The 71118-nt window shown below is 33.3% G+C and overlaps 9 protein-coding genes across 11 annotated transcripts; 6 read left to right on the forward strand and 3 right to left on the reverse strand.

Moving 5' to 3' along the window:
- The first annotated feature begins 8765 nt into the window (after positions 1-8765).
- Positions 8766-9751, forward strand: LOC106397378 (zinc finger A20 and AN1 domain-containing stress-associated protein 3). The gene is made up of 2 exons (XM_013837963.3): positions 8766-9018; positions 9139-9751. Exon 2 carries the CDS (start codon positions 9150-9152, stop codon positions 9657-9659), a length of 510 nt encoding a protein of 169 aa, XP_013693417.1. The 5' UTR covers positions 8766-9018; positions 9139-9149; the 3' UTR covers positions 9660-9751.
- Positions 9752-12002: 2251 nt separating this feature from the next.
- LOC106400147 (protein CENTRORADIALIS-like) lies at positions 12003-16188 on the reverse strand. Its single transcript, XM_013840547.3, has 4 exons — positions 15807-16188; positions 12953-13014; positions 12831-12871; positions 12003-12506 (listed from the first exon to the last, which is right to left on the reverse strand). The coding sequence occupies exons 1-4, from the start codon at positions 16008-16010 to the stop codon at positions 12286-12288; spliced, it is 528 nt and encodes a 175-aa protein (XP_013696001.1). The 5' UTR covers positions 16011-16188; the 3' UTR covers positions 12003-12285.
- Positions 16189-25066: 8878 nt separating this feature from the next.
- LOC106397431 (ferredoxin, root R-B1) lies at positions 25067-26575 on the forward strand. Of its 2 annotated transcripts, none has more exons than XM_013838013.3 (2): positions 25067-25316; positions 25920-26575. In XM_013838013.3, exon 2 carries the CDS (start codon positions 25942-25944, stop codon positions 26404-26406), a length of 465 nt encoding a protein of 154 aa, XP_013693467.1. In that variant the 5' UTR covers positions 25067-25316; positions 25920-25941; the 3' UTR covers positions 26407-26575. The 2 variants fall into 2 exon arrangements, with proteins under 2 accessions (XP_013693467.1, XP_022558520.1); XM_022702799.2 differs by having other exon boundaries at positions 25286-25531.
- Positions 26576-36269: 9694 nt separating this feature from the next.
- LOC106401345 (glucan endo-1,3-beta-glucosidase 14) lies at positions 36270-38766 on the forward strand. The gene is made up of 3 exons (XM_013841849.3): positions 36270-36587; positions 36682-37712; positions 38470-38766. Exons 1-3 carry the CDS (start codon positions 36530-36532, stop codon positions 38551-38553), a joined length of 1173 nt encoding a protein of 390 aa, XP_013697303.1. The 5' UTR covers positions 36270-36529; the 3' UTR covers positions 38554-38766.
- Positions 38767-43006: 4240 nt separating this feature from the next.
- Positions 43007-44490, forward strand: LOC106401908 (dephospho-CoA kinase). Of its 2 annotated transcripts, none has more exons than XM_013842521.3 (4): positions 43007-43243; positions 43501-43618; positions 43722-43867; positions 43963-44490. In XM_013842521.3, the coding sequence occupies exons 2-4, from the start codon at positions 43511-43513 to the stop codon at positions 44396-44398; spliced, it is 690 nt and encodes a 229-aa protein (XP_013697975.2). In that variant the 5' UTR covers positions 43007-43243; positions 43501-43510; the 3' UTR covers positions 44399-44490. The 2 variants fall into 2 exon arrangements, with proteins under 2 accessions (XP_013697975.2, XP_013697976.2); XM_013842522.3 differs by having other exon boundaries at positions 43040-43248.
- LOC106401909 (probable calcium-binding protein CML48) lies at positions 44434-45769 on the reverse strand. Its single transcript, XM_013842523.3, has 5 exons — positions 45323-45769; positions 45159-45205; positions 44901-45079; positions 44799-44817; positions 44434-44699 (listed from the first exon to the last, which is right to left on the reverse strand). Exons 1-5 carry the CDS (start codon positions 45636-45638, stop codon positions 44589-44591), a joined length of 672 nt encoding a protein of 223 aa, XP_013697977.1. The 5' UTR covers positions 45639-45769; the 3' UTR covers positions 44434-44588.
- A 1178-nt stretch (positions 45770-46947) lies between these two features.
- On the forward strand, positions 46948-48203 carry LOC106399331 (DNA polymerase epsilon subunit 3). Its single transcript, XM_013839804.3, has 3 exons — positions 46948-47169; positions 47335-47453; positions 47662-48203. The coding sequence occupies exons 1-3, from the start codon at positions 46997-46999 to the stop codon at positions 48003-48005; spliced, it is 636 nt and encodes a 211-aa protein (XP_013695258.1). The 5' UTR covers positions 46948-46996; the 3' UTR covers positions 48006-48203.
- Positions 48204-52674: 4471 nt separating this feature from the next.
- LOC106397387 lies at positions 52675-54423 on the reverse strand. Its single transcript, XM_022702863.2, has 3 exons — positions 54184-54423; positions 53705-54083; positions 52675-53138 (listed from the first exon to the last, which is right to left on the reverse strand). The coding sequence occupies exons 2-3, from the start codon at positions 53820-53822 to the stop codon at positions 52789-52791; spliced, it is 468 nt and encodes a 155-aa protein (XP_022558584.1). The 5' UTR covers positions 53823-54083; positions 54184-54423; the 3' UTR covers positions 52675-52788.
- Positions 54424-64459: 10036 nt separating this feature from the next.
- Positions 64460-69068, forward strand: LOC106399723 (U-box domain-containing protein 6-like). The gene is made up of 2 exons (XM_013840174.3): positions 64460-65297; positions 68061-69068. The coding sequence occupies exons 1-2, from the start codon at positions 64846-64848 to the stop codon at positions 68923-68925; spliced, it is 1317 nt and encodes a 438-aa protein (XP_013695628.1). The 5' UTR covers positions 64460-64845; the 3' UTR covers positions 68926-69068.
- The last annotated feature ends 2050 nt before the right edge of the window (positions 69069-71118 follow it).

Below are 71118 nucleotides of genomic sequence, written 5' to 3' on the forward strand. Positions count from 1 at the left end.
CAAAGCTTTTAGGCAGACGAAATATGATTTATGCAGAAAAGAAATCAAAGCTTTCCTTTAATGAAGATAATCCATTACAAGCAAACATAATTAGGGTTCGATTGCGAAATATTAGAAAACGAAACCAGAAACAAGATTCAGATTTTTTTTTTCAAACGGTTATTATTTTATTTTTTTGTCGTCTACCCATCTAAGCTAAGATCAAGTGGAAGACAGATGAACCGATTCTCCTAAGAGCATCTCCATCTGTCTAGGTCAGATCTATATGGGGAAAAAAATAGCTTCTGGTCCTTGCATCCTTTGCTAAAGTGTTTGCCCATTCGGCTCCGTGAATATGAGGTATACTCACATCTTTGAAGTCCTCTTGTAATCTCTGTAAAGCCTCGATCTCTGTCGCGAACGCTGGCCAATCCATCGGGTTTGTAGTCATTTCCACTAAGTCCGAACAATCCGTCTCAAACCGTACCGAAGTTATCCTTGTATCTCTCATACAAGAGGTTGCCCAAAGTAAACATTGCATCTCAGCATGCAAAGCTGAAAGGCTCTTGTGACACACCCTTAATCCAAAGTATTTTGAGCCCATTTAATCCTTGAGACTCCACCCTAAGCTGCTGACGCTGCCATTATTGATCCATGATGCATCAATTTGACAGGTAGGAATTCGGAGCATTCAAGGGGACACTGTTTCAATCTCTGTAGTGGGGGATCGTCATGATCCTCCTTTGCTTCCTCCTTCTCGTTAGCTTTTCTCCAATATTCTGCCTCAAGAGAGACGTGTTAAAGAGTGTCGATTGGGGATACATCTTTCCCATTAAAGAGTTTGTCGTTCCTCGCCTTCCAAATGTACCAACAAATCCATGGAAAGGTATCGAATTGTGGTTTCAAAGGGGCCACCTCTTTTCTCTTCCAAAACAGAAAGTTCATGTTTTGATAAATGGATGTACTCGGAAAATAACCCGAAAGGGACATATAGTCCGATAAATCCCAAACCTGAAGGGCTGGGGGCATTCAAAAAGAAGATGATTAATCGATTCCACTGGGCCAGCACATCTAGGACAACTCCTATCGGTGCCCAGGTGTCTATACATGAGTCTCTCTGCCGTCGCCACACAGCCCGAGATAGCCTGCCACAAAAAATGCTTCATCTTGCTTGGAACCTTTATCTTCCATTTTAATCGGCTTAGACAATAAGCTTTTAGTTTACTTAGAATCGATTGAAATCATAACACCAAAATATTACCATTGCGAAGGAAGATTTCACTAACCTGAAAAACTAGAATCGATCATAAGATCTAACACAAACGCAAAACTTTGATCTCATCCCATGTAAAAGATATGAGTCGGTGAACATGGGTTTGAAAAAAAAAATTCTCTCTCTAGAGTAAGAGAGAGATCTTCGTATGTGGTCGGGGTTCAGTCATGAAAAAAGCTGTTTAATAGTTATAAAATTAATTTTCCAATAGAATAAGCTTTTAAAGGAAAAGAACCAAATTAAAAGGAAATGATCGGACAAACTAATGACACTTGAATTTTTAAAAGTTATTACTAAAAAATATCCTACTATATTTAATCGATAAGTCACTTTAGTGATTTTTACTTACTTGTCGATGTGAACTTTTACAAAATTGTTATAATTTAATTGGTCGATTATTTGTAATTTTTATTTATTTTAATTAGATCTAAAAAAAAAAAGTAAGTCTATAACCAATTAATATCACTTGCCTAATAATTTACATAATAATATTACAAATAATGATTTATAGTAACTAATTGTTGCAATTATAGAAAAAGAATTAAATTGATCATTTTTTATATTTTAAAATACATAAAATAATAAATGACAAGCCGTTTATATATATAATGATTTTATATTCTTATTTAAAAGCAATATATTTTATATAAATTATCATAATAACTATTAAGATCTCCTAAAGTTCATATTATATACTTTATAAATCATCTATAAAAACATTTATCAAATTATTTATCTTGGCTTATTGTATATTTTAATTATTATAAGATTTTGTAAGTCATCTATAAAAACTTAAAATCAAAGCTATATATCATACTATATATTAATTGAGAAGTCATTTAAAAGATTTTTGGTTATGTGTTGATCATTTATGAAATATTAAAAAATTGTCATAAATTCATTGTCGATAATTTATAATTTTTATTTATTTTAATTAGATTTAAAATAAAAAAAGAAGTCTATAAACAGTTAATATCACTTGCTAAACGATCTACATAATATTACAAATAATTATTTATGGTAACTAACTGTTGAAACTATTGAAAGAGTAATAATGTTTGGTCAATTTTTATATATTTATAAACTATATAAGATAGTAAACAAAATTTTTTATTATAATCGATATAATGATTTTGTATTCTTATAATATGGCCTTATATTTGTGTATAAAGTATTATAAGAACTATTAATATCTAATAAAATTCGTACATGCTTTATAAATCATTTATAAAAATTATATTAAATGATAAATCACTCAATTGAATTTTTCTTAGGTGTCGATCATATAGAGAGTTTGAGAAAAAAATATTATAATTTGATTTTTAATGAATTTTCAATTTTTATTTATTTTATGAGTATGAAAATTAGTTCTAGAAAAAGTTTTATCAGTATCCAAACGACCTAAATACATTGCAAAAAATAATTTATGGTAATTAAATATGTGATTTATATAATATATATAATGCTTCATAAAATCATTTTTAGCAATCAAGTAAGTCTAAACTATATAAAATATTTCAAGAGTTTCAGTATTATATACCTTCAAAAATTAAGTAATTTTATTAAAAACTAAATCATGAATATTATACGTAACTAATTTTAGTACAATTATCAATTCAAAATATCAAAAAAATATTTAAAATAGTTATATTTATCCCTTTTTAAACATTTTTTCTTGTTCTAAATAGTTAGAAAAAACACATAATGATAAAAACATATTTTATTTTGAAAAATTATAATAAATCTTATATATTAAAATAGAAGTCACAACCTCAATTTATGTGTGATTTTTTTTAAGAATTGGACATATTCTGGAAAGTCATGTTACATTTATTCTCTAACTATATCTTCGTTATAACTTACTAAATACTCCCTATATTGGTAACTATAATGACACATAAGCCTAAAAATCCGGTTTGGTTAACCAGCATACATTTTCTTCATCGTTAACACATTACAATGTCAATCTCATTAGAACTATCGAACCTAACATTATAAAAATATTCAGCCGGTTTGTTCAAAACATTTGATAAAAAAATATATCATATTTTCACAATTCTGACCATGAATTTTACATACATTATAAATTCATTCATCTATCTAAAACTAGATTAATCATAAACCGGTTCTGACCAACATTTTATATATATATATATGATAAATTTATATGTTTATAATACATTTGTAGTGGGAATATACTTCCGGTTAACAAGTTTTGACCAACATTATACATATAAATTATAAAACCATACATACATATATCTAAAACCTTACTAATCATTCTTAGTGTGCTCTGTTTCAAAACCGGCTGTTTTTTTTTGCAAAGCAAGTATAATCAAAATTAAAAATATGTTTCAACAGAAGTATCTTACTTTCCGAATATTCACTTTTTATTCCCTAAGAAGTTCTCATATGTTTAAACTGACCACTCAAAATATTACAAAAGATACGATTATTTTCCAAACAATTTTGGCGTAAGGGTTACGACTTAGAATATCCTAAGGAGAAGATACTTTTAGCTGCTGTCCCGACGCAATGGTTACAGAACAGAGCCCTTATCTTCTCAGCTTAACAGCACAAGTTACCATGACGTATTGATCATTCACCATTTGTTCATCCATGTCAGCTCTGCTTCTGATGGTAGAGTAGCCATTACCTGATAAAGAGTCAAGAAAGTTAGTTTAACTCATGTGTGAGTTAATGATAACTCGTAGCTAAAGAACATGTCTAAAGATTATTAAAAAAATTGTACAGAATAGATTAGATTATCTATTTCAGAGCCCATGTATTGACAATTGTATTACATCTGTTAAGAAAATGCTTTGTACCAAAGGTATTATTACTGCGTTGATTGACTAATCTTAGTCTCTTATCTTCCACAAACTTTGACGTACACAAACGAATCAGTAACACACATATGGTTAAGTTCCTTTGTCAACTTCTTCATTCTCCATGTAAAACCTGTGTATTCATAGCTCGACCAGCTTTAAAGCCAACAGTATAATGGTAACAATGTTTAAGACTTTTAAAAACAAAAAAGATAATTAAACAAAAATTCAACACAAAGGCATTAGCTGTTGTTAACACTAGAGTTCAAATCTGTCTTGTATATTAAGGATCACCATCTATCCTATGCAGTGTCACTGAATATGAAACCTTAATTCAAGAACATGGTTAAAATTCAGAGACCCAAGTTTCACGTAATGTTCAAGGTATATGATTTTTTTCTCAACGCATCGGATCACAGACATCTTGCATATTACTGAGATTTCTAAATCTAAAAGATAAAGTCTTTAAAGGATCTTAATTTTCAAAAATTATATGTAAATATTTTCACTAATTTCGTAATTAATTTTGAAATATTATTATACATTAATATATTTAGTTATCATTTATAAAATAAAAATAAAAAGTATATCCTATTTATTATCTATTATATAATCATAATCAATTGTATTAAAATAAAATTATTATATTGAACTAAATATGGTAAAATTATTTTAAATTAATAAATTTAAATAATTTTTTTCATAATTATAAATATCTATCTTCAAAAATATAATACGTTTGTAAGATGGGTTAACATTAGCAAACTATATAATACACGTATAAAAATTAACATGTATTTCATTAAAGCTATTAATATAAAATATTTGTGACTACTTTAATCATGATATCTTTTCATTTTAAATATATATATATATATAAAGTTTATTCTAACACATCTGTTGATAAATATTTTAACAATAATTTAATTTTCAAAAAGTTTATATAAATATTTTCACTAATTTTGTAATTCGATATTTTTTTATCTATTTTATAATCATAATCAGTCATATTAAAATAAAATTATTATGATGAGCTAAAAGATAAATTTATATTAAATTGATAAATTTTACTTTCATAAATATAAAATATTCGTTTTAAAAATATAATACGATGACAAAAACATTAGCAAACTATATATACTACATGTGTAAAGTTAATATTTTTCTTTATACAATAATATATTATCTAAAATGAATAAAAGAAAAAAAAATATTTCTAAAAGGAAATCCAGCTTTGAAAAGTGGGTCATAATTTAGCATAAATTAAATACAAAATAATTATCAAATATGTTATTTTATGCATATATAAAGTTTTTTAATAACTAAATGCAAATGCATTAAGATAAATATATAATAAGAACCAACAAATACATATGACATTTTTAAACAATTGATTAACTACAACATATAAAGTATAAAATTTTAAAATTATTGTATCTGAAATAGTTATATAAACATTTAAATATATTATTAACTTTTTAAAAATATATACTACTAATGATCTAAAATAAATATCTATATATACAAAATTGTAAACAAATATTCGCGTAGTTACGCGGATCGAGATTTAGTATATTGTTACAAAACATTCAAACCGAATCCACCTAGTTTAAACATTATACTAGATATTGACCCGCCCTCGAGAGGGCGGGTATATTTTTTGTTTTTAAATTTTTTACCTAATATAATTTATATGTTTGTGTGTTTGTATAATCATATTTTTGTATGATATGAATTTAATAGAACAGATAAATTTTGTAAATATATTAGATAAATCAAGTTTCATAAGTATATAATTGTGTATTTTTGGTACCATATATGTATTTTTTGTAATCATATTTGTGTTTTTATCTGTGATCATATTTTGCGTTTTTTTTTAAATAATTAGTAAAGTATTTTGATAATTTTATTAAATTCGCTGACAAAAAAAAGAGTTGTATTAAATTTATTATATTGTTAAACTATACACCATAGCCTTTTAACACATTAATATGGTACTTAATTTTCAAACAGTATTTTTTTAAACGTAACAAACCCTTTATATAGTTTTGTTTAGTAATCTATACTATTATTTGAGAAGTGATTTTGCTTAGTTATCTTCTTCTTCATAATTTTAGGTAATTTTGATTATTTGTCACTGTTTATTGTTTATTTGTCTTATTTTTCATAATTTTAGAAACTTTACTTATTCTTTATGTTTTAATAATTTTAATTTTTTCTTATTTGTCATGCTCTTCACCGTTTAAATTATATATATATATATATTTCATATTCTTAGTAATTTTAATTCATAATTTTATTTATTTATAATAAATAATTCTATGTGAGATTTTGCTTACTTGTCATATTTTCCATAATTTTAGGTAATTTTGATTATTTGTCATTTTTCACTGCTTATGTATCTTATTTACCATAATTTTAGGTAATTTACTTATTTGTTCTGTTTTGATAATTTTAACTTTGCTTCTTTATTATGCTTTTCATATTTAAATTAACTCATTTATTTGTCACATTTTTAATAATTATATTTGATACATTTATTTATTTGTCATATATAATTTTAGGTGATAATTTTTGTTTTTTTTTAATTTATCATGTTCTCTATGATTTTAAGATATTTTGATTATTTTTTATGTTTTATTATTTTGAAAAATTTAAATGTCATATTTCATGATTTAAGTTGATTAATTATATATACCATTATTTGAGAAGTGAGTTTGCTTAGTTGTCATCTTCTCCATAATTTTAGGTAATTTTTATTATTTGTCATTGTTTATTGTTTATTTGTATTATTTTTCAAAATTTTAAGAAATTTACTTATTCTTTATGTTTAAATATTTTTTTATTTGTCATGCTCTCCAGTCTCCACAGTTTAAATTATATATATATATATACAAATATATATATTTCATATTCTTAGTAATTTTAATTCATAATTTTATATATTTATAATAAATAATTCTTAGTGAGATTTTTCCATATTTTGCCATAATTATAATTCATAATTTAATTGTTTTGAAAAACTTATTTGTCATATTTCATGATTTAGGCTGAGTCATTATTTTTAATAAATAATTTTTAAATTTTTAGTTTTAAAACATTTTTAGTGATTATTTAATAAATATTCACATTATATTCAGGGATAATTATGATTAACGAATATTATCAAATTTTAGCAATAATTTTATAGTTTTCATCTTATGTTTATTTTAGTTATATAAAATCAGTTGATGTTTGTATTAATTGTTTTTAAATGACGTTTTTTTCTAATTTATATCATCGAATTATCTTACCAATCAAAAATATGAGTCTAAAGAATGCAATCTTTTGCCGTTATTTTTTTTTTTACAAAACAGCTTTTATTAGACATATATAATTATTATTTTTAATTTATAAAATTTTAGTTAAATAGAAATATGTTTTTAATCATTGTAGATTTTGTTAATATGTGTCACTACAAACTCCGATAAAAGGAAATTCATATAAAATGCGAATAAATTTTTAATGAAGAGGGGATAGGTTTTATAGATCTATCTTTTATGTTAGTTTACAGTATTAATAAAATTTTACTATATTATTATGATGATGATATTTTTATATGTGTGGTTTGGTGATAGAATAAATGAAATTTTTTGTAAGTATCAAAACATTTTATCTATGTTGTGTTGGAGTAAATAAAGTAAATTATATCTTCTACTTAATTTAATTTTTGAAATTAATTAAAAAATCAAATCAAAATTAAAAATTATGTTAAAATCTGTTTTATTTGGATATATATTAGTCCGCACAAGTGTGTGGGTCATCATCTGGTAAATCAGTAATTAAACAGACAGATTAAATAACTGTAATTTTTTTTCATAAATTGGAATTACTTAATTTTGTATATAATTATAATTACATCATTATTACACATTATATTACACATAATAATTTGTATAGAAATTATAAATGGGTTATGTAAATCAAAATCCGTGGCCCAATTTTAATGGGTTTTGTAACTGTTTCCCTGTTCTTTCAATATTTATAAGAGGATGGCGATAGAAACGATTGTGAGGAAGGAAAAAGTTTTTAGTTAAAAAAATTGTTGGAAAATATGAGGGCATATTTTACGGGATTAAGGAGTTAGATGACCAAATTTCGAAATTGATTTTAGAATAATTGATTTGATTCCTGGAATGTTCTTGTTTTATTGGATAAATAATTAAAAAAATAGATATACTCCATATTATTAAGATACAATCGATTATTAACTATGGTATTAAGGTTACATATTATTAGCTATCGATAATATGGTGTTAAAGTCCAGAAAAATATATTAGTTGCTAATTTAACTGATAGTAAATAATGGTCCCGATTAGTAGGAAAAAAAATTGTAAAAAAAAGATATTAGATATAAATAGAGGTTCCCTATATTATTGTTGTGATTATGATGTGGGGGTTAATTTAGTTCGTTAGCCGTGTGAAGGATAAACTAAAGCTATTAAGGAATAATGGTTATGTTGGAAAATTATATAAATGGGTGGTTATGTACGAAAATGATGGATGCATGTATTGTTGCCATTAATTGTTGGATCCAACTTTTATCAATCGGTCACACGGGTGTTTTAATAGAATAGATAATATGAGCGCTTCTAGAACCTTCTTTGACAGAAAACTTCCACATATTTTCACAAATTTCCATTTTACGGCAAAAAGGAAATAAATATTTATTTCCGATTACTTCGTCATTAACTATTCCTTTTCTCATACCCCTTCTTTCATCATCTTCTTCCCTTTCTCTCTCAACATTCCCATTCCTTCCCTATTCCATCGATCTTCTCTACGCTTTTATATACATAACTCATTATCCATCCACCCTTATTCCCTCATCTCTCAACGTTCTATTTTCTTCTCGAATATCACAGAACCCGATTAGATCTATAGATCTTGTTTCTCCAGGTATTGAGTTCTTGACTTTGATTTTTATTAATCACATCACGGATCTCTATGATTATGTTTATAATTCATTACTTTCGGTCTTGGATCTGAAATTTTCTTAACCGGAATTTGATTATTCAGATTAGGACATCATGTCGGAAGAACACAGGCTTCAGGAGCCACGGTTATGCGCTAACGATTGCGGTTTCTTCGGAAACACCGCCACGCAGAATCTCTGCTCTAAATGTTTTAGAGATCTAAAGCACGAACAGGAGAACTCCTCCACCGCCAAAAACGCCCTTAAGCAGACTCTCGCCGCCTGTGTTGCGTCCTCCTCCGTATCCTCACCGCCTCCTCCTCCTCCTCCAGCCGATCTGACTTCAGATCTGAAAGAAGTCAACACAGAGAATCCGGGGAAACGGGCAGCGAGCGAGCCCGAGGAGGAGGAGGAGCAGAAGCCGCCGCAAGATCCTAAACGCTGTTTGACTTGCCGGCGGCGCGTGGGGATCACAGGCTTCAGGTGCAGGTGTGGGTTCGTGTTTTGTGGAACCCATAGGTACGCCGAGCAGCACGAGTGCACTTTCGATTTCAAGCGGGTCGGGAAGGAGAAGATCGCTAAGGCGAATCCGATTGTGAAAGCGGAGAAGCTCGAGAAGATCTGAAAGAATTGTGTTTGGTGTAAATTTATCATCATCAATTTTAAGCTTTAATTTGATTTCTTCTCGGTTTGGTTATAAAATGATGTGTTCTCTTATTAGTTTTCGATAATTGTTTTTACAACCATTGTTTGATTGTTCAGTTTAGTTATCAGCTATGATATTAGGGAACAATCAAAGCCATTCTCTCAACGTAGCTGTGAATTTTTTGCTAGATCTGTCACCATCAAGGTTTAAATCCACTTTTGTTGACAAAGACGTGAGTTTCAAACGGCTAGGAATGGCTCGGTACATCATGGAGGATCAGGACCCACCTACGTGCTAGCCGCATGTTTTTTACACTCGTGCTAGTCTTGTGGTCAGAGAATAATCTGAGCTGATTTAAAAACCAATCCAAAATACTAATGTAAACTATCAGTTTGGCCCTAATTGTTTACCATTTATCCTAGAATGTGGTTGTTTGCACATGACCTTGCGTTAGCCGCGTCTCTCCGTCCTGACCATCACCAATCAGCTACCATAAACGCATAAGCAATAAGTGTCCCTTCCTACAACTCAATCGAGTAGGAAAACTTGAATCCGAAGCTGGACTGCCAACCTTATATCCATCCAAGAACCGTCAAAGCTTTTCTGATATTTTTGAAACCCCTCTCGCTCTTACATCTAATTGTTGCTAAAAAAACATATAATTATATTTTTAAAATACTTTTCTGATAAAACAATTGTCATTTGTGATATAAGTTTGGCTTATTTTATATTTTATGGAAATCTATTATTTGAAAAATCGTGTAATAAAGTAGATAACCTTAATGAATTTAAATTATTATGTAATTTCTATTATCAAAATTAATATTTTAGTTTTTTATTAATAATTTATTTTGTTTTCCTAAAACTAACAAAAAGAAAAACGTGTATATATCTTTCGAAAGAAATTTGAGGTGTTTTTCTTATCAACCACTGTTACCTTAGTTTTTTCAAAATTCAGTAGTGTAAATATATACTAGATTAGTAAGACAAGTTATAACAAATAATGACTTTTTAAGATTATTAAATATTGTTTTAATATATTTATATATATAATCAATTAAACCTAAAATATATTATTTATTAACCATATCGTGGTGGTCGAGTGGTCCACTAGAAGAGGAGTTGTCCTGTTGGTCCCAAAAAATAAATGTTACTTGCAGGATACTCTGATTGTGAGGATATGTGTATGTTTGTTCTATACGTATGTGCTGAAGAATCTAAATTCTATCATAGAGTGATGAACAAAAAGAAAGTCAATGAAATGAATCTTTTAGTTAAGAAATGACTTTACTGGATAGAAACCAATTTGGAAACTTGTGAAAATGTCTAAAATAAACGTAAAGTGATTAGTTGAAATGGATAGTTTAAACTTAAGCTTGGTATTACTAGTGTTGAGAATCCCAAAGTCAAAGATAGCTTAGCTGCAAAGGAATACTCTCAAAGAAAAGACATTGATTATCAAGATGTATTTTCATCCGTCATGAGCACACATATCTATAAGATTTCATTTGTCAACTATAGTGAACCGTGACTTAGAGCTTGAGCAACTAGATAAAAATGGTGTTTTTCATGAAACACTTGAAGAAGATATTTATTTGGAGCAACCATAAGGGTTTCAAGTTAAAAGGAAAGAGGATCACGTTTGTCTAATTCGGAAGGTTTTCATGGACTAAAGCAAGCATCATGACAACGGATTTTGATCAGTTTGTAGTTAGTCATGAATTTTTTAAGAGTGAATATGATCACTTATATGTTGTTATATATAGATGATATGTTGGTTGCTTCAAATTTACGTCAGAGATCATGAAACTAAAGCAACTAATCAACAATAGATTTGAAATGAAGAACTTGGGTCCAACAAAACAAATTTTGAAAATAGATATTCAGAGAGATCGCGAAAATGATATTTGACATATCTCAATCTGGGTTATATCACGAAGGTCTTCAACATGAATGAGTTAAAGAGTGTATCAACGCCTGATGGTGCACATTTCAAATTGTTTGTCGTAGATTATGATGAAGTAGAGTCGAGTATGGAGAATATTCCATATATGTGAATGATATCAGAAGCATATTTTATGTCATGATAGGTACCAGGCGTAATATCGCATATCTAACGTCGAACTTTGAACTTTGTGTATGGTAAATCCAGTATGAACTATTGGTGTTCAAAGTTGCTTTAGGATCGATCACACACTCACACAAAAAAGATGTCAAAATTAGCTAGACGTCAAATCAAAATATAGAACGCCAATTTTGTACTCCTTATGTTCCATAGAAAATGATATTGTAGAGCATTTCATGTATAAAATTAACCCCCAATTCACCTAAAATATCCATTTTATTCATTTATTATTTTTTTTGAAAACGTCAACCCCTAATACAACTATATATCAATAGCGGAAGTAGCAAGATATATCAAACATCTACAATCAAAAGACCAAAACAACGATCAAAATGAGTAACAAGAAAGGACAAGTTTATTCAGATCACAAACAGTACAATACACATATAAATATGATAATATAAAGCTGCTTCCCGTAACTAATATGTCGAATGCATGGAACAACATATATTGTCCGGGAACGGAGGCGGCGGAAGTCAGTCAGCGGCGTCTAGCAGCGGTTTCACGCTGGCAGTTGAAGAAAACAGCTGCAACGGGGAGGCCGAGATCGTTCGCATGTGCAAACATTCGAGTGTTGAATTGGTCTCTGTAAGACGGCACAGAAATCACACTTCCTCTACAGTTCTGCTTGAAAAGCAAATACACAAATCGGTGGATCCCTATGTTTGGCCGAGGCATCTCGTACGCTACTATTTCCTTTCCTGTTTTGTATTTTTTAATATCAAAATCAGTTGACATTTATATGAAATTAACTCTTTTGTCATCTGCAAAATACACACATACAGTTTATACAGACGATGACATATAAACCTAATTATAGTTATTTGTATATTTTGAGAAAGTAGTTACTTGTATTTTTTACACGAAAAATGGAACTTGGATGTAAAAGCGCATGGATTATAACTAGTCCGCGACATTAATACAAAGTATTAGGTTAGAAAACTGTATCGTATATGAAAGTAGTAACGAATGCATAGTTATATGCTACGACATTTGTTTGATTTGCTTTTGTATATATGATTTACCAAATGTCACGTCGGTTGTCCCTGGGATATCCGTAACAATCCTGCGGTTGGTATTGCAAAAACTTATATATATATATGCAATCACATGTCTTTTAACAAAAATTGAAAAGAACAAATTTTACCAGTGCAAGTGCTCCCTCAGATAAGGGTCACTAGGTCCAGGAACATCAGGATCAGTCATGACCTGTTTGAAATATTCGATAATCATGAATAATTAAACACCCAGTATATATGACATCACATGTATTTGCAACGCCTGTTTCTGGAACTAATACAAATGGTGAAAAAAAAAAATTCAATGTGAGCAAATGCTAACTAAATAATAAAAACAAATTATGGAGTTTCATGAAATATAATTTTATGTACCATTTTAAATATATCATCGATGAAAAATCTATCATTAATATATATTATCTAAAAAATCTATCATTAATACTACTCAACCATAATATTCTTCAAAAAAAATCATTAAATTAATTTTAATTTTCAGATTTCTTAAGATAGATGAATAATTAATTTCTATTTAAATTTCTTTTTTTAATACTAGGATCCCCGTAATCTTTCTAGACCCAAACCACATTATGTAATATTAGTTTCGTCTCAGTGGTCATTATAACTGTGTACCTCTAAAACAATGGTTAGTGTCTTACTAAATTAGGCTAATGACCTCTGGGTTGAAAAGAAATAATAAACAAAAAAATTGTTTTAATCAAGCTAAGAATAGTTCTGGGAGTTTGTACTAGACCATGATTAACCCGGAGTTTTTAGAGTGCAGTTCTTAGCGGAAATTAAGAAACTATTTCTTAACTTTTAACTAAAAAAGCTAAGAACCGGTTCTTAAAATCCTTATTTAAGAACCGGTTCTTAGCTTTTTTAGTTAAAAATTAATAAACAGTTTCTTAACTTCCACTAAGAACCCCATCCTAAGAGCCCCGGGTTAATCATGCTATAACTAGTGATGTTTACCAACAAAAGGGAGTGGTGATACTGGTGATGATTGGTTCAACTGCGACTCTAAAACTTAGCTATAAAAGTTTTGTTGTAGGTAAATTGGTTGTAGCTGTAAAGTTGTTACTGTAGACTTTTTCGTAGAGACTTTTGCTGTAGTTAAATTTGTTGTAACTGTAAATTATATGATGTAGATATTTTAAAATAAAATATGTAAAATCTGTGATGTATATATAAAATAATTATTTTTTTATCATTTAAATAATTTATATTAATATTTCTTATAAATTCTCAAAATTTATTGTTATTTAAAATGTGAATGTAAATAATATATATTTTATTTAAAATATTTCAATAATTTTTACAACACCCAAAATTGAATTAAATATTTATAGATGTTTTTATTATGATTATCTAATTTATTTGATATTATAGATAGTTTTTTATTCTACAGATTCTACAGTTTATAAAAGAAAGCTTTAGGTTTTTTACCTAAAATACATTAAAAAAAATTTTGCTAAGGTTTTTTGCTGTAGCTTTAAAAATAAAGGTAAAGCATGATTTGTAAAAGTTTATAGAAACTTGATTTAAGTTTTAACTATTAAAAATAAAGGTACAACATGATTGGTAAAGTTTAGTGATTTAAAAATAAATAAAGTTAAAGTAAGGAGATAAAGTCCAATCAATCACCCTCAGTCTATCACAAACTTTACCTAGCTTTTATGTATTTCTACAAATGCCCCCAAAATAAATATAACTTACTTAGGGGGTTTTGGTTAGGGAATTCTCATGAATTTTAGAAATTCCATTGTTATTGGTTCTTGGATTTCAAAACTTTTAATAGAATCCATTGTTATTGGTTTAAGAGTTTTCAAAATCCATTCAAATCCATTGTTATTCAAAAAGTTTAGTTATTATTGATTCTCTAAATTCTAACTAATTCTTGTGTTATTGGGAGATGAATTTTATTTATTTTTACTCATAAGACTTTCAAAATATCATATGTATCCATGAGATTTTCAAAATCCATGTGATAAAAAACTAGAAAACAAAATAGTTATTCTTACCAAATATCTTTTTCATTTTAAATCCAAATTATATGCCCAAAAATATAATTCATTACAATTTTATATATTTTTACATTTTAATACATAATTATATTTATATTATTTTATCATTTTCGAATATATAATTATAGTTATAAATATTAAAATATTAAAAATAAAATTTTAAAAATAGTTTCAAAATGCATTTTTGAATTTCAAAAATAATGGTTTTTCTAAAATCAGTTTTTTTTAAAAAAAAATTTGAATTTGAAAACATATAATTCTAAACTAACAAAAAAATAAAAAAAATTCGAAAAATTACTAAAAAATTATAAAAACTACGAATTTACAAACATATAATTTGAAATTAAAAAAAAACTTTTTATTATTTTTATTATTTATATATCTATAAAGGAAAAGGTAAAATAGTCTTTTGCCTTTTTAATGAAACATTTTTTATCATTTTCCTCTTTGATTGCTTTTTGTGACAAAAAGAAACTATTTAAGAGAATTTCCCAATTTTTTAGTTTTTTTTTTAATTTTAAAGAAAAAAATAAAGAATCATGCATATGACTTAGAAAAAATATATATATTTACTTGACAAAAAGAATGATAGAAACAAATGTAATACAAATTGATGAAAATCTATACTAATTTAAAAAAGTTATGATCAAATTTCATAAGTCAATCTGTATAAATTTTCACAATCCACATAACTTCTTAAATCAATCAATTTTTTAAATTCATAAACTTTATACAAATTCATCTCCCAACAACCCCCTCTTAGTCTCATATATTTTTATGTCTCTATACAAAAACCTAGAGAGGAGACAAAGATTTATGTATTCCATGACGAGCAAGAAACGGAGAAAGTTATATAAAGAAAACATATAATCAGCTAACAGTATTTGTGTGTGTGTATATATATGTGTGATACGATTAAATATGCGTAACAGTGAGCTGACACAAAAAATATGCGTACCAAAGTGAAGAATGATCTCATGTCACCCCCATGAACTTCAACCTTAGGTTTGTTTGTAACCACAGAAGGCAAAAGTTCATGGCCATTGTAGACTTGCTTGTCGGAGTTATAGGTCACTGTCATTTTCACTGCATGCAAACAATTGTCCACAACGTCTCCAATCACTCTCCCAACCATAAGCGGGTCTGAAGAAATTCGGGCCATCTCGATTGCTTCTTTAAGAATTCAGACGAAGAAACAAATAATAAGTTTGAAAGATTAAAAACGTTTCGATGGTTGATGAGATTGTGGGTATGTGTTGACAAGCTTGGGCTTGCTTTGGGGGATCGGATTTGTTAATGTTGATTTAATGAAGACATAAAGTCAGAACAACATGTATTTATAGGACGATATAAGAGAATAAGTGGCCATAGTGAATTTGATTTGACGTTTAGATCCAATGAACTTTGAGATGTATGAGTTGGCTTTTACAAAAACAACCACACCTTTTTTTAACCTATAGAGAAGATTCCACTAAAAATCTGAGTAAACATGTAGACTTTTCAGATTATTAACTTTTTGTTTTGGCCACAAGAAATTATATGTATATACATCAAAAATGTAGCTGATACTATCTTTTTTGTAAGGAGGTAAGTATTCACATGAAAATGCATACTCTCTATATTTGTACTCCAAATCTAAAAAGATATGTTACAAAATAAATAAAACTCGTATACAAGTGATTACGTACGTTTCCAATTTAGGTGATCATGTTAGTATGAGAGAATATGTAATACCGCCATTTTCTTCTCTAGCCATTATTTAAACAGAAGTCGAATGTATCAGGTGGTGGTGGCACTGGGAATTTAGCTTTTCTTTTCCCTTTTCCTTTTTCTTTTTTTTCTTTAATATCTTAAATTAATTTAAATTTGCAGGTTATTTATTTAAAGATTAAGGTTAAGAAAATAAAACTAACTAATGTTTTAAATTCATTTCATTTCAGTTTCAAAAAAAAAAAAGAAGAAATGATCGCCAAACGCAGTCGGAATATCTGCTATGGGAAAATGGACTCTTGATTTCAACAGATGTTTAACAAAATAAGTATTTTTCATTTTGAAGAATATTTGTAGAAAATATCATTTTAAACGTGTTATTTATACTAGTACTATATTAATGTATTAATACTAGAAAACCTTTTAGAAAATATAGAGACGGGCTTATATTACTAAAATACGTATATTGCATGCCACTTTTATTTAAATTTAAAATAACCTATGGTATTTCTGTTTGATTTTAAACTAACCGTTTGTAGGTAAAAAGAACAAAAGAAATTACCATCTTTTCCAATTTTCTCTTTCGGTTATATTATATTAGTTATTAATTATTATTATATTATGATCACATGTTTTGATGATATGTTTGTAAAAGTAATTACCACATCATATATATATATATATATATATATATATATATATATATATAATATGTATATATAAGAGAAAACATATATAATTTTCACATTATAATTCAAAATATCGAAAATAAATATTCATAAAATATTTAAATAACTATTAAATGAAAATAGTCATAAACATATTATTAAAAGAACTAGTACTGAATTGAGAGTCGGAATTGGTTTGTATTAAAATGACAAATTATTGTTATCTAAACATGATTTTTTTCTAAGAAAAAAAAATCACATTTATTGAATCTAAACTATTTTAAAATCTACTGTTACTAAAATTATTTTAAATTATGAAATTCAGATTTTTTTTTTCTAATCATTTTGAGGGTTTTAGTAGAGTTTATTAGCTAAAAATAAAATAATAATCTAATCTCATAGTTGTATAGGATAATAGTTTTTATAGGATACTAGATTTTTAAAAGCTAAAACTATAGTAAGTTTTTAATTTACCTAAATTTGACTTACCAATCATCAAAAAGTCAATAAGAATCAAATCACTTCAAGTTGTATATTGAATACACCCCTAAATGATCACATAAAACCATAACAATAGAAAGTTGTATTCTACTTAATATGATTTTCAATTAAATCTTATTTTGCCGCAACTAAAACATTTACAAATATTAAAATTTAAAACTAAAATTATATAAATTTAATTTTACAAATAATTTATAATAATTTTTTTATTTTATAAATGTATTACAAGTTTCAAGATAGATTAATAGATTTTGGATCCCATATAATGTTTTACCAATAAATACTATAATTTCATGATTAAAACTAAATTAAATTTATTTAAGAATTAAGTCAGTTTGCCTATATGCGCAGATCTTACCTAAGAAAATAATATGTAACAAAATAGGGGGTTTAATTATTTAATGAAAGATCTGTAGAACATTAGTTGTTTTATCACTATTGATTTGAAATAAAATGAATGCATAAAAGTTATTTTTAACCAAGTATAACGTAACATGGAATCTTGGCAGCAGAGGAGCTTTCTGATGCTCTCAAGATGCGCTTCTGCGGGTTTGGTCCGTCAAAGCGTGTTTCATCAGTTCTCCTTCAGGCGTATGTCTGGAGGCTCGCCTGACCGCGTGTATATCTCACTTTTGGTGGTCGGAGCGTGAAGTTGTTTATGCTAAGGTGTTGGTTCCTCAAGCAAGCTACTCCCTTCTTTGGCCTCTTCAGTTCATGGCTGGTCTGTCTAGTGACACCTTATCTGAAATCGCACTCTACCATTTTGGGTTCTTGGGCATGGTTTCATTTGTTGTTATTCTTACTTTGTTACAGATTTTTTACGTTTGCAATCATCAAAAATCTTCCTCTTTTTTGGAGTTAATCTTCCTCTTTTTTGGAGTTAACATGCGAGTGGGTTGTTGCGGTTTTGTTTATCATCGGAGCTTTGATTTCCCACGGTGGCAACTCGTGAAGAAATCACCCTTCCCTGTGTTAAAGCGATCCCTTGATTATTTTGGATAGGTTGAGTTTTTTTCTCCAAAGTGTAGGTATCCTTCTCTCCTACAACTTAGCAGCTACAAAACCATCTCGAATTTTCATTTCATCCGGTAGTATGGGTTGCGCAGTGTCAAATTCTCTTTTTTCTTCTGTGCATTTCCAAATTGTATCGTGCAGCAGACTCAATAGTGAAAGAGACAGAGAAAATATTTCCCTACTGGATTAACCGCAACTGAGAGTTGAAGCTAAGACCTGATCCGGAACTGTTGCCTAACAATTTTAACGTCTGCTTTTGGAGTCCGAGATTCTTTTAGTTGTTGATTGTATCTTTTTTAATATAATTCATCGTTGTTGTTCTACTATTTATCTGTTTTTCTTTTTTTGACAATGAAATGCTATTCTATTACTTAATCTTGAGTTGGTCTGGATAACAAAGACGGAATAAAATAATCAATAAGATAAAGTTCTCTACGAAAAGATCTTGCAGTCTTAGCTAAAAAATCAGAAATTCCATTATGCGTTCTCGGGATGTAAGATATCTTGAAGTCTGGATAACACATCTGAAGAGTCTTTATTACCTCCGGTTCTGTTGTGAAGCTTGTCCATGCATGACGATCATTTATTATTACAATCAGGTTCTTGCAATCCGTTCCAAAGTTCTAACATGTTGAATGTTGGAGCACGCTTTCCACAGCCCATCGTAGTGCTTCCAATTCTGAATGCAAAACAGCTTTTCGCCGTCTTAGGTTCCTCGTCTCCATAAGTTGAATCTTTCTTAAGATGTCCATCCAAACCCATCTGCATCCACTGTACAAAGCTCTAGAGGTTCATGAACTATTCACCATACAAAATTTTTTTTGAATGAATGTTAAATTATATTCACAAAAAACCGTCTACATCAAGTGCTTCTTTGCTAATGAAAACATCTATCTACTACCTTCTATCTCATCTCTCGACTACCAAACCAGTATGATAGCCCACAAACTTCCCTCCCAAGGCACTTAACAAACTCAGCTTGTTTCAAACACTTTTTTCTATAAATTTTCTCAAGACCTTTGGTAGTGTTGGCTTTTTCCCATGCCTCCTCTTGTTTCGTTCTCTCCATATAATATTATCCAAGCGTAAGACCTATGTTTCCTCAATCAAATTTTCTTGTGGCGATGAAGGTATCGTCTCATTTTCATTGAACCACGTTTGACAGTTGTTTTCTGCATATCAAACTTATTCTAAAGGATTCCTATCTATCTCTTTGAATAGATTGTAAGGACTTATTAACCTCGTGTAAAGGATTTGAAATTATTATATATAAATAGAATTTTAATTATAAAAATAATAAGTTGTTTATTAAGTCCCTTAATTCTTAGCACTAAAAGAGAATTTGTTCGTTGTATTTTTAAAACATTCGAACATTTGAGTGGATGGGAAGTGGCTGATTTACCAATATGGTCCTTAAAATTCCTCAGTTCTTTTTCGAATACATGTATCTAATTTCTTCAATAAACTAAGTATCCTAACCATCAGATAGATGTTCGAAAAAAGAACCCTTTTATTCCAAGTGTCAGTGTCCACCATGTATCACAGCTTTCGTTGATCAGTGTTTTGTTATGAAAGATTAAAGAAAGACAGAAACTTCAAGTGTCATTATTCTGTTTATAAATCTAAACGTCACTTTTGCAATAAGGGTAATAACAAAGTTCAATATAAGAAAGTTCATTTGTCAAAAAAAAAATATATATATATATATATATAAGAAAGTTCAATATATTCTAGTAAAGTATGAGTAAAAGAAATATATTCTCTGTCAGGTGTGTGGATGTATTGCGAAGAATAAATCTCAAAACAACTCATATTATTCTTTCGACTTACCATATTTGGAAAATTAATGTTGGCGACCCACAACCACAATGCGTTTCCCACACACATATATTATTAATTAGGTTCACAAAAGGACAGAACGTTCACACCCTACACCCTAGGATATGAACCTTTAAATTCACCACACCATTTATGACTAATCAAAATGACATATATATTATTAATTAAAAAATATTAAATTAAATAAAAAATAGCTACAAAAAATAAAAACGCTAATTTTAACGACGATAACGTTTCCAGCTAAAACCTAAACCCTAAATCTTAAATTCTAAACCCTAAATCTTAAATTCTAAACCCTATACCCTAAATTCTAAACCCAAATCCAAACCCCTAAACCCTAATCCTAGACCTTAAACCCAAATTATATACCATAAACCCAAAAACTAGACTATAAACCTAAACTCTATACCCTAAACCTAAGTCCTACACCCTAAACCCAAACCGTAAACCTTAAACTCTAATCCTAGACCCTAAACCCTAATCCTAGACCCTAAACCCAAATTATATACCTTAAACCCAAAAAATAGACTATAAACCTAAACCCTATACCCTAAACCCAAGTCTTAGACTCTAAACCCAAACCGTAAACCTTAACCCAAATCCTATAGCATCTAAGTTTGGGGTTTGAGTTTAGGGTTTACCATTTGGGTTTTAGGTTTAGGATTTGGGTTTAGGGTATAGGTTTTGGGTTTAGGATTTATGGTTTGGGTTTAGGATTTACCGTTTGGACTTATAGTTAATGTTTTGGGTTTAGGATATATAATTTGGGTTTAAGGTTTACGGTTTGGGTTTATGGTCTAGGACTTGGGTTTAGGATATAGAGTTTAGGTTTATAGTCTAATTTTTTGGTTCAAGGTATATAATTTGGGTTTAGGGTCTAGGATTAGGGTTTAGGGTATAGAGTTTGGGTTTAGGGGTTTGAATTTGGGTTTAGAATTTAGGGCATAGGGTTTAGAATTTAAGATTTAGGGTTTAGGATCTAGCTGGAAGCGTTAGCGTCGTTAAAATTAACGTTTTTTTATTTTTTGTAGCTATTTTTTATTTAATTTAATATTTTTTAATTAATATTTTATGTGTCTTTTGATTGGTTACAAAGTCTGTGGTTAATTTAAAGGTTCATTTCTGTCCCTGACAAAATGTGAAAGGTCACTTTAGTTTCAGAACATACATATTCATTTCCTCTGTCACTCTTTTTCTCTCGCTCTCTATATAATTTCTTTCCTTTTCCATAAAAAACTATGAAATAGACTAATAATAAGATCTGCGTTTCCTCTTATAGAAACCCTGAACATCTAACTGTCTTCAGATTACACGTTTCTAGTGTACTTTGCATGTATTCTAAATTTTTAATAACCTTAAACGAGTTCTTTTTGTTATGCTAGAGCATATGCACCTGCAACAATCTGTGACACAGCAAGACATAGAGCGGTGTAGAAAAACTTTACTCCCAGGTAGAGAAAACCCACACTTCACTTTTACGATAAAATATAATAGGATCTTCAGCCAATAGAAAACTCGTCGATAACATCACAGAGAGCCGTTTGGTGACTTGAATTGGCTATAATTTATTGGAAACTTTGTACAATATAAGAATTTTAGATGATTGTTTAGAATTTATGTTATAATTTTGTAAAAGGCAATTGTTCTAAAAACAAAAAAAAAAGCTTTTTTTTTTTTGAACGACAAAAAAAAAACTTTTTTCTTTATTTCAAAACAGTGCATAAAAGAAAATAATCAAAAGAGCTTTCATTCAAGTAAACAAACTAAGATACATTTAGTATAAATAAATATTTATTTTAAATTTTCTTATTTTAAATTTTATACCCTAAATTCTAAATCATATATAGACCCTAAACTCTTATCTCTACAAGGTTTTCTTTTTATTATTTTTCCTTAAATTCATTATGTAATGCAGTTACTTTTCAATATACGTGTATAGTTGGTTATGGTACATTGTTTACATGCATATTTTCTTTATTAACTGTATCTTCATCATTTATCTCTCCAGAAGATTTTTGGATAGAGGAGTTGAAATTCTTGAAGAAAACCCACCAGGCATATTAACTTTCACATTATTTTCTTGTCTTCCATCATCGAAATTCAAAGAGTAGCTAGACGGATCATATCGAAACATGCTTCCGTCACGTGCCGAGTGTTTGCTAGTGTTATTTCTATCTTCCAGCTTTCCACACATGTTTCCCATTATTGTTAAAGTCTTTGTATAGATTTTGGGTTGTTTTACGAATGGTGCAATTCGCTTGAGAATTGTTCTAATTGTTGAAACTTTGTCTGCTTTCTACACGTTAGATAATGTAAGAATTGGTAAATTATTTGTGTTGGTGCTTTCATATATATAGAGAGAAAACGATCTAGTTATTGATTTTGCATGCCTCATTAATTAATCTATATATCATTTGGTTTTTGTTGATAAAGACCTTAATTAACCTCATAAATAAAAATCGCACGCATTAGAATATTATGACACATAGTGTTAAACTTATCATGATCTTATCATATTCAACAGTTTACTAGATTTTTTTTGCATGTACCGATATAATATAATTCACAAGAGAAACTGGTATTAGAAAAGAAGTTCAACAGAAAAAAGCAAAATATACTAAAAATATTATTTTGCTTACTACCAATATATTGTATTAATTTTTAGTAGATTTTCTTTTAAATTTAAGATAAGAAAAATTGTATTATGTGTAGCTTTCCAAAAAATAAATTCTATAGATATGTTGTTTTAAATAAGCTTCACATATAAACATAATAGAAAATATAATCAAAATTAAAAATTATATAAAATCAAATAAAGAAATTTAAAATGACGACAAGAAAATTTTGAGAGTAAAATTTATTGGAAATGTGTATAATTAAAATCAAATAGTGACACACCAGATGATCAGTTTTCACATGTATTCGTTAATTTATCAGATTTTGATATGTATACTAGAATTTTCGTAAAGAAACATACTATAATTGAAAAGATAAAAATGACTATCATATATAGATAAATGTAATGTATGTTTGTTTGTTTTTTTTTACCACAAAAAGACTGTTATATTATTTAAGTTTGAGGTGGTTTAGATAACTAGACCAAAACAGAATAACCAATAAAACAAAGACTTCTATGAAATGATTGAGCGGTCTCTAGGTGATCTGCAGTTCCATTATGTCCTCGTGGGATGTAGCTTAACTTAAAATCTTGGAATATGTTTTTCAGTTTTAAAATCTCTTTCAACTCCGTCGAGAAGTCCAGCCATGTCTGAGGGTTTTGCATCATTGATAATAGATCGTTACAATCCATCCCAAAGTGTTAATATGTCGAAAGATAACATATTGTTCATTACCCATAGTAGCGCTTCCAACTTTATATGAAGTGATGGTTCCGGTCTTCTTAAGTTTCTTGTTCCAAAAGTTGTGTTCTTCCATTACCATCTAACCACTTCCATCCACATGCACTTAACTTTGTAGTAAAGGTCCAAGAAAGTTAAAATGTATTGTCTGTTTGTAAAAGAAAGTTAAAAGCAACCAAACTGTCTCAAAATCCACTCAAAAATAAGGTACATAATGTATGATTACGTGTATACAAAATCTAAAAAGCATATAAATTGACAAAATATATATAAGAAATGTATGTTTTATTGATCTTCTGTGTAGAATACATACAAAGGATATCTAAGAATAAATGCGTATAGAAATATTGAGAGTAGTTCTCAAAAAAATTGGAATACTTCTCTCTTCCTTGTACTCTTCTTTTATAGGTGTTCTCAAGGTGGATCGTAACGGTGGAGTGATATGTGGCGAGTATCCAGCGCTTTTATGAATGTCTTCAATGCTTTGGCCACTTTTATGTTTTCATTTGAATGTGTCAGCTTCACGTGGGATCTCTCTATAGCTTGGCATGGACCATGAATCTTAGTGGGCCTTTTGTTTTCTTCTATTCTTTGAGGGTACTGAACCGAGTCCAAATGATGTTAGACCAGGTTTTCAGACCGAATGTAGAATGAAGTGAAATCCACCTCCAACAATAGTCATTTTCTAGAAGAAAAGATTTTAGTATAGCTGCAAGAAGTTACCATTCAATACATAAAACGTAGCTGACTCAATTGAGAGTGCATCAAGAAGACACAGTCTGATGGCATAAACAGCGGCTGCTATCTAGCTGCAGCAACATCACTGGCCAATATCTGTATGGATTATCAACAAGAAATGGAGGAACATAAGGAAAAATAGTGCATATTTAGTCAATTTCTGTGGACGCAATAAGTTTTAAAAAAAAAAACACAAAGGATTAAAACATTTTAAAAAGGTAACTCTTTTGGGCCTAAAGCGTTTGCACGGCCGATGGCATGAGTGAAGGGACACTAGTTTGTAAGATGGAAATGCCAACTTTCTCCACTTTGACCTTTGATCTAACTCATCCACCAACAGAAGACCACTACGGAACGCAAGTATTTTTCATTATAATAATACCCAACTATTGTTTCCACAGTTGTAAATCCGTATACATATTATCATTATTAAGTATCAACATAACTAAAATATTTTATATATTTTCAGGATATAATTAATATATTTTGAGGATGAGTAAAATATTTAACATAACAAATAATAGCAGACGAAGGTTGGGCCGTAACGGCCTTCCAAAAGCCACGCTGCCCTTATAAATCATTCTCCTCTCCTTCAACCCTTGTATAGCAGTCTCCGCCTCCTTTGTTCTCGCTCTGTCTGTAAGTTTTAGATTCTGAGTTTTAATTCAACTTGTTTGCTCTTTCTCTTCTATTATTTCGAAGTTTCACCTGATGAGCGGTGTAAGATTTTGTTGTTTTCGTTCGTGACTTTGTGGGGACATATCCAAAATCTTCAGATTCGATTCAATCTGATAGTGACTGATGTTCTGTCATATTGCGATGGAGATGCTAAATCCAACTTATTAACTGCAAAAGTAATTCCAAATCGGTTAAATGAAACATTCAAATGATTTTGGTTCACATTTAGTCCTTACTTATGTTTTCTTGGAGCATCGAGTGAAGAGCTAATAAAGCTTTCAAGCTTGCATCTTCTCATTACGCTCCATATAGTAGACTTAACATCAGTATTGCAATTGAAACAGATTACTCTTTTGGTTCAGTCGCTACTTGTGATGCACATTAGCCCAACAATATGTTTGTTTTAAATCTTATTTGTTTGAAACAATTTGATTTGTTAATCACATAAGTACTAGAAGCTAAGCATGTCCACAACCTATGATGACATCAGTGTGGGAAAAGATTACTTACGTTTCTGATTAATGTTAAATAAAAAAACTAAACCTGAAACTCGTGGAATCGCAGGTGAATAAAAAAAAAACCTAAAATGGCTACAGTGCGAGTCTCTTCTACTAGCATGACTAAGGCGGTTCTTAGAAGCCAACCAACCAACAAGCTCATCACTAACAAGAGCCAGCATGTCTCCGTTGGATCAGTCAATAAAGTCTCCAGATCCTTTGGCTTGAAATGCTCAGCTTATTCTGGTGCAACAATGTCAGCAGTATACAAAGTCAAGCTCATTGGACCCGACGGACAAGAAAACGAGTTTGATGTTCAAGACGACCAGTACATATTGGATGCGGCTGAAGAAGCAGGAGTTGACTTGCCTTACTCTTGCAGAGCTGGTGCGTGTTCCACCTGTGCCGGTAAGATCGAGAAAGGCCAAGTAGACCAGTCTGATGGTTCCTTTCTTGAGGATGATCACATGGACAAAGGTTATGTCTTGACTTGTGTGGCTTACCCGCAGTCTGACTGTGTGATCCATACCCACAAGGAAACTGAACTCTTCTAAGTCTTTTGTAATCATGCAAATTGTTTATTTTGAGTTATTATTATCAGTCTTTATGTGTGATTTTATGTTGTGGCATTTGTATGATATAATGGCTCAGGATATGCCTTTTAGTGTTACCGGGTTGCAACTGGTTAATAAAACGGTGTCAACCAATCAATATGGTTTTTAATTCGTTTGTGTTCATAACCGTTCAGGACTACCTTTCCAAAATTGATTCAACTATGTTTTCTCGTACACGCTATGCGTGTAAGTGCCGATGCAAGCTCACTTCCATTTTCTATTGGTCGACCACTTAACAAACACCTTTGTTCTGACAGATGCCTAAATTCTCCTGGTACCTCTTTTGGCACGAAATGCTTATAAGGTCGACCAGTGAAGTTACCTTTGAAGTTCCAAAGGCAGTTTCAATTTACACCAGGAGTCAACACTCTGCTTAACGAATGTCTACGAGGTTTTTGTGAAGTATGTGGGCACATTACGTGATTCAGGATGATGCTTAATCCAAAATGGGGGACCGGAGGAAGGTCGGGATGATGGGGATTATAGCAATATAAATCTACAAGATGATGACCCTATACTTAACCAAGGAATTCTCATTGGAGAGATTAATGAAGAAGATGGGGACCAACAGATGAATCACAATGCACAAGATGAAGAATTGGTCGAAATGCCGGTGATCCATATCGGTTTCAGACGGTGAAAGAGATCAAAGTATTCAGAGTGTAACTTTGGAGTGGGATCACGAAACCAATCATGTTTTGATATCAACATGGAAGAAATGTATAATCCAATACAACCATTCGCTGACAGAGTTGAGGGTCATGAATTAATAAAGAGAAAGACCTGGATGAATGATGCTGATGGAAACAAATTCAGGTTAATAAAAGGAGGTAGATCTAGGTGAAGCTAGTGGTCCGGAAGTGGAAAGCGCATGAAAGATGAATCTGCAACAAAAATGCCGGATCAAGATGCAGTGACAAGTGAAGATACTGCGACGGGAAACATGTTGAGAAGCGTTGTGGGCCCTGAACCACCGCTCCCACCATTAGACAAGATGCTGGAACTGTAACATTCCCGAACCGTCCTAGAGATATGGTCGATCAACCGGCCAACAATCAAACAAGAACATGACCGATCGACCGTCCAACACTCAGGGTTGGAGATGAATGAGCCAACCGGCCAACCAACAATCAAACAAGAACATGACTGACCGTACAACCCAACACCATGGTCCGGAAGCGCTACTTGACGGGATAGGGACGATCCGGCCAGAGTCACAAAATTTACTCCACGACCTAGACCAGTTCATCCACTAACTCGTCCCACTGCGTCAAGGAACAAGGCTTTACAACCCGTACCTAGAGTTAGCGTTTCCGTTAGATCGAGGCCTAAGGCTTTTCAACCCGTACCACGACCTAGCGTTGTGTTAGACCGGACTAGTCAAATATCAGAGTACTCATGAAGCGCATATAAAACAATTACTTTTATTGATTTAAGAAATATTTATACATTGAATAATTCAAGACTGGGCCCGGCCTAATGTCAAATCGAGTCAACATAACACAATTCACAATACCGTTTACAAAAGGCATGAAAATCTACACCGGCGGTCCTAACGTCCAACACCAAGCTATCCGATCATCCTTACCTAAAGCGACCTGCAAAAAGGACAACGGAGTTGGATGAGTAATCTAGTATTACTCAGTGAGCTGGCGGCCTCTACCCGCAACCTAGACTCTAACCCAAACAACCCAAAATAACAATCAATCTAGCCCTAGCATGCAATATAAGCTAAGGCTAAGCAAACCGTTACTAAGTTAGACTTGGCCTCCTGCCATGATCTAGCTTCAAGTAACGGGAACCTGCATTAAAACAAGTCAACAACCAATCCCTGGTTAACCATATATACGCTTGAGTTCAGTACTCATGTAGTGTTAGACACTTAGACTATAAAAGTATCATTAACCGGTCGACCAACAATCAGACAAGAACATGATCGACCAACCAATGATACCGCATAGCTTTAATATCCACCACCCTTCACAAGCAATCACTCAAATACATACAGGCCAACGTCAGGCCTACACTAACAAAATACACACCAAGCCTAATCTGGTACATGAGCCAGAATTAGGACTTAATGTCAGAAACCTGCAAGCAAATCAATCAACCACAATCACAATAATAAGACTATGAGTATCTACGACTCGATCTAACTCGTAACACCGTATATCGGTGCTACACTGACTTGAGGGTTCCATAACCCTTACGACCCTCTAACACAACACTCTAACCTGGGCCCTGGTGACTTCATGTTCCTCCTCTCTATCGGCAATATCCTATCTCCCTACCACAAAGGCCAGAAAAAGGAACTTTCAACCGACCGCGGCCCACAGTCATTCAGGTCACCGCGCGACAGTCCACAGTCCTTCGGGTCACTGCCACATTACACCGTCGTGTAATACTCAGCCATAGGACATTACCCCGTTCGTCTGAGTCTTCCCGATCCAGCGAATAAGGAGTTTCCTTGAATCCGCTGGATACGAGGCCGAGGAAACACTAATCACCCCTAAAAAAACCTAGTATGGGCGGGTTACGCACATACTGTCGGCACACTCGCACAACACAAACTCAATCTAGAACCTAACCTAAAGATAAAGTTCCAGATCCTAACTAGACTCTTGACTCAACAAGACTAACCAATAGTACCAGTAGTCCGGCCTATATGGCCTAAGACCTTAGTACTAACTACTAAACAACAATATCAATACTAAACAACTCAATCAAACCGTTACCCAGATAGTTCAGCCTCCTGCTATAAAATTATCTTTAAAGATAACGGGAACCTGCACTCAACCAAATCAACACGCAACAATAGAAAACATGATGCATCCTAGCCCTAGTCCTAGTCAGGTTATTAACCCAGTCTTAATTCCTTTCATCTCAGCTTAGCCCGTGCTAAACTGAGTCCGGTTCCAAAAATAAAAATAACCCTAAGGACTTTACCATTCAATGGCGTGATCAGTCTAATCTATATGCGACTCGATCTACCCTAAATTCCAAGTGGAATTCAAACAAACCAACTCACAGTGTTTTAGGCGAGAAGCAGCTGGTTGATCGGAGAGGACTTATCCAAAACCTAAGGGACGTCTTGACTTGATTGGACTGAACTGATCTCGACTTCGACAGACCTTGGCTTCACCATGAAGAAACTGACAGGCCTCGACAGACTGATTTGGACTCGGACAGAACCTCCTTTAGCTTCTGGACAGTTCTTCGGACTTCCCGGCGGAGTATCGAGCAGAACTTCGACTGATCTGACCCCGTGGAACTGAACTAAATCTGGACATCACCTCCACTTGATCATCAAAGGAACTGAGTTGCCTGGACGGACTCAAATGGACAGAGCTTCCGCGTCACAATCGTAGAGGATCGTCGATTGGACGGAACTGGCCTTCTCAGTGAGAATCGACTACACTCTAAGTCGACCACTTTGTTTCTCTCTCTCTTTCTCTCTGGCCACGTTGACTTGATTCCCATCTGAACGGATCTTCATTTGATTGAACTTCATTTGGACAGAACCTTCCCTAAGCGCTGACTCGAATTCAGTAGAGTACTGACCTCAAAAACTCTTTAAAACTCTCGAAATAGCTCGGAATCACTTGCTTTCTTTTTCTAATTTTCTCTCACGTTTTTAAGTTGTTTTGGACAGGTCTGGATCTGAAGAAATGAGCTGGGTTGTGGGATATTTATAAGAGATAGCAACCAATCAGCTTCAGGTTGGTGGCAGCCCGTGTGTCGCTTCGCATGGCTCCGGACGCATGTGCGGCGGCACCTCGTGCTCCACATGTCAGGCTGCATGTCTACGACACATGCAGGACGCCACAACTCCTCCCAAATGTCTGGCTGCATGACTATAATTCATGCAAGGCGCCACAGCAGCACACACATGTCGATCAACATGCTTCGGTTGCATGCGCGAAGACACTTCGTGCTTCTACATGTCAGGCTGCATGTACAGCTTCCATGCACGGCGACAACTCGAGCTTCTGGAGACACTCAGCTTTTTAGATGGTTGACACCACGTTCTGAACCCATGCAACGAGCCACTCGAGCTTCTCGGTCCATTGGCCTGATTTCGGTCCTTCCGGTAAATTTCTGGCCCGCGATTAATCCCGAATATTTTTATGCTCCCGTTCTGATGTTCTGAATATTTTTGATAAACTCCAGACTGCATTATAACCTTGACGGTAATATTTCCCGAGCCTCTGGCTTCTCCGAAAAATATTACAGAATACCGAAATTAGGGTTTCGTCCAATTTTGGGTTTTCCCGTCGTGCTTCGATCCCGTCGTGCTTGATTCCCGTCGTGCTTGATTCCCGTCCTGCTTAATTCCCATGCTGCTTCCAATGTCTTCGAAATAATATTTCGCTGACACGAAGTTCCGCAGAAAACTTCGTACTGAAGAAACGTCGTTCTTCTAAAACGTCGAGTTTCTAAACCGTCGTGCTTCCAAAATTGTTATGCTTCCAAAACATCTATCTCATCAATCTAGGACATCTTCTAACTATGGTCGAACAACTTATTTGACTCATAGTTCACTCACGATCACTTCTTCGCCCACCTCGTACTTTAAAACTTCTCGATCGATCCTTATTGCCCGCGACTCGACCACCACAAAGATTCTCGATCATTCTCTCTTTTTTTTTAACGGGTTTCTACAGGAACTGTCGAGGTTTAGGCAATGACTTGCCAGTTCGACGCCTAAAGGAGATAAATAGAAAATATCTCTCCGACATCATTCGTCTTTCAGAAACCAAGTAGCACAATGACTTTATTCGAGATGTGGGGGAGGGCGGGGGCACAGTTGGGGTTTCTACATTATGTATTGGACTTATTGGTTTCTTAGTTATCTACTGGAAGCACGATGTACAGATTTCCCTTTTAAGGGGGCACAATTGGGGTTTCTACATTATGTATCGGTTCCTCCTATTGTACTTATTGGTTTCTTAGTTATCTACTGGAAGCACGATGTACAGATTTCCCTTTTAAGCCAGTCTAGTAATCTCATCGATTTTAATGTCCTAAGTAATGAATGTTCTTTCTATTTGTCTTTTGTCTATGATATATCATCCAAATCCAGCCATTAGACATCACAAATAGAAAAGGATACAAAGAATAGGGACAAGAAGAAGAAAGCAACCGTGGTTCATTCTTGGAGATTTTAGTGATATCCACGGTAACCAAGAGAAAATTGGAAGGAGAACTCGGCCACAAATCTATTTCCATAATTTCAGAGACTTGGTCCGAAATAGTGACTTCACCGGCTAAAATCTATTGAGAATAGATTTTCCTCGGTTGGTCAAAGAGGTCATCATCATGTGCAGTTCTGCCTTGACAGAACTATGGTAAATAGTAAGCTGTTTGAAGAATTTCATATTTCTGAAACATAGTATTTAGCATTGGTGAGTCTGATCACAGACCTAGGGTGACTTACATCTCCTACGAAAGAGATGAACCAAAATGGATATTCAGATATGACAGTCGTATGAATGGAAAGAAGGGGTTTACAAAATCGAAAACACGGTTGGAAAGGCACTGGACAAGCTCAATTACTAGATATGACTCTGTCTCAACGTCTCTGGAGATGTCGTAGTCAAATCTCTCAGTTGAAAAAGACTAACCGCATTCATCGGGAGAAGGTGTAAATATTCTCAAAAGTCGCTTGGACAATGCTATTGGCTCCAGTCCAGCTTCAATTGAGGAGGAAGTCTTTTGGGAACAAAAAAGTAGGATAACATGGTTGAGATATGGAGACAAAATTACTCAGCACTTTCACGAGATTACTAAAGCAAAGAGAAACAGAAACAACATCACAGCTATTCAAAATCCTGATGGTGTAATACAGAGAGGTAAACAAAACATAGCTAAGGTTGCCTAAGAGTACTTTCAGAAGCTTAACTCATCTGATACTGTGACACCAAATCAGTTTGAAGAAATATTTAGCAGTTTGAAGAAACGAGTTACTGATGATATGACTAAAGATTTAATACGTTTAGTAACACCAGAGAATATCCAGACGGCTATCTTTGATATTATGTGCTCGATGTTTTTTTTGGCTATCTTCTACCACCAATATTGGAATGAATTAAAACCGGAGATCAATGATGAAGTTATAGAGCTTGTTGAGGAAGGTACACTAGATTAATCCCTCAACCCCACTCATCTTTGTCTCATCCCAAAAATTGATCTTCCGACTGGAATGACGGGTTCATGCCCATTGCAGTGCCATATGTTTTTTCCGCAAAAATCGTAAAATTTTGTTTTTCTGTCGAAACCAAAAATCACATTTTCCTGCCAAGCGAAAAATTGCATTTTATTAAGTATTAATGGTAAATTGTAAACTTAAAAATATTGTGTGTATACTAAATTTGTATTGTCTAAATGTTGCGAGAAATAGTTAATCACAAAAATAATATATTGATTAATAAAATTAAATATGTTTTTAATATTTGTAAAAATGGATACTAAACCCAAACCGTAGAAACGTGTAAATGTGTTCTTTCAGGTCTAACTAATAATTATCTTACTTGCATTGAGTTAAAACATGAATATACCGTTTTCCCCGCATAAACATAAAAGAGACATGTTGAATATATTCGATTATTGAGCAAAGGAAAGCACGTGAGCCCGTGAGTGCATGGGATCAGGCGTCGAAGGCGGTAAATAGAGGAAGAGCAGGTGACAGTAACATAGAAAGACGGTGATCGAGAAGTGGCCGTCCCTGAGATCCACGCCTCCTTCGCCATATTGAAAAAATCATTAACAAAGTACTTGAAATTTTGAAGAACTAGCCGACAATGTTTTCAGTAGATGGATCCAGCATGCAAAGACACCATACACGTAAAAAAAATCCGCCAGAGGGTCCACACGTTTGAGTGACGACGCTTCTAGTTTCAAAGAGCCGTGCGTGTGTTATAAACTTAATAGTCTTATAATTAAATTTCAGACGAAATAAAGAATCCTAATAATTTCACATATATGGCTTACGATTTAAAAACAGTTCTTATTGTTTTGTTCGTTTAAATAACTAGTTCTTCACTCGAATCAATTGAGAAACATCGCCCAAATACGCGCCTTTTTTTATTGTTTAACAACCCCTAATCACCAACTTTTTCGTTTATTTTATTTCGATCTTTGACGCAAGTACAACTTGATCAATATATAAAACTGGAAGATATGGTTTGAACGTACGAAACGTGAAAGTTGCTTTTAATTCAAGCCGCCAGTGGTTTTGGAGTATTGACATTAAGACTCGTGGAGGAGAGTTTTAAGTTGACAATCTTTTTTTCCTTTGACAACGATTCTTTTTTCGTCCCTCGCGTGCGTAAAAACCTAAGTTTCCATGTCGGTTTACATCTCCTGATACTTCAGAAACATAAAAATATCTAATGGCACCTAGAATTTGGATTATAAAACAACCACATGGATATTATAACTGCAAAACTGATATATTAATATTAGTGATAAAAGGGGATATATATACTTGTTTGTAATATAAAATATTAGAAAAATATCAACGACGGCGAAACAACAGATATATTACATCCCGTATCTGTGTTTCCAAAATAGAAGTCAAATTATAACGTAATTTGACCCAATTGAAACAATCATTACAAGTGACATTTCGTTGTAGTAATTTAATAATATACATCAATTAAAATATTCAATAAATGGAAGGTAGAACAGCTTGGATTACATTATTTGTATCGACATCAAACCTAAACCTTCCTTGATATACATGTACGAGGTAGAATGGAAGCTAGTAGAATTCGTTATAAGTTGGCTGTAAAGGCCATAAAGTAATGACAACGAGTGGTCGGTAAGATTATACACATGTAGATAATAAATAAACATTTTTTTTGCAGGATAATACATCGATCGAGGTTAGAAATAGTAAATTGGCTACTACATGCCGTTTATATTTGACGATTCCCATTTATGGAAAATTTCTTCAACCTTCATGGTTTTAAAAGAAAACTCTTTTAGTGTTAACAATCGTTTACTTAATAATATGAAACTAGATTTGACCCACGATTTGAAATTGCAAGATTATTTTCTAACAAAATTTATTTTTAATATATTTTTTGTTGAGTTAAGATTTGTTTCCTTATTTAATAAACTAAATTAATTAAAAAATTACTTTAAAATTAAATAAGCAATGTCATGATATTATAAATAAATTAAACACTAATGACATAATCTAATAGAAATTCTAATTTATGAGTATAGATATCAAAGCTGGTCGGAAAAAGGGCGCAATGGAGGCGGAAGGAAAGGGGAGAGAGAAGAACATATATATAGACTATGTTTACTAATGAACAAAATAAAATCAATTTTCTTAAATCTTTTGCAAACATTTAAGATGGCAGATTGTAATAAACATATAGTGGTAATAATCGTCATATGATAATTATTATTTTCGATTTGGGGAAACACTATCTTCAAATATTTTCTTCCAATTTTATAAAGATAGACATTATTATTATCGTCTACCCCTTCATACCTATTAGTTTTATCCATTTTTAATGTTTATACCAATTTGGATTATTTGTTCCGAAAAAATGATATTAAAATCGGCAGTAAGGTAGAAATCCTTGTTTATTACTCCCTCCGTTTTTTATTGTAAGTAGTTTTACTTAAAAACACGAATATTTAGAAAATTGTTATTTAATAGAATATATCATTTAACCAATTAATTCAACCAATTATTAAAAATTTATCATTATTTCATTTGTCACATAATATCCAATAAATGAAAAAAATACATTGAAATATGTAAACTACTTATATTGTGAAACAAACTTTTTTTGTTAAAAATACTTACATTTAGAAACGGAGGAAGTAATAATCTAGCATTTCTTGAAAACTCACAATAATAAATTATTTAGTGGATACAAGAGATGTTCAAAAGCTAGTAAGATGCAAAAGATAAATGTCAACCATGGTTTGAAGAGAATGCAACAACATCGAGGAAATATAATCACTACATACTCCGATGACACCTCAAGCCTTAACTTTGCAGAGCATATATTTAGTCGATGGTTCGTGGACTTCTAAGACACATTTTAGTTGATGTGTGTGTTGAAAGACTTTTCAAAGCGTGAACAACTTTTGGGATTAGAAAATAAAAAGAGACGTGACTCATCTCTGCACATGGAGCTGTAAACAGTAACATGAACTATGCAAAATATGTTTCAATATTCAATATGTCAACATTTTAGAGCATACTGCGATGATATAATTTTATCGATTAAAGACCCAACAACATGACCAATTTTTAACTAATTGAAGGAGTTCGCCGTTCTAAAGAAAAATTTCAAGATTTTAAAATTGTCTACCATCCTTGAACGTTAGACTGCTAATTTATTGGAACCCTTTGGTTGTTGGAACTCTTTTTTTTGGAGTTGTTTTGTGTAACAAACTTTATCAATCAAATTTTAGATGGAAAAAGACTGCTAATTTATTAACTAAGACTACATGCGTTTTTCATATTAGTTTGTTTTTTTGTGGTTGTTTATTCTCATATTACTTTTCAGACCATCTCTTGTTTGATCAGTAGAATAGTTTTTGATGTACAAAAACATTTCAGATATATTGGTAAGAATATATAATTTTGTACTCCATTTTTCTTGATTTAGGAGTTTTTCATTTCACAAATTAAAAACGACTATAATGTTTTACGACATCAATTTTATAGAATAAATATATTAAGGGTCAAAACAATCATATATATTCAGTTTAACAAATATATATATATATATATATATATATGTATTCATTACAAGAGAAGAAAATATTGAAGGTAATTTATATCAATTTGTTTTTGAAAGGAACACGCATTGATGAGAGAGACGCACAGTGCGAGTTTTTTTTTTTTACGAACGCGGACAACGAGTAAGAAGAACAGTTGGCTCTCTCCCAAGACCACCGTGTTGTACTTGTATTAATACACACGAAAACTATCTCAAAGCAAAAACGCGGAAGAGCTCTTAAACGACATCGTTAAGAGGGAGATTCTTGCTTGGCCTATAGAGAGTTCTTCTTCTCTTTTGCATTAGTCATGGCCACACGCAGTCTCTCTTTCTTCAGAGTTCTTCTCCTCTTTCTCACACTCTCAGGTTATTTCTCCTTCACTTTATTAATCTTTTATAACCTTTTTATCCAAAATATTTTGAATTCGGATTTTATTTTTCAATTTTTCTTACAAATCAGTGAGAAGTAACGGCCAAGGAGTAGGAATCAACTACGGCCAAATCGCAAACAACCTCCCATCTCCGGCGAGAGTTGCAGTTCTCCTTCGATCACTAAACATCACAAGAGTCAAACTCTACGACGCAGATCCAAACGTCCTCTTCTCCTTCTCTAACTCCCAAGTCGATTTCATGATCGGACTAGGCAACGAGTTTCTCCAAAACATGTCGACCGACCCAACCAAAGCTCAGAGTTGGATCCAGCAACGACTCCAACCACACATCTCAAAAACACGTATAACTTCAATCGTTGTCGGAAACGAAATCTTCAAAACCAACGATCATGTCCTAATCTCAAGTCTCTTACCGGCAATGAAAGCGGTTTACTCTGCTCTAGTCAATCTCGGTTTAGAGAAACAAGTAACAGTAACGTCAGCTCATTCACTAGACATGCTTCAGACGTCGTACCCTCCTTCGTCCGGATCATTCAAAGAAGAGTTCATTCCATATCTTCAACCTCTTCTTGATTTTCACTCTCAGATCAAATCTCCTTTCTTGATCAACGCTTACCCTTTCTTTGCTTACAAAGACAGTCCTAAAGAGATTTCTTTAGAGTACGCTCTGTTTCAGCCGAACCAAGGGATGGTTGATTCGAACACGAATCTTCATTACGACAACATGTTGTTCGCTCAAGTCGATGCGCTGTATTCGGCTATTAAAGCGTTGGGACATACAGATGTTGAGGCTCGGATCTCCGAGACGGGATGGCCTTCTAAAGGAGAGGAGAATGAGATCGGAGCTTCGCCGGAGAACGCGGCGCTTTATAATGGGAACTTGTTGCGGTTGGTTCAGGAGAGGAAAGGAACTCCGGCGAAGCCATCTGTTCCGATTGATGTTTACGTTTTTGCTCTGTTCAATGAGAATCTTAAACCGGGTCCGATTTCTGAGAGGAATTATGGATTGTTTTTTCCAGATGGTAAACCGGTTTATAATGTTGGGTTGCAGGGTTATCTCCCTGATATTATCTACAGTTCCAGCGCAACTACTATCAAGGTAAATCCATTTTTATTCAAAAGGTTTCAAATTTCTTTGTCCGGTTTTCAAATCTTGATCTTTTTTTTTTGTTTCTCACAACAACATTTTAAAAATCTTGATTTTTACATGTTCAACAAAAATGAAGCCCTGAATCTTAGAATTTCTTCACTTGTAAAAAAACTTAGTTTTTTCTTGAACTTAAACGTATTTTACGATTTCTGTTATTGCTTAAGAATTTACAATTTTACGTAAATTTGAATTTTATAAAACCAAACATTCAACAAAAAAAACTACATTTACTATGAGTTTATTTTGTGAAATCAGTTTCATATTGGCGGAAGGTTTGCTTTAGATGTATTCTCGAATTAGAAAATTTTAACCAGCAAAAGTACACTTCGTTTTGTAGTTTTGTTATTGTAAAAATTGTAAAGGTTTTAGCCTTTTTTTTCAAAAAAAAAAAAAATTGTAAAGGTTTTACTAAAAGTTTGAGAATGACTATTAAACTTCTATGGTTTTATAAATTATATATTTTATCCCAAAAACTCGTAATCAATTATTTATGACTAATTTTTGCCTTTTTTTAAAAGTGTTTTTTGGCTTATAAATTTTTGTTAGTGGTTTAGTAACTAAGCATAAGAAGTTGTAGAGTCATGATTTTCTTATATGTTATGATTAAAGTCTACGAATATATCTCTTTTTCTTTCTTTTTGACATTAAGAATACATCTACGTGAAAACACAATTGATAATAATGTGGATGTTGAATGATTGTGCAGATCTTGAATGTGTGGAGAGCCGTGATGGGTTTGGCTGTAGCGGGGATGATACTCGATATGGGCGTCAAAATGAAGATGAGATAAGCTTAGCTTGTGTCCTTGTCTGTCCTTATAGGTTTTTATTTACAAGAAAATTATTGTTGTAGTTGTAGGTGCGGTATACAATTCTTTGACATGTGCTGTTACACAATAAAAACAAAATTTCAATCCGTAATTAGAAAATTGTTAAAATAGACAATTTTGTTAATTATGGTAAACAAATTATATGTCAATAAATATACCTCCTGTTAACGCGTACTTAAATAATAGAATAATGAACTGCTAAATTTATCCATTTAGTGATCCAATATAACCAATCAACTTCTATATTCAAATTTACTTTCTAACTTATTTTTTTTTTAACTTTTGAAAAACCAGTTTACGTAAATATACTCTCTCTTTTTTTTAACACCACGTAAATATGCTAAATGTGTTGCAAGGTTACAAGTATTTTTTTTTGGGGTCATACAACTTGCCAACTTGGGTTATCTCCAAAAAAAAAAAAAAAATTCATATGCTAAATGTGTTACAAGGTTATGTGGGTCATACAACTTGGGTTATCTCAAAAAAAAAAAAAAAAAAAAAACTTGGGTTATCTCCAACTTTCAATCGTGCATGTGAATCTGTTCTTGTAATATAAAAAATGTTCCACACAACTTCATCTATACAAAAGTCCATTGTACCATCAATCATATATTAAGAAAATTGTCAAAAAGTCGGTTTGTTTCTTTCCACAATTCTGTTCATTCCCTCTCCGGCATTTCTACGCAATAGGGGGTCGCAACAGCGTTTTTTGTTCTCAAATATCTAAGTGTCTAAATGTAATTTCCAAGTAAGAGGGTTTTTTGACAAAAAGAATTTCTGTATATATATCTATAATAATAAATGCGACTTTTCTTCCTCTTTATGAAGCCACATCAGCAATGTGCATAAGGCAAATTCAATCACGTGGCATCCCATAGAAAATCAGTTGAAGATTCAAAGACAAAATTTTGTTTTAAAACAGATGAAGGAAAAATAAAATTATTTTGTGACGTAAATTTCATAGAAGATCCAAATGTTCGTGAATATTTTCAAGTAAAGAAAGCACATATTTTACAAAAACGCGGTCACCAGCAACAAAATCAGCAAACTCCTCCTCCATCCACGTCGTTTGGACAATATTTTAACAATTTTTGTGGATCCGGAATTAATTTACCGGAGTATTAAGTTGTTTCAACATGTTTTATTCATTAATATTTAAGTATTAAGTTGTTTCAATATTTAAGTTTAATTTTAATATGTTATCAATATGTAAAATTATGTTAAACTTTTAATAATTAAATTTTAATTAATAGTTTTAATTATCAATATAAAATTTTAGATATCATTCATTAAATAAAAAGTCTGACTTTAAAATAAAATAATTAGTATGTAAACATAAAATAATTAGATATTTTTTTATTTATTTTATTTATAATTATAAAAATTAAAAATTAGTATGTAAACAAAAATCTGTGCATTTATATGTAAAAATTATATTTCTTCATAAACATGTATTTTAGTTATAATAAAAAAAAGTTAAAAGATTATTTTGTAAATAAAAAAATACATCTCTATTATAGATAAATGCTATTTTTTCTCCTAAATATAAAGGAAAAAATAGCAATCTCTATTATAGGGGAAGAAATAGAGGTAGATTGGAATAGATTTTCCTCTATTATAGCATATAGAGACAAATATAAGGATGAGTTGGAGATGCTCTGTATCCTTTTTTTCTCTTCGAGGACAAGGTAGATCTTTTATGGGAGGTATTGATAAACTGAGAGTTTTTATGGCTTTTACAAATAGGAAACTGAGATCAGGTGGTCGCAGAGCAAATGAAATAGAGGTTAGGAAAAGTGGCTAAGAGGATTGAGAAGGATGAAAATACTCTAGCCGAGACAAAGTTTAATATTTAAAAAAAAATGATTGTTGACTATATGAAATATTTGCCATCACATGCCTAACCATACAAACTAAACTAATGTATATCTAGCAACACGAAGTATATATTATGCATGACAACATCTCTCAACTTAATGATGTTATGTAGTTAAGATCACGAGTTTAATTTAATTTATCTAAAAATTAATGTGGATGTCAGAGACTGTTTAATTCTCCCGTTTTTATCAATTAAAATATGATGTACCTGACGTTAATTGAACTAAATATGAAAATTATATAAGATATTATTGAATTTTGAAGTAAATATGAAATTATATAAGATATTATTTAATTTTGTTTTTAAATTATTTTAATCTGTTTTCTTATTAACTCTTTATAAAATTTATGTAATTCGTTTGATTAATTGTGTGAAATATACTTATTTGATCAAATTTTTATTATAAAACTTGTTTCATGTCAATTAACTGACTCTAACATTTATTTGTTTGATATAAAATTAATTAAATTAATGAATTATTTTATTTATATTTTCATAAACAAAAACTTCATTCATTTAAAAATGTATCAAATAAATGTATCAAATAAGTATATATCACACAATTAATCAAACGAATTACTAGAATAATTTCATAAGAAAACATATTAAAATAATTAAAAAAATAAATTACATAATATCACAAAAAACTTTCATATTTAATATAAATAAATAAAATAATTATATATTTTTCAAATACACTAAAATAAAAATGTTAAAACACTAATTATCAAAAAATGTTAAAACATATTGATTTGGTAAATTAGATTTTGATAAAAATATTCTTGCGCTTTTAAAATGTGGATCAAATCTTATTTAGTTAAATTACGGCCTGACATATTTTAATTGATGAAATGAAATATTTAAACAGTCTTTGATATCTACATCAATTTTCTGGATGAACGAAATTAAACTCGTGATGTTAACTACGTAACATCATCAAGTTGAGGGTTGTTATCATGCATAACATATACTTTGCGTAGCTAGATATACATTACTTTAGTTTGTATGGTTAACCATACGATGACCAATACTTTTTGTAGTTATTTTTACTATTTTAAATTATCTCAGTTATGCTAAGTGATGGCGTGTTGATATTTACTATTGGTCACTGTGGCATTTATTTTTTATTTTTAGTGTTCAGACCCGAACATACATACGAGAGGCCTTATCACTTTTCTTTACTTTTAGTGACGTAGAGACTGCTGTTCGTTTCTCCGTCCAGATGAGTCTGGAAATAAGAGTTTTGTTCGTTTAAGTATTAAAAGTACAAATTATGTGGATGGCTCATATGGATGAGTTTTAAAAATTTAGCCTTAATTTTGAAAACCAGCTAGTTAATCCTAATTGAACCATTTAGATGGAAATAATTATGTCAAATTTAGATGGAAATAGTTATGTCAAAATGGTACAAGTTCTGTTATATCCCTAATTAATTGACAAATTACAAACACAACCCTAATATCATTTTATTACTCACGGAAAATGACAAAACTGCAAAAAACGATTTTTTCACCAAAACCACAAAAAACATTTTTCCCCGCCAAAGCTAAAATAGTGTTTTTCTTGCCAAAACTGAAAATTTCATTTTTTTCTACGAAAACCAAAACATCTCGTTTTCCCGCAAAAACCGAAAATCTTGTTTTTCCACAAAAAAACAAAAATCTTGTTTCCCGTCAAAACTAAAAAGTATCGTTTTCATGTTAAAATCAAAAATTGTATTTTCCCACCAAAACCGAAATTTCGCTTTCCACCGCAACAAAAAAAAAATGTTTCCCCACAACCAGAAAATGTTGTTTTCCCGCAAAAACCGAAAAATTTAATTTTCCCACCAAAAAAGAAAATAGCATTTTCCCGTCAAAACTGAAAAATCGCATTTTCCCGCCAAAATCGAAAATCGCGTTTTTCTGTCAAAACCAAAAATCGTATTTCCCCGCAGAAAACAAAAATCGTGTTTTCCCTTAAATACCAAAAATAGTGTTTTCCCGCCAAAACTGAAAATCTTGTTTTCTCGCAAAAACTGGAAAATCTTATTTTCCCGCTAAAACCTGAAAATTCATTTTTCTTGCCAAGACTGGAAAATCTTATTTTCCCGCCAAAATTTGAAAATTCAATTTTCCGACCAACATCAAAAATTGTGTTTTCTACTAAAACCAAAAATATAATTTTCTCGCAAAAAGCAGAAAATCTAATATTAAAATAATTTTATTGTAAATATATTTTAGACTAAATAATTAAAGTTAATATAGTCAAAATTAATATCAAACATATGATTAAATCAAAATATGAGTATATTAGTAATTTGTTTACTGAACTCATGCAGATAAAAATAAAAATTAAAAAACGAACATAAATCCATCTAGATGATCTATCTGTATGATCCAAGATGGATCAGTTGGATGGAGATGATAGATGGTGCAATGAACAGCCGCGTAATGGCTCATTTTTCTTGGGAGATATTGGTGGAGAATTCTATTCTAGTAAAGTTTTGCTACTCTTTTGCCATAAATCACCATAAAATCCCTTAAAATTTTTTTCAAGAAACCTAGCTTTTGTTAAAATTATTGGGCTTGGTTTGAATTGGGGCAGGATAGTTTGTAAACCGGTTAATATCACTTTAGCTTTGCCAATTCAAAATCAATCAAATAACCAATTCTTCAATCATTATCGAAGAGCTTCTCATCACCTTTAGCTTTGTCTATTGATCATCGAAGAGCTTCTAGATCGGGATGATCCTATCACGTCCGAATTACTAAATCTTCGTTCCAATTTGAGGTCAGGTCTACTCTCTGTCTCACTTGTATTGGTTGCGTAACTGGTCGATTGTTGATTTTCGATGCATTGTAGATTAGGTTTTTTGAAACTTCAAATCATGTGTCAGATATTTAACTTTGTAGATAATTTATTGAGCCCTTGGCTTGATGCGAAAATGAGACTCAAATATAAACTGCTCGATTTTGGTACTCTCTAAATATGCTTCGAGTTTTCTATGTATATATCTCATATGCCAGATCAATTTGGTGGTTTCTCAGTGTGGGGAGAATGAGAATAGTGGGTCTAACGGGAGGCATAGCGTCTGGGAAGAGTACAGTCTCCAACCTCTTCAAGGCTAATGGCATTCCTGTTGTTGATGCTGATGTCATTGCTCGAGTAATCTCTCTCTCTCTTGCATTTCTATCTTTTAGTCTTTTAACTTTCTTGGAACTACTGTACGACCATTTAGAGAGCGTGTGTAATTGTGTTGTTTTTGTAGAATGTACTGAAGAAAGGAAGCGGTGGATGGAAGAGAGTAGTTGCAGCTTTTGGGGAGGATATTCTTCTTCCTAGTAGAGAAGTGGATCGGCCAAAGCTTGGTCAGATGGTCTTCTCTTCCGATTCCAAGCGCCAACTTCTAAACAAGTAAGAAACTGAGCGTTTCCCCCTTTCTTTTTTTTATTTGTTTTATTAGGATGGGGTTTTGAAATCCAGTGTTGTGTCTTTCTTCTCTCTGTTAGGTTGATGGCTCCGTACATATCCTCTGGTATCTTTTGGGAGATCCTGAAAGAATGGGCAAAAGGAGCTAAAGTGGTAGTTGTCGATATCCCATTGCTGTTCGAAGCTAAGATGGATAAATGGACTAAACCCATTGTTGTTGTGTGGGTTAGTCAAGATACACAGCTCAATAGACTGATGGAAAGAGATGGACTGAGTGAGGAAGATGCAAGAAACAGAGTGATGGCTCAGATGTCTTTGGATTTGAAAAGAGGCAAAGCTGATATTGTGATTGATAATAATGGCGGTCTCGACGAGCTCCACCAACAGTTTGACAAGGTTTTGTCTGAGATCAGAAGACCATTGACATGGATTGAGTTTTGGCGTTCAAGGCAAGGCGCCTTCTCGATCCTTGGCTTGGTGACTTCTGGACTATTTGTTTGCAAACAACTCAATTAGCTCTTTATCATTTTGTTTTTTTTTTCCTTTCTCTATGGCGCAAAGTTAAACCACTTTTGTTTCTTACTTATAATCATTACAACTTTGATTTATTTCTCTTCCACCACAACTAACAACACTAGCTTACCTAATCACCAGTTTTATTTCAATCTCCTATTCAAGCTGAGATTGTTTAAAGAAACAAAGACGATTAGTCATATGAGGCAATGAACGGAATGACCATCGACATGAAAGCATCGTAAGAGAGAGTTGCGTATCCTGTGTAACCGGGGTCCTTCTCTTTGAACTTCTCAGTCAAACTCTGATAAAATTTACAAAAAAAAAAAAACATGTGTCAAACGATTACAAGCGGCTAGATTAACGGAAATACTTGGGAGCTTTAATAGATCATAGTTCCTACCTTCACAATCATCCCACATCTGCAAATCCAGCAGACAATGATTGTTAATAATCCCAATAAAGAAGCACAGAATCGATGAAAGACATAGAGAAAGAAACTTACTCGAGGAATCTGTCAAAACAGAGGTCGACAGTGTTGCCAGTCCCATCATCAAGCTGAGACAAGATAATAAGCTGGAGAACAGAGGATGGAAGCATGTAACCGAGATGATAGAAAGCGTCTCTGAGCTCTAAAGGATTCATCTTTCCACTCCTATCACTATCGTACCTGTCAAACATGGCCTACAAAACCCCACAATAACAGAGTATCACAACATCTTGAGGCATAGAAATGAGCCTACAAGAGTCTTAATTCACTTACACGCCATTGAGCAAGGCAATTCCACAACTCAGCATACTCCTTAGGACCTGCACAAAGGTAGAAGAAACATGAGATTGATCAGACAACAATCTAAGCTCGGTTCTTGTTTTAAAACCAGTTTCTTCCAAATCAGACAAGAATCAAGAGAACAAAATCAGTTTTACCAAGCCGTAGCAGAGATTCTGCAGGGCTCTTGTAGATGAACAAGAGGAACCTTATCGTTCTGTTACTGATTCCTTCGTATCCAGAAAACGACAACGCATGCCGGAGCTCCGACTCATCGAGGAATCCGCTCCGGTTTCCGCCTGCAGACTCGAAGCTCCTCACGATGTCCGGATGCGTTTCCGGTGAAAACATTCCGGAAGATCCGAGTTGGTTCGTTGGTCGACCGTATGGATACGCGTAAGTGTATCTAGCTTCCTCGTCAAGCTGCTGGCCGAACGATTCTGGAAGCTCCGGTGCTGACGGTGCGTACGCCATTGATGATACGATAAAGATTCTTGGATTCAGAAAAGTTTTGGTTATTGCTTTTGTTTCAAATGTTTAGAGGTTACAGAGGACTGATTCTGATAAGATTATGATTCCACCTCCGATTTCCATTGATTTTTAAAGTGTTCGCATGTTCGATAGAATTTATTATTATTCGATTGGACGGTGAGGATTTATTCAATTAATTCAACGGTAAGATTGAGGGCATGCTCATAAGTCATTAACTCTCTTCTTCTTTTTTTTCCTGGTCAATCCATTTTGGAGTACGTGTAAGAAAACGTACAAAGAGGACAGAACCAGGGATATATTGTACAATTTTTCTAATCAACTCCAAGTGATTACATATCCCTGACTTTGTTCCCGAGCTACCCTGGGTAAAGTTATCACTTACCAGCATAAGCTACATTGTATTGGAAGTTAGAACATATCTAAAAGATAATTTATCAGCTAATGCAAGGATATTATTATTATAGAAAACATATCTTTGATAATATATCTTTGATAATAGATTAATAATAGTAGCGCAACTTCAGTACTCCATTCATCATTTTGTAGAAAACATTTACCGTTAAATGGTACGACGCTGAGCCATACAGTTTTGACATATATTATTATAAAGTTTAAATACATAAAATGTATTCGATACAGCTAATGCCATACAGTTCTCTCTATTTCTATTATAATAAATTCACACTTATATAGTATAATTTAGTTACTAGGTCTAAGACATTTTACTTGATATCCAAAGAACTGAACATAATTGAAAAACTGAAACTGGAACTGAATCAAAACTTCAAATACCCAAAAGGTTTTTAAGTTTCTATATCCAAAATATCAGAATCAAATATATATATAAATAATAATTATATACATATAAAATAATTAAATATATAAAACTTATTTAAAATATTTACTTAAAATATGTGTAAGTATTTTAAAAACGTTTTATATAGAATTATCCAAATTATCTGAATGAATTATGTAGATATTTTTGTCCGGATTTCTAAAATAGTCTGTATTAATCAAGATTTTTATCCAAATCATCTGAATCACACAATATTTTATCCGAATCACGTGATATTTTTATCCAAAACCAATTCTGAAATCATCCGAACTGATTTTTTTTTTTTTTGAGCAACCATCTGAACTGATTCAAACCCAAAAGATTTGGCGGTTCTTAAATGAATACTAAAATAGTCTAATCAAAATATATGATACTAAAAATTACCCACAAAATGGACACACCTAATTTTGACGCTCAGATTACATATATGGGCTTTTAGTATTAATGGGCCGAGAAGCTTATTTTATTGGGGTTCTGCTATATCAAACGACGGCGAGCTAGGGAGATGACAGAGTCGGAGAAAGTGCTGGAGGACGAGCTGCCGCTAGCTATCGTACGCCGGGTGGTGAAAAATAAGCTTTCAGAATGTTCGCCGGAATATGACGTCAGTATACACAAGGAAGCGATCCTCGCATTCTCCGAGGGTGCCTGGATCTTCATCCACTACCTCTCCGCTACGTACGCCTCAAAACCCTATAATTCTCAGGCTATAGTTAATCTGGGTTATGCAAAATTGTTATAATCTGATTTAATTGATGAGTTTGATCTGACAAATCTTTCGAATTAACAATTAATGTCTGAAAATGTTCTTTTTTATTTTTTTAATTTGTGGTGAATCCATAGGGCAAATGATAACTGTAAAGATTCAAGAAGACAAACTATGAAAGCAGAGGATGTGTTTAAGGCAATAGAAGACATGGGTTTTGAGGATTTTTCGGAGCCGCTCAAAGCTTCTCTTGAAGGTCAGTTCTTCCCATGTTTTTTTTTATTTTGGAAATATGCTTAGGTTTTGATTTAATGTCTAGTGGAGACAAACTGTCATAGAATAGATAGCAGATGGATGCAGTTACATTGTTTTGTCTCAGCCTGAGGTTGTTTGGTAAGGTAGTTAACTTTGATGGACGCTTTTGAGCTGATGCCTCTCTTATATGTAACATTACTGCTTCTCAGATTTTAAGAAGAAGAACGCTGGGAAAAAGGCAGGTGGTGGTGAAGGAGCGGCATCATCGTCGAAGCCCAAAGAGACGGGAAAGAGGAAACAGGAAGGAGCATCAATGCAAAAGGGTGTGAGGAAATGCAAAAGTGATGAAGGAGATAAGAAGAATGATGAGAACGACAACACAGAAGAGAATGTGAATGATGAGGATGATGGTACTGAAGAGAATGGGAATGGAGAGGAGGATGATGAAGAGGGGAATGAGGAAAACATGGAAGAAGAATTTGGGAGTGGTGAACATGATGAGAAGGAGAGTGGCGACGAGAAAGAGGCTGATAATAAGGAAGAAGATGAGTGAACTCGCTCCTTTCATATATTTTTGCAAAGAATATCTTTTCAGATTTATATTCTCATTATAATGATACTAGATTAGCTCGAGGAGCAGAGCAGTGGTTGTGGACATGAGCATATCGTAGGCACATGTAGAATTGTTTTGCCCTTTGACTCTGCTGTATGTTAGTGAAAGCTCAGAGAATGGAAGATTTGTACAAGATGACCAGAACTAGAGTAACAAATGATTGCCTAATGCAGATATTCAACAACAACAAAACATAAAAAGCTAAAGGGGTATATCACATGGACTGCACTTTGCAGAGCATATCGATTACAGAAAGCTTCCACCACTCCAAGCCTCTTGTTTTCTTTTGTTCCGCACCCTCCATATCTCCTGAGTTCTTTCCACTTGGTTGTGCATGAGCGATTTAGAATCCCTTTCATAAGGAACTCCCAGGTCTGTGACGAGTAAGAACATTCGAAGAACAAGTGGTCCTGCGACTCCGGAAAGGAGTTACAAAGGACAGATGCTTGATCCACTCCAATATTCCATCTCGCCGTTCTGTCCATAGTCGACAGCCAGCTAACCATATGATGAACGGAAATTTTGGAATTGCTTGCGAAAACCAAACTCCATAAATCCAACTACACTCCAGCCCCTCACCTCGAACAAGCTTCCATGTTTCTTGAGTTGAAAAATGAGACTTGTATCCAGACTTACATCTCCAAACATGAGTATCAGCATTCTCAGTTTTCTGATTTTGTCTGAGTATATCAAGCTCTACTTCTATCTCATTTAGAAAGACAGTTCTATGCCGTCTTCTTCTCCACAGATTGCGGAGAGCTTCATCAACTGTTGCTTCTCTTCGTATCCTCAGATCGATTATGTCTATGCCCCTAGTAAATTTGACATCACACCATCTTTGACCATTTATCATACCAAAAGAGGTGGTAAAGCCGTTCCTTATTTCGTATGTGCCGGTTTGATCATCTGCGGCCATGATGATTGATCTTTTTTGGCGTTGCTTTCTAATTCCCCACAGACGGCACATACTGATTATGTACACGAATTTGATGATAAGTTATTTGAAAGATGCTTATTGAAGATCAAAGAGATTTACAAGGTGATTATGCTAAGAATTTATGAAAATATGGTGTTTTTGGCAAGAACAAGCACTACAAGAAAAATCGTCTTTCTTAGCACGAGAAAACAGCTATAATATGCTTTTATTAGCATTATTGAAACTGTTATGGCTGCTCCAACTATAAAAAGTCCATCATTTATGATAGCAATTTCTTAAGGGCTATTGTATCGTGGACTTATGACAACAATATTTATTGTTTGCTATTAGTTACTATTTTCATTTATATTTTTAAATTATAAATTAATATATTTTTAACAAATTAATAATTAAAATCTATTTCTAATATAATTGGTTTGATAAGGAAATTGGTTTATTATTAAAATCGTGGTTTACAAATTATATCGGTTTACACACAAATCCGGTTTACACACAAACCCGGTTTATACTGGTTTACACATAGACCCGGTTTAAAAATCTAAACCTGAAAAACAAAATGAAGAACCCTAGATTTAAAATCTTCGCCGTCAACTTCAACTCCATCGATTTCTTCTTCTTTTCTTCTTCTTCTACCTCGTCGTCTTTGAACAGCCACCGTCAAACCTCACCATTGTCTCTGAACCAACTCCATGAAGCTCTTCACTTCCACCATGTCTCATCTATCACTCCTCTATGGCTTCTCATCTATATCTCCTCATCGTCTATGAACCAACTGCATCTCCCAGCCATTAACGACCCACCACTTCTGCTACATCTCCTCCATCAGGCTCCTCTGCCTTGTCCACCTTCATCTAACAAGGAGAACAAAAATTAAACTCAAAACACAGAAAAAGAGAGTGAAAAACACAGAGTGAGAGAGATAGAGAGAGAGATGTGACCAGTAATGGTGGTGACGAGCAGTGGCAGTGGCGACTTCGGTGAAGGCAGAGACCGGCGAAGACGGATCTGAGATGCGGTAGAGAAGCTCATCAGGCGCAGAGCTTCATCTCGACCCAATCAAAACGGCTCGTCTGTGGGGTTCGTCCTCGGGTTCATGAGGAGGCGAAGCTTGGCGTTGAAGACGGTGGGTTTACGAGAGAGAGATTCCATAGAAGAGGAAGCAAGGAAGAGTGAGATTTGACAGAAGAGGAAGAACACAAAAAAATAAAATGAAAACTAAAGAGCCGAGCGACAGAGAGATGAAGAAGCACAAATTGGATGAATCTGGGCCATCGAATAATATTAATCAATGGTCTATATTGCCAATCCACACACTCTCAGTATTAGCCAATGGAAAAATAGATGAGAGATTACTAATTTTATTTATTTTTATTGTAGTTTCTCTTCTTTCTTGGCAACTATTGTAATTTTAATATTATAATATTTTTTTAAAAATGTAAATATAAAGTTTTAGAGATTATATAAATTAATTAATCTTTGAGGTTGAAAATTGTAGTTAAGATTCAGTTTATGTAATTTAAAGTCAAAATTTTAATGTTAGGAATATAATGTGCAAGGTTTAGATTTGAATAGATTAGAGTTTTAAAGATTATGTTTAGGGTTTAGGGTTTCAAATAGGGGTAACAAAAAGGTAATTTTCTTTTATTTAATCTTTCAGCACTTTGTTAATTAACTTGTTTGTTAAATTTAGGATAAATATTTGAAAATTAAATTTATCAACTTAAAACCGTTAATATAGAGTAAATTTTCATCTAATAATTAGATTATTTACTATATTGTAATGTTAATGTTTATGATATAGAGTTCAAAGTTTAAATTTGGGGTTTGAGGTTAAGATTAAGACTTGGACTACGTTTTTAAAAATCAAGTTTAGATATTATATTAAGTTGAGATTATTTTTGAAAATATTAGATTTGTAGTTTATGTGTGTAAGATTTGATGTTTACGTTTGAATATATTAGTTTAAGTGTTTAGATTTATAATTTGTGGTATAGTACATAGGGTTTGAAGTATATTTTAGGGTTTGTGGAGTAGGGTTTGGAGTTTAGATAGAGGGTTTGGAATTTTAATTTTAATGTAAGGTTTATAAATGTTAAAAGTGATTATTAAATATAAATGTTAAGACTTAGTTATAAAAGTTAAAGTTATTAAAGCAAAGAAGTTTAAAAATTGAAAACTGTGTAAGATATAAAAATTAAGTATGATTTGGTATGTAGTTTAGATTTAAAGATTAATGTTTTAAATATAATTTTTGAAAAATTGTTTATCTTAGCGTAAAAAAAAATATGCTATTATATGTTTTTGATATCATGTATCCGGCGCTTAAATCTAATTTTTAGCTAAGTATTGGCGGTATCAATGATTTTCGCTTCCCGCTCACTAATTTTCCACAACATCAATAATTAACTGCTATCAATATAAACAAAAGTAAAAAATTAATCATTCATAGCAGTTTAGAAAACAATGCTATCATAATGTGCTATTAATACTATTTTTTTTGTAGTGAAGGTAAGTAGAGGACACCCTAATCTTGTACCGAAATGTGTGTATGTTTGTGAATGGTTATTTTTGGTCTTCGGCCCCCTTCTTATATAAATTACTAGTGGTATTCCGGTGCGTATGTTCTAATGAGTTCAATTTTTTTTTATCCATTTTGATAGTGGTTAATGATAGTAGTGATAGTGGTTACGTTTTATTCGCGCTGAATGTTTGTTAAGTTTATGACATAATATTTAATGTATATATTGTAAATGAACATTTGTGCGTATAGGGTAACAAATGAACCTATACAAACTTCATTTTAGGTATTTCAATTCGTCTTGTTGTCAAAACCATACCTTCAGTTGCATTAATCATCTACATCGCTATTTTCTTAATATATAAATGAATAAATAATATAAAATATTTTAAACTGTAATGAAAATATTTAAATTATTAAATTGATGTATTGAAAGAGTTAACTAATCATACCTACTAAAAGACCTTTTTGGCAAAAAGGCACTAAAAAATTCCTAACTTATAACATTTTTTTTCTACATATTTTAGTGTTTTTTTTTTGTGGACTTGTATCATGAAGTTAACTTTCTCTAGCTCCATCCACTCTCTTTTTCTGCAAAAAAAAAAAAAACATTTGTGAACTCCTATCCTCCTGGTCTTTTGAACATGTATTTGTTATGCCTCATCAATTAGCTTCATAAGCTTAGGCTGTTTTTACTTTCCTCAAGTTCCATCAAACGAAGAGAGAAGACATTTGGTCAAGTGGCCCAAATAGATATTGCCAAAAGAAAGTAGCATTCGAACATATTTGTGAAATCCCTACGAACTAATTGCAAACCTATCAAGATAAAAACATGTGTGCTAATAGTAAGGGTATGATGAGAAATCTTCTCTTTTATTCCATACGTTTAAATCATAATAATCACACATCAGAAGCTTTTCTAAAACTGTGAGTCAAAGATTGTGCGAGCATCAATAAATCTACATCTAGAAGCTCAAAACTGAAAATAATACAAACCTCTATGAGAAGTAATTTTTTGTCCTCCAGTCTAGAGACATCATTCAGCGTAATTTCCACTGATTTGTTAGTATCTCGAACGATCATTTAAAATGACACCCACAAACGAAACGCATGTCTACATTGAGACAACACTTCGAAGTTTGAAGTTTATCATGTGAAGAAGATTACTGGTTTATATTGAAAAAAGAACTCGGCGCTGATATATAAGTGTTTAATTCATGATTTCTTGAGCAATTTTTACATTTCCACTCCGTGTTTAAACCACATGATCACGCATTCATAAGTTCTTTGAACCGATCGACGCGACGACGCATGTGATGAATTTTCTCTGCTTTACGGGGCTGGGTACTCACTGCAATCTGTTTCTTGGGAAATATAAGCTGAACCAATAAAACACCTCCCAGCATCCAGAGACTTGCAACATGTTGCTGCCTTAAGATATTTCCAAGCCCTGAGAGCTTGGAGAAGAAGCGCTGGGCTTGCGCGACGGACACATCACCGTGGTAGTCACGCCAGACGAGAACACGGCCTTTGATATCGATCACAATCAGCTCCTGCCATGGTATTCTTCTATTTCTTCTCAAAATGCCACAAACACAATCCAAAAAAGGGGCTGCAACTGCAAAAGATGAAGGAGGGAGAGTTGAGGGCCCAAAAAGTGCAGATAAGTGACGGATGTAATGATTCACACAAACCGAACATAAATGAAACTGAATCATATCAATCCTAGAGGGGTGAACGAAAAACATTACTTTCTCACTGTCCCATCCTTTATGATGACTAATATCACAACATTAGAAGAACCAAATACGTAATATTCAAAAGAACAACTTACAACTCAACGAAATAACATTGTTTTTATAATGGGATGACAACTTGAGTTTCTATCTATATTCTGTAAAAAAAGTATCTGTCATTTTCTGGATCTACGTTGACTTCACTATTCATGTTCCCAATATACCACTCATTAATAAAATGGCACAATGCCTTTTGAAGAAGCTCTTTTCTAGCAGACTGTTTCTCATTTGATTGGTATTTCCTATCTTTCATAGTTGTTTCCTGATATAAAATCCTTGATTTCTCTCTTTTACTAAGGTTTTGCATTTGGGCAACATTCGTTTACCAACGATTAGAAAAAGTAGGATATAAAGGGGAAAAATTAAAAAAAATTGTATAAAAACTTACCAGATTTAAGATGAGGTAGAGAGTGTTCGATGATAGGAGGTGCTCCATGGCGGTTTAAGACAGTAGTCAAACGATACGATAGCAAAGAAAAACGTATAAGAGACATAACAGTTTCCATTTTTACTTACTTGATTCGACTTTACAGAATCTGACATGTGAAACTTCCAAGCGTCCTTGTTGAAGTAAATCACGTAAGTAGATTGTATGGTGAAAAGCTTTGATTGACTTTGATTGATGTCTCGGAATCTCCTCCAAAGCTCTCCGAAACCAAACCGAGAACCATCGCTACAAATCGAACGGTTAGTTTCAATCCATAAGAGCCGAAAGCTCCAAGCACCTATTTCCGAAGATAAAGGACCAAATATTCCAGGGAGATGATCTACAGAATCGTCATAGAATTGAGGCATGATTCAGATCTTAGAGGGCATATGAATACGTTTTTATATCAGGTAGAGGACATTGGAAAGGCATGTGAATACATTTTGGTATTGATCTTAAGTGAGCTGAAGAATCAGGAGGAGTTGCCAGGTGTCTAAAGAAAGCGTTACTCGCCGTCGCCGTTGAAATCCGAAGAAGGGAATCTTCAATCGTCCTTCTGGGTCACGATAAGCAATCCTGAGGAAGAATGTCACAAAAGCTATATGTGCTTTTCTAAAATAATAACTAAACCCAATAGTCCAGCATAGTGCGATTTAATAAGACAGCGAAGTTTTGCGTTTTGTTTAGAAAGGAAGAGAACAAAGTCCGGTTTTTTTTCAGGAGAAACTGATGACGTGGCAACAAAGCCCCCCCTCTCCAGAGTGACGTGGACAGTCTAAAAAGGCAGATACTTCAACTTTATAGTTATAGATTCTTTCCTTTTTCTTTCAAGTCGGTCTGAATTTATGCCTACTTCAACTTGATTGGGCCGATTTCAAATTCAGCTAGACCGAATACTGAATTTTGTTTATTCAGTTCACTACAAGAAAACAGGGGGATTCTGATGGCCAAAATCGTCGGAAATTCGTCGGAATAGACCGATTCCGACGAATTTCTGACGAACCCGTCCGTCGGTATCGTTTCGTCGGGAAAAAAAAATTCGTCGGAATTTCGTCAGAACTTCCGACGACTTTCTGACGAATACCGAGAAACGTCATTCTGATGAACTTCCGACGATATTACGATGCGGATACACGAAACCAGAGTTCATCGGAAAAACTACGTACCGACGGAGAACATTCCTCAGACATTTCCGACGCAGAGTGTTCCTCGGTGCATTCCGACGAACAAGGTTCGTCGGTAAACTCCGACGGATATGTCCGTCGGTAAATTCCGACGGATATGTCCGTCGGTAAATTCCGACGACCACTGTCCGTCGGTATATACCCATTTTTTTTTTCAAATTAATTTTGCATTTTTATATATTTTTTGATATTAATAATTTAAAAGTAATAATATTATAAAATTTAAATTCATAAAAACCGAAATAGGAAAAAAACATTCATAAAGTTTAAAATTCATACAAACCGAAATAAAAAAAAAACATTCCGAAAGTTTTAAAAAGCCGAAATAAACTAAGATGAACTCGAAGACATCAAACGATCTAGCTTCTGCATAATCTCGGTGTTGAACTTCTTCTGGGATGCCAACTCAGCAAGGATAGTGGCATTCTCCGAACGGATAGTGGCATTCTCGGAAAGGATAGTGGTGTTCTGCTCCTCCAATGCCCCAATCCGTTCATCTTTGTCATGTAGCTCCTCGAGAATCATGGGATCGGCATACGGAGCTTGTGAAGAAGATGCCGGATACGAAGAAGCACGACGGGCCAACCCAACTAAACGGCCTCCTTTCCTTTTAGGAACCGCCTACAAAAATATTTAAAGTAAGTAAATATGGACAAGTAAGTAATCGACATTATTAAAAAAATATATTGATAAAAAAAATTACCTTTTCAACCATCTCATTTATTTGCAATAGAGACAGGTTGGTTGAAGCTCCCGTGGAGTCGCCGTCATCAGAGAGAGGCTGAGATTGGGAAACTATTTCAGCTTCCACCAAATCAACTACACCTTTGATCACGGGGTCCTGAATTTGACCCGTCGTCTTGTTAGTGTGAGCCACCTTAATGAGTTGTAGACGATCAACGGGATTACCGTCATTTGCTTCGATCTAAAAAAACCGTCATTATTAGCCAAGAAATATATAAAATATTTATTTAAAAAATATAAAGATAAATAATAATAAAAAACTTACAAGTTCATCCTCCTTAGTAGACATAGAGCAAGCGCCGAGGTTGTGCACATACATACCTTTCCCGCCACGATCGCTCTTCCGGTTCCTGGAGTTCCTAGAAGACGTCTCTGCAGTATCTTCCTTCTCCCAATGAGCTATCAACTGCTCCCACACCGACCCGTTGATGAACCGTGGCTTCTTGTTCTTCTGCCAAACTGTCTTCCACGAGTTTATCTGCTTTGTGTAAGAGTCCATGGCCTTTTCGTTGAATTTCTTACGGACTGTTTCCGTAAGATCGGAGTGCCAGTTGAACTCTTGCTACAAAACAAACACAATTTAATAAGTAAATATATTTAAAAAAATGTTCAAACTTTAAAAAAATGAAGAGTTACTATACCGCAAACTGACGAAACCACAACTCTCGTTCGTCGGAAGGGATCACACTCCACTTTGGATATCCAAAACGGAGCATGGAGTACATCATCTGGTTGATGCTCCGGCTAATGCCATTTTTCGACTTGGTGAACCTTTAAAAAAAAATACAAGTTAGCAAGTTAATTAAAGGAAAAAATATAACGGTACAAATAAAAAAAATACTAACCAAGTGCTATGGCCTCGTCGTGGGTTGGTTTGGAGAAACGGGAGATGCTCTCGACCTGGTTGTTGAACCAATAGATGAACCGGCATGACCCCCGGATCCTGTTGAGCAGCAGCGTGAGGGGCAGCGTGAGGGGCTGAGGGAGCTGGAGCGGGAATATATGCGGGAACCGAGTCATGAGACGATCCCGATGCACGGGAACTGCTCACCGAACTACGTCGAAGACGGGCTGCAGGGCGGGCTTCATCCTCGGCCCTAAAAAAAAAAAATAACCCATCAAACATATTTTCAAATCATTTATATTTTTAATGTTTTCATTTATATATTTACAAAAGGTTTTATAAACGTTTAAAAAAAAACTATTAAACCTTTTATATATATATATATATATATATGTATACAAAATTATAAAAAATTTATAAATATAGAAAAATGTTGTTAAAAATTTATAAATGAAGAAAAATGTTGTTAAATATTTATATTTTTTTTTAAAAAAACGTTTTATTATACATAGTTTATTAGTGGAAACTTATAAAAAATTATAAAAAATTTTAAAATTTTTATTATACATGATTTACATATATATATATATATGTATACAAAATTATAAAAAATTTATAAATATAGAAAAATGTTGTTAAATATTTTTAAAAAATTTTAAAAACGTTTTATTATATATATTTCATTACTGGAAACTTGAAAAATGTTTTTAAAAATAAAATAAAAAACGTTTTAAAAAATCAAAAAACGTTTTTAAAAATCAAAAAACCCTAAAATCCTAAAATTTTCAATCAAAAAACCCTAAAATCCTAAAATTTTCAATCAAAAAACCCTAAAATCCTAAACTATCCATTCAATCCTAAAATTTTCAATCAAACAACCTAAAATCCGAGATCAACTTCCAAAACCCTAAACAATTGATAAAAAAGAAGGTTTGGGATGATTCTTACATGATTTGGGGTTTGGGGAAGAGATATGAGGGTGAGGAGAGGATTCGCCGGTGAAGAGAGGTGGAGAAAGGCCGGAATCGCCGGAGAGGGGGAGAAATCGCCGGAGGGTTTTTGTGAGAGAGAGGCCGCGGAGATAAGGAAGAAGGAAGAAGAAGGGTTTTTATTTCCGAGGATTCCGACGGACACGGGTTCGTCGGTATTCCGTCGGTATAATTAAAGTATACCAAATGCCGATTCGCAAAAATTTTCAAGCGGTTTGGTTCTCCCGGGCTAATTGAAATTCCGACGGAATGTGTCCGTCAGTATTTTCCGACGGACACATGTCGTCGGTATATTCCGACGGAATTCCGACGACTTAGTGTTTAGGGTGTTGATTTCAAGTTTCTAAATGCAAAATCCAAATCTTTGATAATATATATAGTATTTGCATAAAGATTTAACAATAAAAATGTTTTATAACACGATTTTACACAACAACATTTTTTGTAGTGTAAGCTTATATAAATATGATTGTATAAGTATATAATGTTAAGATGAGATGTTATGAAAACAATGATATGCATACATAAATATTTTAATGAGTTGTTATATTTGAATGGTTGCGATCTAATACTATACTAAACACTTATTATGTGTTATTTTCATAGTTTTGGCATCTAAATTAATAGATTTTTATGATTGAAACTTTATAGAAAAACATGTCGTCGGTATTTTCCGACGAAATACCGACGACCTTTCCAATTTTCAATGAAACCCGTTGTCGTCGCTATGTCGTCGGTATATTGCGAGGGATTTCCGACGGACCATTAAAAAAAAAAAAAAAAAAAAACTAATCAGAATCTTCTGAATCTTCATCAAACTCCCCAACCTCGGCTTCCGGCTCTGAATGTACGACAGCATCATGTCCAAACACAGTCAAATTCTCAACGAGTTGAACATTTTCCAAATCTTCAACTGCCTGGGCGTTGCTGGTAGACTCTGGTTGCAATGGTTCATCATCATCAGAAGTTCCATCCACTCGTCCTCTTGGGTTGATTTGCGTTACAGTAACCCATGGATCGTCTCTGTACGTCACCCGAGGGTAACTGATGTAGCACACCTATACATATCAATTATACAAGTATTAGTAAAATATATAACATTAATTAATTATATTGGTAAAAAATTATGAATAGATTGACATACCTGATCAGCTTGCGAACCAAGAATGAAGGGATCATAATATTGAAGTTTCCGCCGCGAATGAACTGATGTAACACCAAACGCATCAATCTTCACTCCTCTATCTGGGGTGGTGTCATACCAATCACAATAGAATACTACACAACGCAATCCAACCATTCCAGGAAATTGGATTTCCAATATTTCTTTTATGTTGCCGTAGTAGACATCGTCACCAGAAGAAGATGAAACACCAGCATCATATGTTGTCTTAGAATGACCTTTCCTTGTGAATGCATATCCTCGCGTACAAAATTTAGGATATGATTTGACCACATAGTTTGGTCCCTGCACAAATTCGCGTATCCAATCATCGAACACAAGACCTCTGGCCAAACCATCATTCACCTATAAATTAAAAACATATATGATTGCAAAATTAATTAGTTTATATATATTAAATTTAAACTAATCATTTGCATAGGGTAATATGATATATGACTCACATAACTACGAAGCCACGCAGCAAATCCTTTATCTCTAAGTTGTCGAAGCTCATCTTCTGTTGCATGCCTGTGAGTCATACGCAACTCCGCCATATATACACTATATACAAAAATATTATCAATATGAAATAAAATTATTGAATATTAATCTAACAATAAATGAATAAATATTTTTACCTCTCATATTGTAGAACATCTTCACAGTTGGTGAGCAAATATGTTTGCAAATGAGCGTGCTCAGTGTCCGTAAGTCTCCGCTTCGTGAATTTCCACTAAGTCGTCCTATTTCCTTGAACATGCTTGGGACAGTAACATGATATGTTGCTCTCTCCCCTCTATCATCATGCCGAGCAGGTCTTCGGTGTTTTGTATGCACTTCTGGTGGAAAATAATTTTCAGCAAAGATTGCAGTTTCTTCATTGATCACCTGTGCCACTATAGATCCTTCCACCCTGCTTTGATTTTTGACCATCTTCTTCAGATGATGCATATAACGCTCAAAAATATACATCCATCTGTACTGCACAGGACCACCAAGTTCCAATTCTCTTGCGAGATGAATAGCAAGATGTTCCATTACATCAAAGAATGATGGAGGAAATATCTTCTCAAGGTTGCACATGCTGACTGGTGCGTTTGTCTTCAAATTATTAATACCCTCTTCAGTCACTACTCTGCTGCATAAGTCGCGGAAGAAAACACTAATCCCTACATAGATAAAAGACATAATTTTCGTAAGTATTAAGTTTTTATAAGCATAATTGTTAAATATAAAAATAAATTAAATTGTAAAAATATAATATACCTGCAATTGCTTCATGAACATTACGTGGCAATAATGCTGAAAAAGCAAACGGAAGGAGGCGCTGCATAATTACATGACAATCATGACTCTTCAAGCCAGTAAACTTTCCTTCGCTTCTATCAACGCAGTTCCCCAAATTTGATGCATATCCGTCAGGAAATTTCACTTTATCTGTAATCCAATCAAAGAACTCTTCTTTTCTAGCACCATCTAGCCGATAAATGGGAAAAGGGGCCGTACCGTTCTCATCAACGTGAAGTTCAGAACGATCACAAATATCGACTAAATCCAACCTTGACTTCAAATTATCCTTCGTTTTACCTTGGATGTTAAGGACTGTGTTCATCAGATTATCGAAGAAGTTCTTCTCAATATGCATGACATCTAAATTATGCCGCAATAGATGACTCTCCCAATATGGCAGATCCCAGAAAATACTCTTTTTGTGCCAGTTATGTAGCTCTCCAACCGCATTGACTCGAATGTTTTCATGTCCACCTACATCTGGCGTCCTTTCTGCATCAAAATACCTAAACTGCTTCAACAAATCTTTCCCACTAACTTCCTCAGGTGGACCATCAAACACCTGCTTGTTCTTCGTAAACGAAGTCTTACTCCTGCGGTATGGATGATCAGGTGGTAGAAATCGTCTGTGACAGTCAAACCAACACGTTTTTCTTCCGTTCTTTAGTTGGAAAGCATCTGTGTCATCTTGACAATATGGACATGATAGCTTCCCATGTGTTGTCCATCCAGATAACATACCATATGCTGGAAAGTCACTTATTGTCCACATAAGTACTGCCCGCATCTGAAAGTTTTCTTTGCGCGAAACATCGTATGTCTCAAAACCATGCGCCCATAGTTGTTGCAACTCATATATTAGTGGTTGAAGAAACACATCTAGTGATCTTTTAGGATGATCTGGCCCGGGGACGAGAATTGAGAGAAACAAAAACTCTCGTCGCATGCACAAGCTCGGCCGTAAGTTGTACGGTGTCACAATAACTGGCCATAGAGAATACTGCCTTCCATGCTTTCCAAATGGGCTGAAACCATCAGTAGATAATCCAAGATAAACATTTCTTCTCTCTTCCGCAAATTCTGGATATGTTGACTGGAAATGTTTCCAAGCCTTTGCATCTGAAGGATGTCTAATCTCACCATTTGTGGAATGCTCTGCATGCCATCTCATTGCTTTTGCTGTGCGCTCACACTGATACAACCTCTTCAATCTTTCCGTCAAAGGCAAATACCACATTCTTTTGAATGGGATCGGAACTCTTCCCCTCGTCTCCTGATAACGAGGTTTTCCACAAAATTTGCATACATTCCGTGTCTCATCCGCTCTCCAGTAGATCATGCAGTTGTCAATACATACATCTATCACTTCATACGGTAGTTGAAGACCTGCAACAAGTTTCTGAACCTCGTAGTATGAACCCGGTGCAAGGTTATCCTCAGGTAGAATACCTTTGACAAAATCAGTAATCGCATCCATACATTCTTCAGCCAAATTATAGTCTGTCTTAATACCCATTAATCTAGTTGCAGATGATAAGACTGAATGACCATCTCTACAATTTTGATACAAAGGTTGTTTTCCTGCATCCAACATGTCAAAAAATCTCCTAGACTCGGGGTTTGGTTCTTCCCCTCTATAATGATCATGTACCATCTGCTCAGTACCTACACCATAATCTATATCCGTTCTAGATTCTTCTAACCTAATATCAGGCTGAGATTCACTAACAGGCTGAGGTTCGCTAGTACTACCATATTCATAACCAGTTTCCCCATGAAGGTACCAAACTTTATAATTACGTGAAAACCCTTTCATATACAAATGAGTCCAAACATCAAATTCTTTTATAACCTTATTATTATTGCAAGAAGAGCAGGGACATCTTAACATACCACTTTTTGCATCCGGTTGCTGTTGAACAAGCCTCATGAATTCTCCAATCCCTTGAACGTATTCTTCCGTAAGCAAATTGGTGTTCGGATCCAAATGAGGTTTATCCATCCACGAACGATAATAAACTTCTGAAGACATGATTTTCACGGAATTGTTATGACTAAAGAGAATGAAGAGAGAATGAAGTGTGAATGAGGAGGGGTTGTATTTATAGGAAATTGCTTACGGACCTCCGACGACTTTCCGACGAAATTCCGACGGATGTAAAGCAGTCCGTCGGCATTCCGTCGGAATTGTCCAATCTCAAACGGCTATACAACGGTCATATATATTTGTCGGCAACGGTCACATAGTTCGTCGGAATTCCGTCGGTATTTTCTGACGGAATTCCGACGACTTTGCTCTTAATCGGAATGTCGTCGGAAATTCGTCGGAATATACCGACGAACTTCCGACGACTACAACGGTTACATTTTTTATCGGAATGTCGTCGAAAAGTCGTCGGAATTTTTCGACGAACCATATTTCGTCGGAATTCCGTCGGTAATGGCCGACGGAATTCCGACGACTTAATTTTTTTGGATTTGGTCAGAAATTTGTCAGTATTCCGTCACAAATGTCCGGCGACCTTGGTGTCCGTCGGAACCTCCGTCGGAATTCGATGTGTTTTCTTGTAGTGGTTAGCCTTTGTTTATTCAGTTAGCCTTGTCCGAGGGATGTAAACCATCTCCAAAATGCGCGGAACGTTTAGTGCTTAAAGTTTACGACAATAGACCTCTGATTTATGCATTTGTTGTTTATCTTTGGATTGTGTTTTATATGAAATGAATTGCAACGACCCGAACGTCCACGGCTATTGGACCTGCCACGCCCGGTCACTCGGCCTGTGGACCCGATTGTGTGCAATGACGATGCGTTAATTTTTTGGAAGCTCGGAATCTTGTTTACTGACCCTACAAATAACAATTGGTTAAATGATTCTAAACATATTTAAAGTCAGAAAATGCATATATATATATATATATATATATATCGTAATCTTTGTAACAGAGAATAATTAACAAATTATCCTGCGCAACTCGCATAAAGTCATCTAGTTATTTGCTAAAAGTAAAAGTAGACTAGTTTATGGTCATTCAACTGAACTTTATTCTTGCTGGATTTGTTTTCTAATTAGTTAGGTTTAGTGAATGCAGTTTTCTAAACAAGAAGAGTGGCAATCTTTAGCTATACCGAGGATAATTTGGATCTGACACACACGAACGTGTTTAATTAATGAAATAAGAGAAACTGAGCTCTAGTTTAGTTTTTCAGTGAAGCTAAAAGGTTGATCTCTGTTGTAACCTGATGGTGAGATTTAGAAGAGACAAAACTGTTCTTGTGCATGTGCACTATATACTGACTCCTCGCTTGTCCCCTTCTTCTCCTCCATAATATTCCTTCTTTACTTAATATAATCCTAATTAATGTTTTTAATTGAAATTTTTTATAACAATTCTTAATTTGTTACACCACTTATACATAGCCTTAGCTTGTTCTGGATCGAATCTCTGGTAACTAGTCTTTTTAAATGACCACGAGAACCGATGAAAGGTCACTATTATAATTCATTATGTTCGAATCTTTCGTTAAAATTGTTTAGAATATTTAAATTGATCGCTCTGATTAACCAGACGATGATCTAGCGTCTTGCATCTAAAACATTGAGTTGACACATAATCGACCTTAGATAAATTAGTCCACAATCAAATTATATATATATAGGAAATGTACTCACTCTACAAATTTTTAAAAACAAAAATTTGGATCTCTCACTTTTGGAACTACAAATTGCAATATCACTTGTCCAGTAAGCAAATTTGATTGCATTTGTTTAGAAGCATTAGATGATTAGTCATCTACGTAGATACAAAATGGCCGTACAGAGCTTATTGCTCTCGAGACTTGAAGTCCGAATACATGGAACTCCTTTTCAAAATGAAATTTGCCGAGTTATCTAACATAGTGGCTTAGTTGATAATGGTAATCTGCATGAGTTTCTAACCTAAAACCAATTCGTGATAAGTGGAGTGGCCCATATATCTTATATATTACTAATGATCTTTTCCAACATCCGATGTGGAACACTTTGTGTCCAATACGCCATTTCGAGATGATGGCTCTTTAAGCGTCAAACCAGAATACTCAGACAAGGATCGATGGGCCAACTTTAGGCCAGATCCATGTGGATCGGATTGGACTGCGTAGATCGTGATCTGATACCATGTTAAGATAGATGGGCTTCCGACCTAAAACCAATTGCTTTTAGGTCGGAAGCCCATCTAGCAGACTAGATAGCACAAACTGAACAAGAACAAATGAAGACAAAAATGAATTAAGTGTGCAAGAAGTTAACAAATGGGAAAGACAGATTGAGAAGCTTTTGGAATCATCGGTCATGAATTTGTGCTCGACAAACTTGAATTCGATTGCATATAATAAATAGTAGTTTATAATCTCATGAGTGCTACTGCATACATTGAAAAATAATAGAAAATTAGGCCTAAAGAGCACTTCCCGGAGTTGACTCTCATTCATCAACCACGAGATAGGAACACCAAGACGGATCTCTTAGTTCGAGAGTGTTCATACCAAAATCAAGTTTATTAATATCATCGCTTCTATTCCTATATGGTTAGATCATGCATTTAATTTATTTTTAAATCATTTAATAAAGTGAATTTCTGATAGAAAAAAAAGTTTAGGCCTAGGCGGATTTGTAGGACACATGAAGTACATAGTACGTAAGACATTAGTTATGTAATACTACAACTTACATTAGTTCTCTTTTTTTAATAGTACTCCTCTCAAAATTTTACCCGCACTAAGCATATACCATATTGGCCCCCTAAATACCTAAAGTTAGACGAACATATCATATATAAAAGACAGAGCAAAGTCCACTAAAAGGAATAGATCATTTCATCATCTCTCATCTATCTATCTATCTATCATGTCTTCCTCTCGAACACAATCCTCTTCTTCTTCAGTTTGGCAACATCAATACATGAAGCTCCACTTCTTTAGCAGGATCCGTTCCCTTTTCAAATCCAAAGCATCATCCCGCAAACGCGACTTTCAAAGCTCAACTCAGATATCAAGAACCCAACAATATTCCGAGAAGGTGGTGGCGCCTCCAGAGATATTATCGAAACCACCTGAAGAGGAGAATGAGGAGGTTGTCTTGCAAAGAACTGTGAAGAAGCTTCACTTTGGAACCTTTGAAGAGAAGGAGAAAGCTGCCATCGAGATCGAGAAACTTTCCCGAGAAGACAAGAATATTCGGAAGCTCATGGCGGAGCTCGGTGTTCTTCAGGTTCTTGTCTCTATGGTCGCTTCCGATATCTCCGGCCACCAGAGATCTGCCGTTATGGCTCTTATTCAGCTTTCTCATGGAACCCACACGTAAGTTCTTCGACTCATATTTAAAGTTCTTCTACATTTTTTCATTTAGAAAATTATTAAATGGTTCATGCGCAAGTATGACGCGCAAAAGTAGAAATAAAATTTCATACGCATGACCAAAACGAAGAAGAATTGTTAGCAACTTTGTCTTGCTTATTGTTTTGTGTATAGTAATTGCCAGAGTACCCTTCTTTTGTTACAATCATTTAGATTATTAGACTTTATGCTTTAATTTTCAATCAACTTGCATTGTTACCTTTTGACGAAAAAAAAAACTGGCATTGTTAGCTTTATCCAATGGTGAGTATATGAATTTACGTTTTTGGCTATATGTGAATTTTCAAATGTTCAGAGTTAGTGGTTACAGCTTACAAGGACATATTATCTGTCTTTTTGTATTGTTTATCTTTTATTTATAACATTTCAAATTGAGAGATAAATTGTTTGAAAACATATATAATATATTATTTCGAGTATATATTTGGTTGACGAATCGTTGAAAATACTGATTTTTGCCGAAATTAATTCTTTTGACCAAAAGTGCTGGTAAACCTAATTTTCATCGTGGGCGATAATATTCATCTTTTGTCAACCAATATTTATTTTTGTCATTGTTATGACTTTGAAAATGATGCGATAAATTATTATAACCAAGAAAGTGGATCCTACCATTGCGTCTTATTTGGCTCGTGAAGTATACACAACGTTTCCATCACGTGCCTCTCTTCTCTCTCCGGTTTCATATGGTAAAATGTTGAGTGTTAAATAAAGGTCACATTTTCATCATATACGATAAAACCACCATATACTTATAGATAAAATCATATAATTATTAAGTCGTATTGTGCTTGTATGTACGATATCAGTACAAATGACTTTTTAGTTAATAACTATATGAAATTAGTTTTCTTGTTTAAATTTAGTGTGCGTATGTATAATTTATATGATAAAACTTAAGAGAAAATACAAAGAACATAGACATGGAGGAGTTTGGCAAACATTGTTGGCTATCCAGTAAGTCCCACAGAGGTTGGTCAGTATTCCACAATTTTTTATCCATTTCTTAGTAGATAAACAACAACACTGACTGGTGACTTTTTCGGGAACACGAGGAACGAATAGGAAAGGAACGTATAGAAATAAAATGGCAGGAATGAAAAGGAATGCTTGTTCCTTATCAAATTTAACAAGAAATGCTTTTGTTCTATATTTCTCTACACAAAAAGGAATGGAGAGGAACAAGAAGGAAAAACTATTCCTTGTGAATGGTGAATTTTTTTGAGAATGATAAGAAATTCAGTGTTCTCTTTCGCTCCTTGGTCACCATTCAAACCTTAAATGTCACATTATAGTCTAATAACGAATGTTAATATACCAGTATTACAAAATTAAGAATATTAATTCCGAGTGCGTCGGAACTTGGAAGAGTCAAGAGACAAATCACGTTAGTTGACAGCTATTAGCATATCTCCAAATGGCGATTAATTTTTCTGACCAATAGATTTTAGAAAGGTAGAAAGTCATATCCCACTAACTTATGGCTTATCTACATATACGTATGTAACTATAATGTCCAAGTTGACCAATAGAATATTACATATATAATGTATGCACAACGTAAAACGTATTATGTTTATAACTCTGTCTAATACGTGAGCCATAACAAAAACATAGAAACTAGCAAAAAATGAAACGTTGCAAAGATACATGTTACATACAGTTGCATTTGAAACTGATAAGATGTAATTCCTAAGAATGTTACTTAATTATGTTTTTTTATAATATCCGGCAGACCGAAACCATCCATATTAGTCTTATGGGGTTTGACGGTGTTTGGTAGATCCGGTTGTTCGCAATGAAAATTAGATATCTATATCGTCTGATTAGGATAAATGTGAGACATTAAGTTTTGAATTCAGGATGTTTAACACCTTTCAAATCCCGCCTTCACGCTTCTGTGGTTTTAGTTTTTTCTTTTTTGGTAAACATGTTAAAATCTACTTAAACAAAAGAATCATATATGTATTGTAAATCAACCATAGTTATATGAATGGATTACAAAACTAAATTGATGATATCAGAGTTGTAATTTAGCATAGTTGAAACTGCTCTGTGGTTTTAGTTATGTTACTTGAGGTTTTTAATACCCCACCAATGAATGAATTTTTGTTTCTTTCCCCTATAGTTCTATCAAAAGACCAGAACGAGTCAGCTCTGGTGGTAAAGGGGTTGCGGCTGTAACTTCCGCCACCCGGGTTCGATTCGCGCTGGGAGGGACTATTTACATTGCTTGGGTTCCCGGCAAAGAGGTGAAAACACCTTTTTTCTTAGCAAAAAAAATAGTTCTATCAAAAGCCATAATCATCAACCATAATTAAACTCGACGACTTGAGCCCTGGTTCCATAACTCTATGATAATATTTTCAACCACTGAACGCTCATTTGGTTATATATGTCCTCAATTTTTTGTTTCCATTTCTTTAATTCCTTAAATCTTTATCTCCTTTTGCTTCAAAATTATTTTAACACTTCTTTAAATTTATAAACTCCCAAGAAGAGATAGATTTTAGTTTTGCACAAACGAAGTTTATTGATTTCAATAATATAAATCGATACTAAATTTTAAATTTAGATAATGTTCAAGAGTGTAAAATCAAGCGGAAGAGATTAAATGATTTGTGTATGATACTATCCGTGGAACAACTTAATCGAAGCAAAATCACAAAAGAAAAATTTAAACATCTTGTTTTTCTCTAACTTCAGGAACAAGGCACTGATGGTGAACGCCGGAATATGCTCAAAGCTACCTAAAAATGTCGAAGTTCTCGACCAATCAACAAGATACGGGTTCGCTGAGCTTCTTCTTTCATTGTCTTCTCTAACAAGCCTGCAACTACCGGTAGCTTCATCACAAATTCTACCGTTCTTGATGGAAACGATGAACTCAGATACGACAGAGATGAAGTGCAAAGAGATATGTCTAGCCACCATAAACAATCTCTGCCTCGTGTTGGAAAACGCAAGACCGTTGGTCACAAACGGGGCAATAAAGACACTCCTAAGTCTAATATTGGTTAAGGACTTATCCGAGAAGGCCTTAGCGAGTCTAGGGCAATTGGTTGTGACACAAATGGGCAAAAAGGCAATGGAGGAAGGTTCGACTGTGCCCAAAAGTTTGATAGAGATTCTAACATGGGAAGAGAAACCGAAATGCCAAGAGTACACGGCATATATCTTGATGGTATTAGCTCATCAGAGTTGGAGCCAACGTGAGAAAATGGCTAAGGCAGGGATTGTACCGGTCCTTCTTGAAGTGACCTTACTTGGAAGCCCACTGGTTCAGAAGAGGGCGGTGAAACTTTTGCAATGGTTCAAGGATGAAAGAAATGTACGGATGGGTCCTCATTCGGGTCCACAAACCAGCCGTGTGAGTTCTAGTATTGGATCTCCAATGAGCCCGAGGTCAGGGGAAGAAGGTAAAAATGTGATGAAGAATCTGGTGAAACAGAGTTTATACAAGAACATGGAGATGATAACTAGACGAGGCAATGTAGATTTGGAAAGGGAGGCTTGTAGGCTTAAGTCTTCTTTGATCATCAGCACAAGCTCTAAAAGCTTGACTTATTGATCATACTTTATTTCGTGCTCTTACTTTGCCATATGAAGTGATTAGAGTCTAGAGAGCGTCTTGCTCTGAAAAAGGAATACATTTATGCAAGGGAACTTAAAAAATAAAAGAAAAAAAGATAGGTGCAGTGGCAATATGGCGAATCGCTTTGAGTGTTTCTCACATACTTTGCTTTGGATATATTGAAAATAAACTTAATGATCAACCTTAATTATTAATCATCATCCAATTATCCCTTAGTACACAAAATGAAACAAACCCAACTTCTAATTTTTTTCTGGAGAACTCTAAAGCTTGAAATTCTTCGAACGAGTTTTATTGAATTAATTGTTCGAAGGAGTTTTATTGATTTAATTATCCGAAAAATTTAATGGATCTCACAACGACAAGACGGAGCAGAAATCACATACGTAACTTATTTAACAAGGGCATAAGGATATCAAGATATTGATGTATCAAGATATTGATGTATCAATCTGGTATAAAAGGAACTAAATTGGTTGACTCTTGCTATGTCACGTAAGAGTAAATCGTCCATCAATCATAGACGAGCATTTTATGTTTAGCCACGTTTTGAAAAGCCATCATACTGATAAACCATTGCAAGCTTATTATAGGAAGAGGAGGGGAGCTGAGCTAGATGAAATGGGAGTCAAAGCGAATACAGGACCTTCGCATTCTGGATCTCAGGAAAGACATTCAACTCCTCCGGAAACTCAACCGTCAGAATATGGAATGCGTTAGAGAATAGATCGGACAGGTTGCAGAAGGTGAAGTTGCCTGAGTTTACTGGTGTACATCCGAATATATGGCTCAGTAGAGCAGCGAGGTTTTTCCGATTGGGGTACTACAGTGATCAGGATAGATTTGAGCTGATAGCATTGTGTTTTGAAGCTGTGTGTTGAATTGGTCAACATTGAAATGGAAGAAGATCCGTTTAGAGATTGGAATCATTTCAAAAGAAGACTCATCAATAGATTCACGCACATAATTGAAGATGATCGGGGGAAGAGACTATTTTCAATATGTCAAAAAGGATTTATTCTTAACTATGTCAATGAGTTTCAAGAGTTGAGAGCATTGGTTAAGGGAGTTGATGAGAAGAACCTGGAGCATGCTTTCTTCAGTGGCCTTAACTTGAGATGAAAGAGGTCAATAAAATGAAGGAACCAAAGGGACTGCCACAACATATTGCATCACTCATTAAGATGGAGGATAGTGCCCTTTGTAAGTCTGTAGCTGCAGTTACGAATCCTCAGGGAATTGGAGTGTTGAGATCGTCTTCACAATACAACTAGAATAGAAATGGCAACAACAACAGAGCTGTGACAGGACGACCTCAACAACCTGTGTTGACTCCAGGGGTTAAGAGATTAACACCAGCAGAAGTGGCTGAAAAACGAAGATTAGGATTGTGGCAATACCAAATTTTTTTTTTTTAATTTCAAAGACTCTGCCCACATATTTTCAAAGTTTGATCTAAAATCAGGATTTTGGCAAATTCAGATATCTGAAAATGATAGTTATAAAACAACATTAACAGTCCTTTTGATCAGTACTAACGGAATGTAATGCCATTTGGTTTTAAAAATGCACATTCTGAATTTCAAAGAATCATGAATGATATATTCTCTGATTATTCAAAATTTTGCATTGTTTACATTGATGATATACTAATATTTTTACATTGTATTGATGAACATTTCAAAAATCTCAAAATATTTTATTACGTTGCGAGAAAAAAATGGTCTTGTTGTTTCCAAAACAAAAATGTCCCTATTTCAAACTAAGATCAGATTTTTTGGTCACTACATATCACAAGGTATGATAACCTCTATGAAAGATCTTTAGAATTTGCAAATAAATTTCTAGACAAAATTATTTATAAAAGTCAATTACAAAGGTTCTTTGGAAGTCTCAATTATTTTTTAGATTTATGTCCTAATTAATATTAATAGAATAGTTAAATCTTTGCACAATCGTCTAAAGAAAAATCCAGTTCCTTAGACAAAAGAACATACTGAAATAGTTCAAAAGATTAAGAAACAGGTCTTAGAAATCCCATGTCTGCACATAGTAGATCCGGATTTCGAAAAAAATCGTAGAAACAGACGCTTCTGATGTAGGATATGAGGGTATTCTTAAACAAAAAAAAATTAGATGGTCGCGAAAGTATTGTGCAATTTATGTCAT

Source organism: Brassica napus, chromosome C3, assembly GCF_020379485.1.
Source record: "Brassica napus cultivar Da-Ae chromosome C3, Da-Ae, whole genome shotgun sequence".
Taxonomy (NCBI): Eukaryota; Viridiplantae; Streptophyta; class Magnoliopsida; order Brassicales; family Brassicaceae; genus Brassica; species Brassica napus.

Bases quoted from the DNA above. Each gene is read 5' to 3' on its own strand.
- LOC106401909 (XM_013842523.3), bottom strand. From the start codon at position 45,638: ATGGCGTACGCACCGTCAGCACCGGAGCTTCCAGAATCGTTCGGCCAG. The intron at 45,206-45,322 runs GTAAAACTGATT...ACCTTTGTGCAG, and splicing joins AGAATCTCTGCTACGGCTTG to GTCCTAAGGAGTATGCTGAG. The intron at 45,080-45,158 runs GTAAGTGAATTA...GGGGTTTTGTAG, and splicing joins ATTGCCTTGCTCAATGGCGT to GCCATGTTTGACAGGTACGA.
- LOC106397387 (XM_022702863.2), bottom strand. From the start codon at position 53,822: ATGGAAACTGTTATGTCTCTTATACGTTTTTCTTTGCTATCGTATCGT. The intron at 53,139-53,704 runs GTAAGTTTTTAT...CATCTTTTGCAG, and splicing joins TCTACCTCATCTTAAATCTG to TTGCAGCCCCTTTTTTGGAT.
- LOC106399331 (XM_013839804.3), top strand. From the start codon at position 46,997: ATGACAGAGTCGGAGAAAGTGCTGGAGGACGAGCTGCCGCTAGCTATC. The intron at 47,170-47,334 runs GTACGCCTCAAA...GTGAATCCATAG, and splicing joins ATCCACTACCTCTCCGCTAC to GGCAAATGATAACTGTAAAG. The intron at 47,454-47,661 runs GTCAGTTCTTCC...ACTGCTTCTCAG, and splicing joins GCTCAAAGCTTCTCTTGAAG to ATTTTAAGAAGAAGAACGCT.
- LOC106397431 (XM_013838013.3), top strand. From the start codon at position 25,942: ATGGCTACAGTGCGAGTCTCTTCTACTAGCATGACTAAGGCGGTTCTT.
- LOC106401345 (XM_013841849.3), top strand. From the start codon at position 36,530: ATGGCCACACGCAGTCTCTCTTTCTTCAGAGTTCTTCTCCTCTTTCTC. The intron at 36,588-36,681 runs GTTATTTCTCCT...CTTACAAATCAG, and splicing joins CCTCTTTCTCACACTCTCAG to TGAGAAGTAACGGCCAAGGA. The intron at 37,713-38,469 runs GTAAATCCATTT...ATGATTGTGCAG, and splicing joins CCAGCGCAACTACTATCAAG to ATCTTGAATGTGTGGAGAGC.
- LOC106399723 (XM_013840174.3), top strand. From the start codon at position 64,846: ATGTCTTCCTCTCGAACACAATCCTCTTCTTCTTCAGTTTGGCAACAT. The intron at 65,298-68,060 runs GTAAGTTCTTCG...CTCTAACTTCAG, and splicing joins CTTTCTCATGGAACCCACAC to GAACAAGGCACTGATGGTGA.
- LOC106400147 (XM_013840547.3), bottom strand. From the start codon at position 16,010: ATGGCCCGAATTTCTTCAGACCCGCTTATGGTTGGGAGAGTGATTGGA. The intron at 13,015-15,806 runs GTACGCATATTT...TATTTCAAACAG, and splicing joins TGAGATCATTCTTCACTTTG to GTCATGACTGATCCTGATGT. The intron at 12,507-12,830 runs GTAAATCATATA...AATACAAAACAG, and splicing joins GACAACCGACGTGACATTTG to GAAAGGAAATAGTAGCGTAC.
- LOC106397378 (XM_013837963.3), top strand. From the start codon at position 9,150: ATGTCGGAAGAACACAGGCTTCAGGAGCCACGGTTATGCGCTAACGAT.
- LOC106401908 (XM_013842521.3), top strand. From the start codon at position 43,511: ATGAGAATAGTGGGTCTAACGGGAGGCATAGCGTCTGGGAAGAGTACA. The intron at 43,619-43,721 runs GTAATCTCTCTC...TTGTTTTTGTAG, and splicing joins ATGCTGATGTCATTGCTCGA to AATGTACTGAAGAAAGGAAG. The intron at 43,868-43,962 runs GTAAGAAACTGA...TCTCTCTGTTAG, and splicing joins AAGCGCCAACTTCTAAACAA to GTTGATGGCTCCGTACATAT.